This window comes from Oryx dammah, unplaced genomic scaffold (genome assembly GCF_014754425.2).
Source record: "Oryx dammah isolate SB20612 unplaced genomic scaffold, SCBI_Odam_1.1 HiC_scaffold_8, whole genome shotgun sequence".
Lineage (NCBI taxonomy): Eukaryota > Metazoa > Chordata > Mammalia > Artiodactyla > Bovidae > Oryx > Oryx dammah.
Window position 1 is genome coordinate 33,191,793 of NW_024070192.1, and position 70,334 is coordinate 33,262,126.

General features: G+C 47.8%; 3 protein-coding genes across 3 annotated transcripts; 2 read left to right on the plus strand and 1 right to left on the minus strand.

Annotated features, from left to right (window-relative positions):
• Window positions 1-2,141: 2,141 nt before the first annotated feature.
• On the plus strand, window positions 2,142-10,172 carry RCVRN (recoverin). Its single transcript, XM_040243358.1, has 3 exons — window positions 2,142-2,522; window positions 6,061-6,172; window positions 9,742-10,172. The coding sequence occupies exons 1-3, from the start codon at window positions 2,142-2,144 to the stop codon at window positions 9,855-9,857; spliced, it is 609 nt and encodes a 202-aa protein (XP_040099292.1). The 3' UTR covers window positions 9,858-10,172.
• Window positions 10,173-13,549: 3,377 nt separating this feature from the next.
• GLP2R (glucagon like peptide 2 receptor) lies at window positions 13,550-57,147 on the minus strand. Its single transcript, XM_040244437.1, has 11 exons — window positions 56,775-57,147; window positions 47,480-47,619; window positions 41,518-41,624; window positions 39,380-39,533; window positions 38,799-38,958; window positions 37,761-37,821; window positions 33,155-33,224; window positions 29,647-29,735; window positions 21,760-21,898; window positions 16,644-16,685; window positions 13,550-15,643 (listed from the first exon to the last, which is right to left on the minus strand). Exons 1-11 carry the CDS (start codon window positions 57,145-57,147, stop codon window positions 15,308-15,310), a joined length of 1,671 nt encoding a protein of 556 aa, XP_040100371.1. The 3' UTR covers window positions 13,550-15,307.
• Window positions 57,148-60,111: 2,964 nt separating this feature from the next.
• Window positions 60,112-67,971, plus strand: GSG1L2 (GSG1 like 2). The gene is made up of 5 exons (XM_040243360.1): window positions 60,112-60,409; window positions 63,663-63,710; window positions 64,756-64,905; window positions 66,744-66,855; window positions 67,713-67,971. Exons 1-5 carry the CDS (start codon window positions 60,112-60,114, stop codon window positions 67,969-67,971), a joined length of 867 nt encoding a protein of 288 aa, XP_040099294.1.
• The last annotated feature ends 2,363 nt before the right edge of the window (window positions 67,972-70,334 follow it).

Sequence of the window (70,334 nt, forward strand, 5' to 3'; positions counted from 1 at the left end):
AGCAAGGGCACCAGCGGCCTCTCCTTTGGGCATTGAGATTTCGGGTACAAGCCTACTCATGAGGGCTCTTCCCTATGGCCCATACTGGGTACTGAGCTGACCACAGGGGTGGAAGCCTCCCCTGGCAGAGCTCCTTCTTGTCCATTCATTCACTCAGCAAGCACATACTACTGTCTGCCAGCTCCCGGCACCAGGCTTGGTGGCCAACCAACGATTTACAGCTGAAATCAAGCCACAGGTAAGTTGTATTTATCCCACACCGTGTTTTTGAAAAATTTGGAAATCACTCCCACAGTTTGGAAATTGCATCTGGAAATCTGATTTCTGATTTCTCTTGGGTTACCGAAAAATCTAGTAACGCCAGGCCACAATCCCATCTGACTACATTCTAATGGAGGCAGCCCTGTCATGTGGGACATAGGCCTCACCACTCCCTATTGCCTTCCTAATTCCCTGGCTTCACTCACACACTCCACACGCTGGCTTCTGTATGCAGTGCACTTCTGGATCCCTGTCATAGAAGAATATTGGCAATTCATCCCTATATGTAACAAAAGGTATATAAGCAAACCCCAAAATAAAGAAATTGGATCAGTTTCTGGAAAAAAAAAAAGAAGAAGAATATTGGCAAAAGGTAACATGGGTTCAGGGCTTCCCTGATAGCTCAGTTGGTAAAGAATCCGCCTGCAATGTGGGAGACCCTGGTTTGATTCCTGGATCAGGAAGATCCCCCGGAGAAGGGATAGGCTACCCACTCCAGCATTCTTGGGCTTCCCTTGTGGCTCAACTGGTAAAGAACCTGCCCGCAATGCGGGAGACCTGCGTTTGATCCCTGGGTTGGGAAGATCCCCTGGAGAAAGGAAAGGCTACACACTCTAGTACTCTGGCCTGGAGAATTCCATGGACAGTCCATGGGGTTGCAAAGAGTCGGAGACGGCTGAGCAACTTTCACTTTCACTTTTCACTTTCAACACGTGTTCGCCTCTTACCACTGCCAGGCTCTATTGTAAATGCATTGCACATATTAACTCGTTTCAGGCTTACAGTAACAGTGAGGGCGATGCTATTTCAATGCCCGTTTAGTCAAGGAATAGTCACGGAGGGCCCAAAGCTGGCAGGTACCCTTCATGCAAAGGAAATGCAGTGGGGAACAAAACAGACAGAATCCCTGCCTTCATGGTGCTTTCATTCTGATGCCATCCCAGGCAGCACGTGGAATAAATAACCACTAAGTCAGAAGGTGTACTCTAGAGGAAGAACAACCACGCAGGATAAACAATTGGGGCTTGCTGGTGGTTGGGGTGGGGGTGCTGCTGTTACTGAGAAGGCAACATTTAAGGAAAGCCATGAGGGAGGTGAAAGATTAGAAGAGAACTCTAGGCAGAGACAGGTTAAGAAACATGCCTGAAGCTGCTGTATAGGTCAAGGAGATCAGCTCGGTGCTCTGTGATCACCTAGAGGGGTGGGTGGGGGAGTGCGGTGGGAGGGAGGCTTGAGAGGGGACGTATGTACACTTTTAGGTGACACACGCTACTGTACAGCAGAAACTAACACAGCATTGTAAATCAATTATACTCCAATTTTTTAAAAAATGAAAGAAAAAGAAATGTGCCAGAGGGTCACACAGCTAGTAAATTGCAAAGCTTAGGTTTGAACCCGTGCTGGTTCCAGAGCCTGATTCCTAACCCAGCATTAACAGGACCACCCCTGCCACAGAGACTCTCAGCGTTAGCGCAACGGAAGACAGGCAGGGAGCATCCTTGCTCTTAGAGAGCTAGAGCTGGCCGTGGGGGGTGAGGTAGGGATGCCCGCGGGGCAGTGGCTGAGGCCCCAGGTCTCAAGATTCTGCTCTACTGTCTCGGCCTCCCAGAAGGCCAAGATGGATTGACCTCCTGCTGTCAGCTCTTTATTTTAATCTCAAGGGGCTTCTGGGAGCTCACCTCCCTCCCCTCAACCTCAAGCTCAAGCTCCAGGCCCCTCCTCCCTCCAAGTACTGGTGTGAACCGGCCACAAATCCGCCTAATCCATCAGCATCTCAGGGTGCGACCATCTCCTGCGGCACCCAGCCCGGCAGCCAGGAGACCCCATTGCTCCCACCCACCCAGCGGTGACAGCCCGGCCGGGCCCACGCCACCTCACCCATGGGGAACAGCAAGAGTGGGGCCCTGTCCAAGGAGATCCTGGAGGAGCTGCAGCTGAACACCAAGTTCACGGAGGAGGAGCTGAGCACCTGGTACCAGTCCTTCCTGAAGGAGTGCCCCAGCGGCCGGATCACCCGGCAGGAGTTCCAGACCATCTACTCCAAGTTCTTCCCCGAGGCGGACCCCAAGGCCTATGCCCAGCACGTGTTCCGCAGCTTCGATGCCAACAGCGATGGCACCTTGGACTTCAAGGAGTACGTCATCGCCCTGCACATGACCAGCGCGGGCAAGACCAACCAGAAGCTGGAGTGGGCCTTCTCCCTCTACGACGTGGATGGCAATGGGACCATCAGCAAGAACGAGGTGCTGGAGATTGTCACGGTCAGTGTCAGCCTCCTCGTCTGCGGCAGAGAGGGACGGGGGTCTCGAGGAATTGGGCTGCCTCTAATTCCCCATAGGGGCCTGGCTGGGAGGAGGGAGTGGACACCCGAGGGTGGTGACTCAGTGGCTCTGAGAACGTGGTCAGGAGGAGTCTCCAACAAATCAATATTAATAGAGGGCCAGACAGTATTCTTGCCTGGAGAATCCCCATAGACAGAGGAGCCTGGCTGGCCACAGTCCATGGGGTTGCGAAGGGTCAGACACGACTGAGCGACTAAGCACAGCACAGGGCACCTTCCCACAGCTTCATTTTCTTCCTCGAGAAGAAGAATCTGGGAATTTTCTATTATCTACCTTTACCGTTTCCTTCTTTCCCTCCCATCTTCCTTCCTTTCTTCATTAAAGTGTTCTCCAGGGACTTCCCTGGGGGTCCAGTGATTCCAATGCGAGGGGTGCAGTTTCCATCCCTGGTCAGGGAAATAAGATCCCACCTGCTGTGCAGTGCAGTTAAGAAAATATAAATAAATAAGTAGGTGTTAAAAATAATAAAACATCCCTCAGAACCTCCAATAGGACACACTCGCATTCTTTTAAAAAAGAAAATTATTTGGCTCCAGGGTGGGGGGCGTCTTAGTTGAGGCAGGTGAAGTCTAGTTCCCTGACCAGGGGTGGAACACCAACCCCAGCCCCAGCATTGGGAGCCCAAAAATCTTAGCCACTGGACCACCAGGGAAGTCCCTTTCATAACATCTTATGGACAAACACTAACGAACTTTTTGGCCAACCCAATATATTTATGTATTTATGTTTATTTTATTTGGGTCCTGTGGCTTTTGGTATCTTAATGCCCCAAACAGGGATTGAACCAGGGGCCACCGCCACTGCAGCAAAAGCCCCGAGTCCTAACCACTGGAGAGCCAAGAAAGTCCCTTGCGAGTTATTTTAAAGGCATAACTTGTTTCAAATATGTTGGCCCAGGGTCAGATCATCTGCCAAGATTTTTAGGTGTTTGAAAAGTAGTTTTATTTAATATAAAATGCATGCAATTTAGAAACCTATGCCAAAGAAAATGAAAATTGCCTTTAATTTCATCATCCAGAGAAAACTACTGTCAACAAATAAGCATGTATCTTTCCAGTCTTTTATCTATATATTGAAAAATAACTTTAGAATTAGGACATATTCACATATGGTTTTATCATACTTTTCTTCAGCCACTATTTTATATCAAATTGTTTTTAACAGCTGCTTAGAATTCCATCTTATAGACATGTCATAAAATTACTTAACCATTCCTATATTTTTGGACAATGAGGATGCTTCTATTTTTTCCTTATTATTTCTTTCCCTTCATTCAGTATCATTTTACTGGATTTTTTTGCCCCCCATCCCCACCCCATGCCAGTTGCTTTCTTTCTCTAATCCCATTCCTGTAAAGAGAGAATATTCTTCATCTTTCATGTAATTTTTGAGGCATTTATAATCCCACTTTCATTCACCCAATTCTTCCACGCTTATTAGGCAAAACCATAGAGAAAACAGCCAAGGATGCAGCCGTGGTCAGCGACTCCTTCCTGGGCCTCCCATTAGAGGCAGGTGTGTGTAGAAACCTCACTGGTCTCTGGGCAGGGCCTGCAGCGCAAGCTCCTTGGATTGACAGGTGGCCTGCGGCAGGGACCACCTAAAGGATGCCAAGCCCAGCAGAGGCCTCTGAGTTGGTGCTTCTTCAGAGAAAGGAGGAGGAAGAAGATGAAGGGGTAGAGGGGAAGGGGAGGGGGAGGAGAGGGTGGGAAGGCGTGGGGAGGCAGAGAGAGAAGGGCACATCCACAGATGAGGCTATGCAAGAGCATGCCAAGCCTCTACTATTCACCATGTCCAAGGTAACTGGCCTGGGAGTCAGTCATCTGTTGTGGGTTCTGAAGTACCAACACCAAGCTGGGCCTCCAGAAAACCACAGAAACTCCCACCCCCCCCAGGGCGAGGATGTAATGGTTCTTTGGCGGTCCATTCCCAGAGGCCCTGACAGTGTGCCCTTGGTTTTAGAAGCGGGGTGATGGGCAGCCAGTCACTCCCAGCCTTTAGCCTTCTGGCCTGCCCATGGGTCCCTGGCTCAGGAACTTAAAGGAGCCCTTACTTCACTGCCGGGTACCTCGGGGCTCTGAGCGCTGTCAGTGAGGCAGCTGCCCCAGCTGCGGGTTTTGACTTCCTTGCTTCTTTTGCTACAGCACAGGGAGCTGAAAGGGAGTTTCTAAAGCCACTGCTCTTCCCTCCAGGTAAATTTCATAGGCATTACTGCCTCTGCCCGGCTGGTTCCCTGATGTCTCCACGGCATCCCAGTCCCAACACTTAGGTCGCAAGCTGGGACACTCAAGATGGGGGAGCCACAACCTTGAGCATCCACTCTGGGTCTGGCCAGCCTGCTGGAATCCTAGTAACCTGGAGCTGAAAGGGCACATCAAGACTACCCTGTCCCTTTCCCTGATCACATGTCGGAAGGCACTTCCTGCTTTGCTGGACATTGTCGACTCAGCTCCTGTATTAGCTAGAGTAGAGGGAAGTGAGAAGGACCCTTGAGCTTTACCCTCCCTAAGCAGAGGGGTAAAGGAGGGGCTTCCAGAGGCCTTATCCAGCCCCTACCATGCTCTCCAAGACATTCTGGGAATAGCATGAGATGCAAGCACAGAGGTTTTAGAACCAAACTTGCCAGGGTTAGAATCTCCAGTCTTCTGCTTCTGGTTGGCCGAATTCTAGCAAGTCAGCTGATTCAGTTTCTCCATCTGTGAAATGGGCCAATAACACCCACCTCATAAAGCTGTCATGAGTTTACATGTAAAAACACTTAGAAGTGTGGCACGTGTTAATCACTTAACAAACATTAGCCCTTATTACCATAAGCAATCCATGTGGTGCTACTGTTGAAGAACCCGCCCGCCAGTGCAGGAGATGTAAGAGACATGGGTTCGATCCCTGGATCGGGAAGACCCCTTGGAGCAGGGCGTGGCAACCCACGCCAGTATTCTTGTCTGGAGAATCCCATGGACAGAGGAGCCTGGCAGGCTATAGTTAATGGGGTCGCAAAGAGTCGGACACAACTGAAGTGACTTAGCACACAAGCACCATAAGCCAGCCTGCTAGGCAACCAAAGTACCACTTGGATTCAGAAAAAGCCATCTGATGTACTTCTGGGCAGTGAGGTCAAAGGTACCAGTTTTCAAAATGCAGCCTTCAGAAAGCTTTTTATTTCTTATTTTCATTTTTTAATACAATGAAAGTAATATGTCTGCATGGTCAGGAAATTCAGACTGTACAGAAAGGGACAAAATAAGAAGGGAAAGTCATCCTCACCTCTTCCCCACATTCCCTTCCTCTTCTTAAAAGTACAGATGACTCCTCCCCACTCTCAAGAACTAGGATTTAGTCGGTGCTAGTGGGTTGGGGGACCTGGGCATCTGCATTTTAACCTCAGCGTCCTGCTTAGCCATGTGGGTTCCCCCAGAATCACTTCTTCTGACCAGTGCTCCCCCTCAATCTGGTGCAGGCTATCTTCAAAATGATCAGTCCTGAGGATGCAAAGCGTCTCCCAGAAGATGAGAACACTCCGGAGAAGCGAGCAGAGAAGATCTGGGGGTTCTTTGGCAAGAAGGATGATGGTGAGTGACTTCTTCCCAGCCCTTGATTTCACAGTCCCAGGCTATGTCCTAGAGACCCCAGTGAGATTGACCCTTCCCAGTCCAGAGACCAGGTGGGACGGAGGACCCCTCCTCCCACCACAAGGTGATCAGCAGAAGAATGGTCAGCAGACACTTGTGGGCCCTTCTGGAACTGACTGAAAATGTCACCACCCCCCACCACTCATAAAACTCCGCCACTGCCTGAGATTCTCTGGGGGCGAGTGCACGCTCTAAAGGATGGGTGCTTTGGGAAAAAAAGCATCTTTTGTTTGGACAGAGATAACCCACTTGGCTAAGTCGCTTCAGTCGTGTCCGACTCTGTGCGACCCCGTAGACAGCAGCCCACCAGGCTTCCCCGTCCCTGGGATTCTCCAGGCAAGAACACTGGAGTGGGTTGCCATTTCCTTCCCCAATGCAGGAAAGTGAAAAGTGAAAATGAAGTCGCTGAGTCATGCCTGACCCTCAGCGACCCCATGGACTGCAGCCTTCCAGGCTCCTCCGCCCATGGGATTTTCCAGGCAAGAGTACTGGAGTGGGGTGCCATTGCCTTCTCTTCAAACCCACTTTGAAGAAAGAGTAAAAAATCAAGGCAACAGCCCATCATTTTGTATACAAATGACAAGTTTTGAGGCTTTGCAAGCATACCGCTTTCTTTTTGAATGGAATGCCCAGTTTTTTGTTGTTGTTATTTTAGGACACTTTGGTTTACTTGTTTTAACCAAACAAGTAGCCTTCTGCACGGCTGGGATGGGGTAAAGCTCACTTCAGAATTAGCATGGCATCCCAAGTAAAGTGTGTGTGAGTGAAGTTGCTCAGTCGTGTCCAACTCTTTGAGACCCCATGGACTGTAGCCTACCAGGCTCCTCTGTCCATGGGATTTTCCAAGCAATAATACTGGAGTGGATTGCCATTTCCTTCTCCAGGGGATCTTCCCAACCCAGGGATCGAACCCAGGTCTCCCACATTGTAGACAGACGCTTTACCGTCTAAGCCACCAGGGAAATCATCCCAAGTAAGAGGGATCTCAATTTATATGGTGTTACTTTAGGAAATTAGTTTGGGTCCCCCCTCCCAACCCCCAAGCACCGTCGGATGGAATTAGATTTCAATTCAATTTCAAGAGATTGATGGGGGTAGGGGGTGTGCTATGAGGGGAAGTGAGGAGAGATCTTCAGGAGGCTGGGAAAGCCATCAGACTGCAAAGCAGATGAACGGCTTATGGGCAGATGCAAGAAAAGTCTTAAACTGCAGGGCTGGGCTAAGAAAGTCTTGGTGAAGCTGAGGGTGTGTCCTCGGGCCCCCTTCTGCCAGGAGCTGACCTGTCTTGGCTCCCTCCCCTGTTCAGTCTGACCGAGAGCAGCCAATGGGGAGCCTGAGCTTGTACTGAAAGCAGTGATGGGATTCCAGAACTGGGTGGCAGGGGCTGCTGGTGCCTGAAGCCCGTGTCCAACTCGGGAAGGACACAGGAGAGGGGCTGGTGTCAGACAGGGACTGCAAACTTGAATGAGCACTGGGGCCGGGATGATGAAGGTGAGAGAAGTGGACAGTGGCCCAATGAAGCAATAGGGACTGGCAAAGAGTGGGGCATGAGGGTCTGCCTGGTTTTACGGCCTCTGGTCAATTGTTACCACATAGGAATACAGAGCCGCTGGGGCCTCATCGTCTTTTTTTTTTTTTTTAAATAGAAGCCAGCTATTGAGATTTTTAAAATCTGAAATGATGAAACACTACATGGTCCACACACTTCTGAGAAGCTGGTATCGGTCCATTTGTGATCTCTGGGCCAGAATCTTACCAGGGTTCCAGGTCACATGCCCAAGGAGGATGATAAAGAAGGCCCCTACTAATCTGCAGTCCAGGGAGAAGATTAGTAACCAGATCTGTGACGTTAGGGCCAGAACTAGGGTGAGGCATGTGAGGTGCCCTGGCACAAGACTTAAGGAGACCCTCTTCTCAGGTGCCAGCCCTGTGCCCATACGATGCTGAAAGTGCGAGCATCCTTAAATGTTGAAGGGGAGGTACCTCCCTTTCCTCACCCAGACCTCACCTCCCCTTTGAACACCTTCTCCTGGCTGCTTCAGGTGCCTCCCAGTGGCACATCACCCCTCGGGCTCTTTAAGCCCCACCCTGACATCCTGCTGGGTCTGGCAGCCGCTGAGTCCCTTGTTCTGCTACTTGCTGACCTGAACATTGACGCCAAGTGAATGTCACAGCAGGCAGTGGTGCTCCTGCCAGGTGACTTGTGTTTTCACATGGTCCACCTGAAGACCAGGCTTCACTCCACAATCAGCTTCTGAGAGTAGGAGTTTCAAGCCATCAGTGAGCCTCATAGGGCACCAGGGACCTTAAAACCCACATTTCATCACCCTGACCTGCACAAGGAACCTGCATCCTAATCCAGGAAGGATTAAGTTCACTCAAAAGGCCTGGAACATAAAAAGCCAATGGAAACACAGTTCAGCTAAGCCAAGTTTTATTGAGCACTTAGTACATCAGGACTATGAGCCTCACCATAAGCAGGAAGGAACATGTGCCTCATTCTAGAGTCATTTCTGGGATTCCCTGGTGGCTCAGACGGTAAAGAATCTGCTGCAATGCAGGAGACCTGGGTTTGATCCCTGGGTTGGGACGATCCCCTGGAGGAGGGCATGGCAACTCACTCCAGTATTCTTGTTGGAGAATCCCCATGGACAGAGGAGCCTGGTGGGCTACAGTCCATGGGGTTGCAAAGAGCACAGCACAAAGTCACTTCTACAGATGACTGTCTCCCCATCAGACCAACAGTTTCCCAGGCCAGGGGCATTATCTCACTCTCTTCCATGCCACACCCTGCCCTCTGGCCTCTGCAATGACCTCAGCCCCATATACAGTGACTCTGGCCCAGAGGAAGGGCTTAGTGAGTGCATTTAACTGGAGAGAACCAAATTCAATAGTTGGGGCAAAGCCCTTTCTTGTCCCAGTTGGGGAGGTAGATTCAGTTCAGTTCAGTTCAGTCGCTCAGTCATGTCTGACTCTTTGCCACCCCATGAACCACAGCACGCCTCCCTGTCCATCACCAACTCCCGGATCCATGTCCATCGAGTCAGTGATGCCATCCAGCCATCTCATCCTCTGTTGTCCCCTTCACCTCCTGCCCTCAATCTTTCCCAGCATCAGGGTCTTTTCAAATGGGTCAGCTCTTCGCATCAGGTTGCCAAAGGATTGGAGTTTCAGCTTCAACATCAGTCCTTCCAATGAACACCCAGGACTGATCTCCTTTAGGATTAGGGATGCAGAGATGCCTAGGAAAGGATCGCCAACCAATCAGAAGAGACACAGCACTAGCCCAGCCTCCTAGAGACCCTGCAGGGCCTGTCATTAACCCTCTCGTTGCTGGTTCACCGGGAGGTCCAGGGGTCCTAGGAAAGAGCTGGAGGGTGGGGTTATCCTCAGAGGAAAGGAGATCAGTATTTTCATAATAGAGCCATCCACTCTGGATATGCTTGCAAAGATCAGCTTCATTGCAGCTGGAAACAGCCTATCCTGACTATTACTTTCTCCTCTTGCAGATAAACTTACAGAGAAAGACTTCATCGAAGGGACCCTGGCCAATAAGGAAATTCTGCGACTGATTCAATTCGAGCCTCAAAAAGTGAAGGAGAAACTGAAGGAAAAGAAACCCTGATGTCAACTGCTCAGGTCTCCTCCCTGCCCACCCCTCTCAAATAAACACGCATGTGCACACATGTGCACGCGCACACACACATAAACAAAAACACACATCGCCCCCGGAGCCGGGAGGGCCTCCAACCCACAGCACATTAAACCCTTCTGCACACCTCCCTGCCAAACGGAAGTGTCGTTAAGCATTCACCAAGTCCCGCCCACTCTACTGCCCGCCTCCCCTCCCCCCAGCCCGCCAGCCCAGGCCTCCGTAATAATTCCAGGATTAGGTCACAGGAGCCCTAAATATAGGTCACTGGAGCCCTAAATATCCCCGCCCCCATGAAAGCTCCTTTGTGGATTGTTGGGTAAGCAGGTTCCAATAAATGCAAGAGGAGCCGGGCACTCAGCTGACTGGTCATTCTCCAACTGGAAAAGGAAATGATTTCTGTCGGTTCAGCCTCACTGACAAGGCTGTGTCGCCGTCGCAGTCGCAGACCAGGGTGCGGGGACTGTGGTGCTGGAGGAAAGAGACACGGCCCTGTTTTGGTACAGCTCAGGGTGCAGAGACGACCATAGACCTTGAAGAAGCCGGCCTGGGTGGTGGGGTTACCATGGAGACCTGCAAAGCATTGTGGGCGGGGCCGACTTGTCCAGGGAAGGGGAAGGTGTTCTGGAAGAAGAAGCGTTTCAACTAAGACCCAGGGGATTGGAGTGGGGGAAATGTGGGGGTGGAAAAGTGATGTGTCTCAGAGACCCCGAGTCGGGAATGAGCAGTTCAAGTTCTAGGACCCTGAGAAGGCCAGTGTAGCCCAAGAGCAGAGGGAGGAAGCGGGGAGAGCAAACTGAGTTAAACTTACAAAGTAGGCGAGGGGCGGCGGGTGGGGGCAGACCATGTAAGGACTTCCCTGCAGGCCAGGGGAAGACCTAGGGTTCACCGTGGGGGTAGTGGGGGCTCTGTGGGGTTGGAAGTAGAAGGGATTTATGTTTGTAAGAGAACCCCACCCCACCCCCCGCAGGGTAGAAATAAATTAGGCAAGACTGAGGCCTGGATATCACACTCCTATAATCGCCTAGGTGGCCTGGGTCAGGGGAACAGTAGTGAGGTGTCGAGAACGCGACCTGCTGGGAGATATTTAGAAAGTAGGATCCACCTGACTGGTTCAGGGGAAGAGGGAGGAGCAACGATGGTCAGTAGCCATTTGCAGCGTGGGTGCCCAGTGTAATCCATTTGATTACACCAGATACCTCAATGGTTTTCACTTGGTTTTCATTGGTGATGTCGATAGGTTTCACTGGTGAGAGCCACCAACGTGGGAAACAGCAGGGAGAGATGCTGGTTTCGGGGGAGGCAGCCCCTACTTTTTAGGGGCAAGGAAAAGGAGCCACAGAGTCAGCCAGTGGCTTGGTTAGGGTCAGCTAATGAGTGGAAGCCAGCCCAGCGCTGCCTGTTGGCTTACACTGCCTTATCAGAGCTCCAGGGCCTGGGACACCTCAGAGCTCCATCAGTGGGTTCTGAAGATTATTGTGTTCATTGTCTTGAAAGCTCTTTTATTCTTCAGCCTTAAGTTCCAAGAGGAGGTCAGAAAAATATGCAGATGTCCCAGACACTTGAGCAACCTGTATGCAACCCTCAGGGGCTGAGGAGTCTCCATCTGCTGGTGTGGGGGGATTACCCTCGCTTTAGTAACAGCAAAGTCTCAATCACCGCCACCAGAAAGTGCTGCTCTTTGTGGAGGACAACCTTGAGAGTCATCGTAATACTTAAGGATGCAGTGTTTCCTATGAGTCAGGCATTCTGCTGGATACTAGGCGTTATTTCATTGATGGAGGTGTTATTATTAATATCCCCAGAGTATGGATGAGGACACTGAGGCCACAAAGTAAGAGTAGGGTTAGTACTTGAACCAGAGTCCCTTTAATTACACCAGAATGCCTCAATAGTTTTTACTTGGACCTGATAGCACAGAGAAGTCTGGGATCACACAGCATCAGAGCTGGAGGTGGGAATGGCTATACAGCTCTAGTCCAGCAGTTTTGGCAGGAGGAGAGAAGCTAGCTGCCCAAGATGCCCCTCCAGTATCAGACATAGAGGCCACCCAGGAGCCATCTCAGAGGGAGAAGAAAGGCCCAGGGTGGCCTAGGGAAAGAAGCAAAGGACTCAAGGCCTCACTCCAGTGTTCTTTCCCAAGCTGTGTGCTGGGCTGCTGGTGAGCCCAATGGCAACCCACGCCAGTACTCTTGCCTGGAAAATCCCGTGGACAGAGGAGCCTGGTGGGCTGTAGTCCATGGGGTCGCTGTGATTTGGGCACGACTGAGCGACTTCACTTTCATTTTTCACTTTCCTGCATTGGAGAAGAAAAAGGCAACCCACTCCAGTGTTCTTGCCTGGAGAATCCCAGGGACAGGGGAGCCTGGTGGGCTGCCGTCTATGGGGTCGCAGAGAGTCGGTCACGACTGAAGCGACTTAGCAGCAGCAGCAGCGGCAGCAGCCATCAGTGTTTCTAGAATTGCAATGTTCCAGTAATTGCAAAGCCAGAATAGAGACCCATTAGGTGGGATTTTTTTTTTTTCAGTTTAGGCTGTGCTGGGTCTTCATTGCTGTGCACAAGCTTTCTCGGGTTGCAGCAAGCAGGGGCCCCTCTTCATTGCTGGGGAGGGCTTCTCTTGTTGTGGAGCACAGGCTCTAGGGCACCCTCGGTAGTTGTGGTGTCCAGGCCTAGTTTCCCCTCTGCATGTGAAATCTTCTGGGACCAGGAATCAAACCCGTGTCCCCTGCACTGGCAGGTGGATTCTTCACTGGACCACCAGGGAAGTCCCTAGGCAGGACCTTTAAAACAACAGCAAAGTGAATGATCTAGGGAGCAATCTAGAAGAAGGCAGACACCTGCCTTCTACTCTTTTGACATCTGACCTCTACTTCTCTCGCCTACCCCTCTGTCCACTCCTCTTAGTCCCTGAGACAGTGGACCCCTCAGGCTTATTATCCCCAGGCTTATTACCGCAGCTCTTTTCCCCATTCCTGGCCAGGGGCAATGCACCAGTTTCTCCAGGGGTGGAAACCTTAAGCTCCAGTGAGAAACCAATGAAAAAGAAAACACAAATTCAATTTTAAAACTTATTTTAATCATTAGCAGAACAAAAGCAAGCAGTCTGTGTGTGTGGCACCCCATTTGTGGAGTGAGTGAGTGAGGACTTATTTACAAACACTTTTTAAAAAGTCCCTTTCATAAATGGCTGGGCCCTGAATAACTGACTCTCAATAGCATGCAGTACTCCTGAGACTTTTGTTTCCTTTGACGGATGTGTTCTGAACCTGTTGTCAACCAGCTATGCTGGGAACCAGCTAGGAATTCACGCAGCCCAGCTTTCTAGGTGCTAATAAGCCAGTGAGAAACGGAAGAGACTTTTACAGAACGAAAAAACTAGGGCATAGATCTTAATGATTGAATTGTGGATAATCTGGACACAAAAAAGAAACCTTTGCTTTGCTATGTACTTGCCTAATGGTCATTGCTTCAGTTTCCCTGGCTCAGTAATCAAGATAAATAATACTTTGATATAATCATTTTAAAATAAAAATTAATGTTAAAATGTCCATTATGAGCAAAATATTAAAAAAATTTTTTCTGGCTGCATTCCGCATCATGTAGGATCTTAGTTCCCTAACCAGGATAGAATCCACACACCCTGCAGTGGAAGCATGGAGTCTTAACCACTGGACCACCGGGGAAGTTCCTCAAAAATTTTTAAAGTCAGGACCAGACCCTGTGTTCATATCTCATGGTCCGACTTACTCCACCCTCATCCTGGCCTGGTTCCAATAAAATATCATTTTTATGAATGGTCCATGGGCTGTAGCTCACGGAATTGTTGTTGCTTTTTTATCACATTAAAATAGTACTTGACGATTGTGGAGTTTTGTTTTTGTTTTTATTTTCAGTACTCTCTTCAATTTTGCACCTGAACTGAGATCCTCACTTGCCTCACCCTGGTCCCTGTCCTGCTGCCGCATGTCCTTGACAATGGAGTTGCCAGGTGACGTACCAGATGTACAATTAGACTCGAATTTCACATAAAATATATCCCATGGGACATACTTAGACAATACTATTATTCATTGATCCAAAATTCAAATTTAATTGAGGATTGTGTATTTTTAACTGCTGAATCTGGCAACCATACTTGATAAGCATCATACCTCCCGTCCCCCTAAAATAAGGCAGGATTTGGCCCCACAGCAATATATCCCGCCCACCCACTCATGTACAGTTCACATATTATAAAAGCAACACTCCTGAACACTGAAACCCTGTTTCCATAGAGCATTCCTCCTTTGACCTTCCTCAGCCTCTCACCTTACAGTTTCAGTCACTGAACTTGTCCCTAAGCCTGGGCCCTCCTCTGCCTCCAGAAACATCCTCCACTCAGAGCCTGCAGCACAACTCATTCCCCATTGGCAGACTGGGTTCCCTAGCCCTGGCTCCCTCAGCACCCCCTTGACATGTCCAGATCACCCACAGTCCTCTCATTTCAGCTGGGTACCCTCCAGCTCTTAGCACCAATTTCCACAGGATGAGTAGAATTCTTATCAGTGGGGACTTAGGTCAGGGAAAGCAGTGGGTAAACCCCCCAGGGAAGCAGGTACAGCCACTGATGGCAAACCAAACATGGCAGAGAACAGTAGGCAAGTAAGGCTTGAAGAAGTCAAACTCAGACAGGCAGATGGAGCCAGAAAGGTGAGAAAACAACAATGGCAACTTTCAGAGGGGCCCTGGGAGCTGGGGCCAATGCTCCAAGGAAGGATGGGCTTGTCTCGGGTCAAACAGAACTCCCATGGAGTGGGATCCGCACTGTCAGAGAAGGAGGGCAGGCAGGCCACAGCCTAACCGCTAAATGCAGAATGCCACAGGCCTCGCTGGACCAGCGGCCAGCTCAGAGGGGCTTCTAGTTCCAGCACATCCTGCCCTGGATTTTCAAAATGTAGGCTTGCATCAGAATTGCCTGGGCTGCTTGTTATACAAGTCCCATCACCGGCCGTCTAAATGCTCAGGTGTGCTCTCTCAATATCTTTGCTATGAATGAGTCAGACTCCGCATGTGAAACACTTGGCAGGTTGTCCTGGGACACCCTGCTCCCGACTTCAGATGGACACCTGGTGAGCGCTGGCCTCTGTTTCAGAGCCGACATCTCTCTTGGTCCTCAGGCTCCAGTCACTTGAATTTAGGGCCAGCCCGTGAGGCTAGTGGTCATTCTGGAAAACAGACCTCCGGGGCGATGAGGATGACAAGGGCAGGCAGAAGTGGTGAGGGTATGCAGCCTCTGTCTACGGAGCAGGGAAAGCCTGGAAAGAGTCGTGGCGCTGGGGAGAGCCAGGTATGCCGGAACGATGCTCAGCCTGCATCTCCAGCTTGGGCGCCGCCTCCTTCAAGTGCTCAGGAGTCCACGGGAACCAGTGCAGTGGGCTCCTGCCTAGATCTCACTCTCCTCAAAGATCTCCTCCATGGTGTGCACCAGGGTGAAGTCACCCTCGCTGCTCTCTGACAGGCTGCTGCCGCGGGGCCAGGCTGCGTGGCCTTGACGAGGCGGGGTGCCCCCCACCCCTAGGCTCTCCCTGGTCGAGTGCAGGAGCCGCCCACCACCAGGCGAGGGCTGCGCCTTCTGCAGCGACCCAGAGTTGGTCCCTTCCGAGAGCTTCTTGGGACATTTCCCCAGGAGTCGGAAGTTCTTCCCCAGGACCCAGGCTCTGCAGCCCAAGTGGTGGGCCAGCAAGAAGCGGGCCCACTGCTTTCGCAGCTCGGCCTTCACCTGCCAGGTGAGAAGAGAGCAAGGTTACTGCCCGGGAATCACTGAATCCTGCATCCACTCAGCAAATGCATGTTGAGTGGCTACTCAGGACCACCCTTCGGAAACTTGCGTTCTCACTAGGGGAGAGGAAGAGAGAAGCAAACAGATGCGTTTGAGCAGAGTGGGTAGTAACACCTGAGGCTGTTAAGCAGGACCACGGAAGGAGGCAACAAAAATATGAGACACAGTGTTTAGAAAAGGGCTGTGTCAAGGTGGCATTTGAGACCTGCCTGATGAATCAAGGGTCCCTGCATGAATATATAGGAAAGGCAGCGGTGAGCAAGACAGACAAGGTTTTGCTGTCAAGCAGCTTACATTCTACTGGAATGTGGCAGAGATCAATATTTAAACCTGGGGTTGGGAGAGGGGAGGATGAAAGGGAGCTAGAAATCCCACCGGCTCCTAAGTCAGGAGCAAACTGCTCCAGCCTGGGCCCTTCCCGCTCTCAAGCCTCTTTCCAAGTGAGCAGAGAGCTGACTGGGGCTCGGCAACCATAATAAATGTAACCGTTGTTACGAGGCAGGGGACCTTTACCACGCACACCCCAGGGTAACACCGCAGGGCAGGGACTGTTGCTACTCCCATTTACAGACTGAGGTTCTAAGAGCCACGGTGACCTAACACGGAGCTCCTAAGTGGGTGAGTCTTCACGGCTTGATGCGAATTTTTGGACTCTAGACTTGCAGCTGGTTCCCTCTATCACACTTTGATCCTCCTGGCTGGCATAGCTCCAGCAGGACCATGGTTGGGTTCTGTAAAGAAAACTCACCCCAACACCTTGTCCCCGGAGTCTCAGCTGCTTCTTCTCTCCACTGGACACCCGAGGTGCCCATTTGTCCCAACACATGCCGGTCACTGCATGTCTCCCCGTGGCATTGCCATATAAACTGAACCCTCCAGGGGGCAGCAGGATGCCAGCCCCAGCCTTGCAGGAAGCTAGAAGTCAGCACAGAAAACTTACCTCTCCATTAGCAAAGCAATACTGCGAGGCCACCAGTAACCCCTGGAATGAAAGGAAGAGGTGGTGTGAAGCTCTGCCGCGTAGAAGATGTGTCTGAGGGTCTCTTGGAACATCCGCAGGCCAGCCCTAGTCTCAGCAGCTTCTACAAGAGGCAGGCAGCTACTTGCTTGTGCTAACTAGAGTTAGTCTAGTTAGTACGTACTGGTGATGTTAACTTGGATTTCCATGGGGTCTCTTCTTACTTTGACACCCACCGCCCACATCAGCCAAGGCATTTGCTTAGGTGGTCACAGGTCAGTGACGTGTGTGTGTGTGTTAGTCGCTCAGTCATGTCCGACTTTTTGCAACCCCATGGACTGTAGCCTGCCAGGCTCTTCTGCCCATGGGAGTCTCCAGGCAAGAGTACTGGAGTGGGTTGTCATTCCCTTCTCCAGGGGATCTCCTGACCCAGGGATCAAACCCAGGTCTCCTGCATTACAGGCAGATTCTTTACCATCTGAGTCACCAGGGGAAGCCCAATATCATTTATTCAATTATACAAATACTGAAAAAGGCAAATGTCCCATTTCTACTTGTCCATAGTGGGCAATTTAAGTATTTTTGTTTTTGCCTGACTTGCATCCTTTCCTGACCCTTCCCCAGTCCCTGGGCTTCTGGCAGGGCTGTCAAGCATGCAGTCCTCATGTCCTATGAAAGCTATCATCACCATAAGCTGCTCAAATGGTCATGTGACCCTAGCAGGGCCAATCACAATTCTTTTCACTAACAAAGAAAGCTTCGTCTCTTCCCCGCATTGGCCAACTTCAGAGTCAAAGTCAGTCTGGAGACACTCAAGGGCATCTCTCTCAGCCACACAGAGTGAGCCCATCTGAGGATAAGGCCAACATAGAGAAAAGTTGAGGCTGGAGATTGTCAAGAGATGGGTTTCGGCGATACTGCTATGGCTTTCCCTGAGACACGAGGGTCTCTGGGACTTGGACTGTGTGTCTGATACACTGGAGCTCCATATGTGTGCAGGACCCAAGGGCTTGAGTGTTTATGGGAAGAACATCATAAAATGCCAGGACTCACAAGGAAAGGACACATTTCCAAACAGAGAGTGAAGGTCATGGTGTAGGCTGACTCTTCCATCCCTCTTGATAACATTTCTCTCATCTGCTGTTGCTAGGTTGGGAGGTTTGGTGCTGGGAACAGAGCTGGAATTGAAAAGGAATTATAAAATGTTGTTGGGATGGGGGTAGATTTTTATGCTTGTCCTCAGGGAAGCCAGAGATCGCCATGCAGGCTGACATGACATCAGTCACGTGTTTGGATTCTGCCCAGGGGCCGGGAATTTTCCTTCTCCTGGGCACCTTTATTCCATGGCTACAGAATGGTTCTGCTCTAGGACTCCTAAAAGGGGGCACAGTGCAACCAGTTTACCATTCTCACACACTCGGTCTCCTTGGAGGGTCAGAGCTGCTCCATGCAGTTGGCAGGGCAGGTGTTATTTGCCTCTGGGTCTAGGATATTAGAACAGGGTGCTGGAACTCTCGTGAATCAGTTGGCTAAAATAGGATTTCACATCACAAGCGTGTCTTTCACTTCTTTGCGTTCCTGAGTCATGGATGGAGGAACATCCTGGAGTCTGGTTAATTCTTGTTCTAGATGAAGCAGGTGTGAAGGGCTCGGCCCCCGAGCAGATGGCTCTCACCCCATATGTCACCACCACATGGCAGTCTCTCCACAGATCCCTTGAGAGCAGCGGGAGGCTGATGAAATCCTCTAAGCAATAAGACCTTGGGAGAGCGAAGGCTCCCCCACCGAAGCAGTTCAGTTCAGTCACTCAGTAGTGTCCGACTCTTTGTGACCCCATGAATCACAGCACGCCAGGCCTCCCTGTCCATCCCCAACTCCCGGAGTCCACCCAAACCCATGTCCATTGAGTTGGTGATGCGATCCAACCATCTGATCCTCTGTCGTCCCCTTCTCCTCCTGCCCTCAATTTTTCCCAGCATCAGGGTCTTTCCAATGAGTCAGCTCTTCCCATCAGGTGGCCAAAGTATTGGAGTTTCATCTTCAACATCAGTCCTTCCAATGAACACCCAGGACTTATCTCCTTTAGGATGGACTGGTTGGATCTCCTTGCAGTCCAAGGGACTCTCAAGAGTCTTCTCCAACTCCACAGTTCAAAAGCATCAATTCTTCGGCGCTCAGCTGTCCAACTCTCACATCCATACATGACTACTGGAAAAACCATAGCCTTGACTAGACGGACTTGGTTGACAAAGTAATGTCTCTGCTTTTTAATATGCTGTCTAGGTTGGTCATAACTTTCTTTCCAGGGAGTAAGCATCTTTTAATTTCATGGCTGCAGTCACCATCTGCAGTGATTTTGGAGCCTCAAAAAATAAAGTCTGTCAGTATTTCCGCTGTTTCCCCATCTATTTGCCATGAAGCGAGGGGACCAGAGGCCATGATCTTAGTTTTCTGAATGCCAAAGCAGTAAGGAAAGGAAACTGTTGGATCCAGTGCTGATTCCTATGGTGGAGCCACTAAGACACAGCCCCCTGATTATGCACCTGCTCACCTGAGCTCCCACCTCTGCCCAGTGGCCTGGAGGGAAGAGCACAGGGGTATTCAGGAGGGCAGCCTCTGCCCCGGCACGAGGCTCTCAGTGTGCTTTTGGCTCTTTCTGGAGAGCCCATCTGATTCCTCACCCTCCTCGGCAGTGCTCCAGGGGAGCGGGGCTGCAGGACCAAGTGAGCAGTCTCCAGAGACCGCCCCAAGGTTTTCTCCCCTCCCTTTATGTGACTCCGAACAGCAAGAGGTGGATCTTATCTCCCCTCCCCTAGAGACTGGGATGATCTTGTGACTCCTCCTATGAGCACAATGTGGTGGGAAGTGACATTCTGGGAATTCTGACCCTCCCTCTTAGAACACTTGCTCTGGGGATGTTCTGGGAGTCCAGCTGCCATGCTTCGAGGCACACAAGATACATGGAGAAGCCACGTGGAGGAGGATGGAGGCTCTCTGATCCATATCCTCAGCGGAGCTCCCACACAACAGTCCATGGCAACATCCAGCGTGTGAATGAGCCATCTTGGATGTTCCAGACCAATCCAGCCTTCAGATGTTTGCAGCCTCATTCAAAGATGACATGTATCAAAAGGATTACTCTGACAGCCCAGCTCACAGAATCATTCAGGATAATAACATAGTTAAACTGCTTCAAGCTACTTCTTTGGGGGCTAGTTTGTTACACAATAATGGGTGACCCAAACATGCTTCCAGTCACCAGAGAGTTTGATAGGCTAGGATTCTTTCTCAGAAATCTGACCCACAAGACTCCACATGTCTGATCTTCAGCTGGCTTTGGGTATGTGAGGTCAGCTGATCGAGGGGTGACTTGACGGATCAAGCTCTCTAAGGAAGAAAGGGCACCAGATACTTCTGACAGAACAGCTGTAGGCTTTTTTGTTGTTGTCATTTCTCGTTCGGGATTACTTTTTAAAGAAGATTAAGACCAAGCAACATAGGAAACCCAAATGACTAAACTATATAGCCTTTGAAATCCCCCAAAAAGATTGGAATAAACATGGTTTCAAAATGAAAAAAATTATCAGTGTGTGCTCCCTGTTCAAAACTACGTGCAATTCAGCTCTAACAGAAGGAAAAAGGGCCCATTGTCCAGTGACCCCTACCACCCCTCAGGCTCTGTCTCCCTGGCCTCTGGTGAGTGTGCAGTGGTCAGGAGCATTTTCTTCACTCTGCCCACAGAATCTCAGTACCCGACAGTGTCTGCTGGTAGTGGCTACAGGACTCTGATATAGGGACTTCCCTGGTGGTCCAGTGGCTAAGACTCCATGCTCCCAATGCAGGGAATCCAGGTTCAATCCCTGGTTAGGGGACTAGGTCCCACATGCAGCAACTAGAGTTCATATGGCACAACTAGAAGATTCTGCCTGCCTCAACTAAGACAAGGTGCAGCCAAACACATAAATAAAAATAAATATTAAAAAAGAGACTCTGCTATAGGAAACTTGGGTCTGACCTTCACAGAGCACCTGAGAAGCCGTACTACATAGTGGTTATAAGCAAGGCTTAATCTCTGAATGCAAATCTCATCTCTGCTACTTGTTAGCATATGCAAAAGTTCCTCTGAGCCACGGATTTTTCAACTATTAAAACAATAGAATAATCACTCCCTCACAGTGAGAATGTGAGCATTCAATGACATTTATTTTGACCCAAACAAAACCACTTCTGGTGGCATCTCTGCCTATGCAGGAGATGCAAAAGACGTGGGTTTGATCCCTGGGTCAGGAAGATCTACTGGAGAAGGAAATGGCAGTCCACTCCAGTATTCTTGCCTGGAGAATCCCATGGACAGAGGAGCCTGGTGGGCTACAGTCCATGGGGTTGAGTCAGACATGACTGAACACAGCACAGAAAATCACTTCAGCTGGCCTCAGCCATCTGGGTCTGCAAAGCTTAGGCTCTAGATGAGTGGGGAAGTCATCTAGGAAGTTCAGCCCGTGAATCCCATGAAAGAGAGGTGAGACAGACCTACTATGTCCTCCCTGGATTCCTGCCCCCCAGAATCATGAGAAATAATAAAGATGACTGTCATTTTAATCCGCTAAGTAATGGATGACAATTTAAGCAATGGATGAGCAAAACGCCTAGGTACCTCAACCACAGCTGGCATCTTGTTTCTAGATTCAGCTCCCACACAACTGTCAAGGTTCAAGAGCCTCCTCACTGTTCCTCACTGTAGAGTGAGTCTCTACTCACTGTTCATTGTGCACAAGCTCTGAGGAGAACCCAGCAAAAATAGGCACTTAATAAAAGACTCCATGCTGACACTCACAGAGAAAATGATTGTGAGTCACACCAACTATTACAGAGCAGGAAACAAGCCACTTTCCCTTTTGTAGTCACGAGTCATGCTGGCAAGATTAAAGCAACATTTCCCTCTCCACACCCTCCTAATTTAAAAGGCCCTCGATGATCAGTCCTGCCGTTACTTGAACTCTTTTTCCACCTGCAGGCTCTCGAAATTCTGAGTCTGTATGGATCAAAGGCATTAGGCTTTCTACAAAGGCAAGAAGTCCTTGTTCAGACATCTACTTACATGGAAGGAGCTCAGAGTCAATTGAATGAAGAGTCGTATAAGTCTTGGAAATCCTTCAACTTGATCATCAGTGATGAAAGAAAAGAGAATCTCATGAACGCCCAATAAAGGGATGAGGACCAGCGTGGACTTGGCCAATCTGCAAATAACAACCGAACAGGTGTCATGAAAGCCACCTTGGGAACAGGCAACATTTTCTCCTCTTCTGTGTACTGATTGTGCTTAGTCGTTCAGTCATGTCTCTTTGTGAACCCATGGACTGCAGCCCACCAAGCTCCTCTGTCCATAGGGACTCTCCAGGCAAGAATACTGGAGTGGGGTTGCCATGCCCTCCTCCAGAGGGTCTTCCCAACCCAGGGATTGAACCCAGGTCTCTCGCATTTTAGGTGGATTCTTTACCATCCAAGCTACCAGGGAAGCCCAAGAATACTAGAGTGGGTAGCCTATGCCTTCTCCAGGGGGAATTTCTCAACCCAGGAATTGAACTGGGGTCTCCTGCACTGCAGGGGGATTCTCTACCAGCTGAGCTACCAGGGAAGCCCTTTAGGGTAGCTCTAATCGTATTGATAGTTGGTTTTTCTGTTTGTCTCCTTGGGTACATACACATTGAATGCCCTAAGAGCCAGTATGGTCTTGTTCACAGATGCATCCCCACACTTGACTCATGGAAGATGCTAAAAAAACATGAATTAGATGGATGAATGGATCCCCCCATTCAGATTATGATATACCTACAGATCTTAACGTTTTGTTTGATGGATATATTTGCATGTACATGAGTGTCCCCCTGGGACATTACACAATAAGTTTCCTATTACCTGGCCACCAAGTGTCTCTACTTCTTTCTCTATTCAGAACTTCCAACGTCAATGCCTTACAGAGCCAGAGAAGGGAAAGAAAATGACTTGCCCAGGGTCACACAGCCACTAAGTGGTACCTCCCAGCCCGGAAGCAGGGCTTCCGACCTCACACTCAGGCCTTGCACACTACAAGCAGGATTTCATCATCTGTCCCCATGCTGCTCCCAACCCGACAGCGAGGGCAGCAGGAAATGAGAAACTGATCCTTCTCGTAAAAAGCACCGTGTGGACACCGCTGTTGTATACACTCTACACAAAAAAGACAAACATTCCTTTGTACCACCCACATGCAAATGCACAGCTGGGACCCAGACATTCCGTACCGCATACCGGTGCTGAGAATTCCTACAAAGCTTTGGGGGGGGAAAAAATATATATATATATATTATTGGTTGGCTTTCAGTACAGCTTCATGGGCCCCATGTCAACCCCCTGAATCAAAATCTCTGGAGGTTGGGTCCAGGGAATGAGGATTTATAAAGGACTCCCTGTGGGATATCAAGCAGCCACATTTGGAAACAACTTCTCTTCACTGTTGAGCAGCTTAATTTCAAACTAACTACATGAGCAAAGGTGACTCACATTTGGGGCATAAACAAAGCTACTGTCTGATACACATTTGGGGGAAAAGAACTTAAAGGTAATGTTTTTTTTTTTGCCCAAGTCACTTGTCTTAAAGGGCCAGACTAGGAGAAGGTTCCTTTCTCCTCACTGAATAAAAACCCCATGGAGTTAAAGATGTGGAGGGACTTCCCTGGCAGTCCAGTGGTTAAGACTCTGCACTTCTGCTGCAGGGGTTCAATCCCTGGTCAGGGAACTAAGATTCCACATGCTGCATCTTGAAGTCAAAAAAAAAAAAAAAGGTGTGGGAACAGAGAGGGTCAGCAGCCCCCATGTGCAGTATCTTCAGGGAGGTTTAATTTTATCCAAGAGAAAGTATCTACTATGAATCTTGTGTTTGAATGTTTTCAGTGAAATGAAAACCCTCACCTTTGCACCCTAAAAGGACCTACAGCCAATAAGAGTTGAGCAGGAGTCACCAAGGAGGGGGACGCCCCCCACCCCAGCATGTGGGCTGAGCGTCCCAGGACAGAGCCCCGGGAGCGAGGCGTGGAGAACCTGAGATGCAGCCACCGGTTAGGTGATCCTCCTGGGCCGAGCTCACGCCTACTAGAGCTCCCACACCCACCTGTGCACACTCACTTAGCTGAGCCACATTAAGGTGTTCCCAAGCAGAGACTATGTCAAGAGTTTCGGGTTTTGCTTGTTTGTTTCTCTAATTTCCAGGAGTGTCTTAAATCAGAGGTGGCAAATTGGCATCCATGGGTTATATTTGACCTGCTGACAGCTTTTGCTTATGCTAGGTAGTGATCTTTGCTATTGGAGCCGCCCTTAAATAATGAGATTTCAAGCAAAGAGGTCCAGATGTTCAGCTTCCTTTGAAAAGTGGGGAGATCCGGCCAGGCTGGGCCCCAGTTCCTTGTTGCCAATCGGCATCTACAGCCTTTAGAGGGAACACGGTTTCTCCAACCCAAAGAGACTGTTTGGCCCTTGCAAGCATGTGAGTCTTTGACCCTTGCTCTGAGTTATTTTTTTTAAATTTACTTATTTATAAAAATATTAAAATATGTATGTATTTATTTATGGGTTATTTTTAAAAAAGATTTATTTAGCTGTATTGAGTCTTAGTTGTGGCACATGGGATCTAGCTCCCAGACCAGGGATCAAACCCATACCTCCCTGCATGGGGAGCTCAGAGTCTTAGTCACTGGACTACCATGGCAGTCCCTATTTTGGATTTTAATAACACATACTTTCATGCATGTCTTATCATCAACTTATTCTCAGGGCCATGCTATGACATTATGTTTTTTAAATAAACTGTTCATCTTGAAACACTTTTAGATCTACAGAAAAGTAGCAAAGATCACACAGAGAATTCCCGCATACCCTTCCCTTCCCCTAATGTTTAAATCTTACAGACCCATGGGACCTTTGGCAGCACTAAGAAACCAGTGTTGGCACGTGGCCAATAACTATCCTCCAGACTTTACCCAGAGTTTCACCAGCTTTTCCAATAATGTTCTTTACACATTCCAGAATCCAGTCCAAGGTCCCCACACTTAGCATGGATGAATTGTTAAGGAATGATCATCTTCTAATGACTTTTTGGGTCATTTTAGTAACTGCTATCTCTCTGTGCATATTCCAGAGGAATTTCCCATTCCTCATATGATTCTGAGTTCTCTTTGGACAAAAGACTATTTACATCTCTGTTTGGATGAAAATCCATAAGTACCTATAGCAGCTCCTCTTATGAACTGTGTTTATGCCCCGTTTTCATCTACAGTCGTTTGTTTATTTTAATGGTTTAGTTTACTGCAGTCAGTTAGCTCTTCAACTGGAGAAGGAAATGGCAACCCACTCCAGTACTCTTGCCTGGAGAATTCTTTGGATGGAGGAGACTGATGAGCTGCTGTCCATGGAGTCCCACAGAGTTGGACACAACTGACGTGACTAAGCATGCATGCATGCATTGCAGAAGGAAATGGCAACCCACTCCAGTATTCTTGCTTGGAGAATCCCAGGGACAGAGGAGCCTGGTGGGCTGCCGTCTTTGGGGTCGCACAGAATCAGACACGGCTGAAGCGACTTAGCAGCAGCAGCAACTCTTCAACAAATATTTATTGGGCATCTGTTCTGGACATGTGAGTAAGTACAGAGAGTAGGAGGAGGAGCTGGGGCCAAAGGCAGTGGGACTCGAAGACAGTACCTGGGGCCAGGGTTTGAATCCCAGCACTGCCAATTATTAGCGATGTGGCTCTGGGCAAATTACTTAAACTCTCTACCTGTAAAAATGAGGATTATACTACTACTACTATCATATGCAATGTTAAAATAATAATAAAAATATTATTATTAATAATAATTCCTAACATTGCCATTTTAAGGACTAAATAACATGGGGCCAACCCTCAGACTAAACCATAGCTGATACGTGAAGCATAATCAATAACATTTAGTTGTCACTATTTTTAAAGAAGCCATCTCTCCCTCAGGTTGCTCACAATCTCAGTGACTTGGATCAATTTGCCTTCCATTTGTGACATTTTTCTGAAAGTCCTTTATAAGTTCACTAACAAATGGTTCTGGGCGTCCCTGGTGGTCCTGTGGTTAAGAATTTGCCTGGCAATGCAAGGGACACCAGTTTGATCGCCGGTCCAGGAAGATGCCACATGCGGCAGGGCAACGAAGGGCACCACAACTACTGAGCCTGAACTGTGGAGCAACTGCCGGAGCCCGTGCTCCACAACAAGAGAAGCCAGTGCAATGAGAAGCCCATGCACCGTAACTAGAGGGTAATCCTCACTCTCCACAACTAGAGAAATCTGCAGGCACAGCAACAAAGACCCATCACAACCAAAGACAGATAAATATATTTTAAGGATGTACTTTAAAAAATAAAATAAAAATAAAATTTTAAAAAGACATGATTCTCCTTTATACGTTCATTAAGAATCCTGCCCCACGCATCACACAGAAAGTTAAGATCATTTATCTAGGAGGAGCGTGTCACCTCCATGCCCAGAACCACAAGGAACAGAGAACTCCCTCCAGGCTGAGGGTCTGCTGGGGTCTGTCCACAATCCAGGGACACTGCTCTCTCTCCAGGTCTGCCTCAGTTGTCCTTTGCCAGACCATGCATCTGGGCTGGTTACAGTTTACTGCTTGAATGATGGAAGCCGGGGAATGAGGGATAGGATTACAGAAGGTTCTGAAGTCCTAGCAACTTGCCTCTTTGGTGAGTCTCAAGTGTGTCTAATTTAAACTTTCCTAAAATATACTCCTGGAGGGGGTCCAAATCTTGAGAATTACATTCTGAAAGTTCTCGAAAACCTGGGAGAGTTGGAGGCCGGACTGTTCCTGCCAGAGTTTGGACAAAATGCATTGGCTTCATCACCCTCTTCTCCTCATCCTTGCAGGGGCCCCAGTAGAGGGGGACATGGAAGATGAGGACCTTTCAACATGGGGGAGGGCAGTATGAGCTGAGTGTGCTCATGACCCCTTGGGGTGACGGGAAGCAGCCCTCCCAGCACTTAGAAATGAGAGAGTTAGCACTGCTTAGACAGAAAGATGGGCAAAGGCACGATTCCCTGGACCAAGTGGTAAAATAAGGTGGCCTAAGAGACAGATCCCTGGGAACTCCCCTGGTAGTCCAGTGGATAAGAATCTGCCTTGCCATGCAGGGGCTGTGGGTTTGGTCCCTGGTTAGGGAACCAAGACTCCACATGTCCCAGGGCAACTAAGCTCAAGCACCACAACTATGGAGCCTGCATGCTCTAGAGCCCACAAGACACAACTGGAGAGTCCTCGTGCTGCAATGGAAGATCCCATATGACGTATCAAAGATTTGTGTGCCACAACTAAGACCCAATGCAAATAGATAAAAATAAGTAAATATTTTTTTAAAAAAAGAAAAGAGAAGTTTGAGAGCCATTGTCTTGGGTAACTCTAGAGAAGAGCCTGGAAAAGAGGATGTCAGGCTGCTTAGAAACATATTTTCCATGGTCCAACCAGAAAATTCCATCTGGTCCCATGGTCTATGTATTCTGACTGTATATCAGAATCTTCTAGGAACTCTCCTGCAAGAAGTCCATGGGCGGGGAACACTGGTGGTCCAGTAGTTGCAATCTAGAACCTGTGCTCACAACAAGAGAAGCCCCGCATGCAAGAAGCCCCCAACTAGCGAAAGCCTGTACACCACAACAAAGACCCAGCAAAAGAACCCCCCACCCAAAAGAAGTCCATGTGGTGGGGCTCCATGCTTCGATACTGAATCTAATACCCAGTGGAGGGGCTCATGAGACAGGGCTTTGGGGCTGGCTATCTGGTGATGCTTAACATAGCCAGGATGGAAAGCTATCATGGGGGCCACTGAGGGTCTGCAGCTCAGGGACGACCCAGTGGTCCGTGGTGGGCTTTGACAGGGTTTAGGCACTCTGTCTGTGTGAAAGGTGGTGCCTTGACACTTGTCTGCCCCTGTTTCTGCCTCTTGGGAATGCTGTCCTCTGATGGGTTTTCATGGTGACTGGGTTTCCCTGGTGCCTGGTTAGTGAGAGGATTCCCCAGAGAATGGACCCAGGCAGGGTAGAGGGGAGAAGCCCTGCTCTTGGCCTTGGTTCTCCACCCTCAGAGAGGGGTGAGATGCTTAGCCTTGGGAAAAGGGCCAGAGAGGCTGTCAGCCACTTGGAGGCTTGGCCAGAGGCGCCCAGAAAGACACATAGCTCTGTGTGGTCCAAGCCAGCCCAAAAACCCCCCGGCAATGGGGGTTTGCATAATATCTGAGCCAACATCTGTATATATTTGCCTGGTCCTGAACTGTATGTGTTTATGCTTCTGGAACCCCCGAGGGTAGGGGGTTCGGCTGATAGGATTTGGGGTCTGGAAACCCCAGGCAAATACTATTCATTGCATCTAATTAGGACCTCCTTGAACCCTCATCACAAGTTGAGGATGGGTCTGGGGTGACTCTCCCAGGTGACACACCAAAAAGCAAACCTGGGGAGGCCAAGCGACTTGCCCAAGGTCAATTCAGGGTGAAGGTCAGCATCGGCCCTCCTGATTCATTCTACACCCACATCCCCATCCTTGGCGAGCTGGAATGTGTGCTCCTCACAGATGGGGTCCCCATCCTATTTTCCTTTTACTTGAAAAACAGTGACGGCACATCATAGACCCTCACTGAATGTCTGTCAGAAAAATGAAAAGCGACCTTCCCAGCACACCTTGGCTCAGGGTGGCTTCTGGCCTTAGAGAGGGAGAAGTCCCGCTATATAGCCACTCTCACGCACATCTCTGCCCCTGGTCTGCCACGTGGACTAAAATCTCTTAGGTTTTGAGCAAAACTTTGGGTTAAAACACTGCATCCCCAAGAAGCACACACATGCTATAGAAAGTAGAATAACTGGGAAAAGAGGAGGGGAGGGGGACCTTGGTCTCGCATTCATTCAGCATTTGATTGACAGCAACACAGAGGTAAGTAATCATCCGTGATCTGACACTGAGAGATGGGACCGCGGTCACCATGGAAGCAGAACAAGGGATGCAGCAAAAGGAAGTCCCAGAGAAAGCATGACTGTGTTAGAAATGTACTTCTTTGGGCTCCAAAATTTTGTGATCATATTACTCGAGTTCTTGCTGCTGCTGCTGCTGCTGCTGCTACTAAGTTGCTTCAGTCATGTCCGTCTCTGTGCGACCCCAGAGACGGCAGCCCACGAGGCTCCCCCGTCCCCAGGATTCTCCAGGCAAGAACACTGGAGTGGGTTGCCATTTCCTTCTCCGATGCATGAAAGTGAAAAGTGAAAGTGAAGTCACTCAGTCGTGTCCGACTCCTAGCGACCCCATGGACTGCAGCCTACCAGGCTCCTCCATCCATGGGATTTTCCAGGCAAGAGTACTGGAGTGGGTTGCCATTGCCTTCTCCAGCTCAAGGTCTTAAAAATACCCAAACACTCTCTTCTGAGTTGTTGTTCAGCTGCTATGTCATGACTGACTCTTCTGTGACCCCATGGACTGTAGCCCACGAGGCTTCTCTGTCCATGGGATTCTCCAGGCACAGATACTGGGGTGGGTTCCCATTTCCTTCTCCAGGGGCTTCTGAGTTACACTGTCTTTTATTCTGTTACCTCAAATAAGGCAACTGTCCAACTTCCCTTCATGTGATTCTTTCCTATCCCTGTAAACCACCCACTCTTAGGGGCATTTTTCACAGTTTCCTCCTGGGAATGTGTGTGCCCTTGATTACTCACCACTGACTTCATTTTCATGGGACCAGAGGGTCCTCGATCTTTAGCAAAAGCCTTGCATGACACCCTGACACTTTTTTCTGAGGGGCTCTCACAGACACCATCATCTCAGGAGAGAAACATACGGATGCCATTTTCCCTCTTCCTGGGACATTAGCCAGAATAGCTGGAAGGGGTCAAAATAAACTTTGACTGTTCAGTACTGACCTCAGGCCACTCACCTGTATTTATAATCTCTGAAGCACATTTGATGAGCTTTGAGCTTAGAAATGAGAAGCTTGAGAATTTTCAGGAAGATGAAGAAATTGACCTTGAAAAAAAAAGCATATATAAATAAGTGATCGACTCTATGTGGCTATGAATATCAAGGTCACCTTAGACCCGGCCATCAGATCCTTGTCCATGGAAACGGAATGGGGCAGTTAATAGTCAGGGTAATCACCTCTCTACCAAAGGCCAGCTCAACTGAGAGCCTGGTGAGGATTCTAAAGAGTCACTTATCCTTCTGGTTCTGGGAGACCCACCACAATAGCCATCTGAGAAAGGCAAACAGACATGTACATTACTATTTTTAATTAAAATTATTGAGGGACTTTCCTGGTGGTCCAGTGGTTAAGAATCCACCTTGCAATGCATGGGACACAGGTTCGATCCCTGGTCGGGGAACTAAGACCCCCACATGTCATAAGGCATTGCCAAAAAATTTTAAAAATAAAAATAAGCAAAATAGAAAAGACTTTAAAATGCCTCTATGCAGTGGAGAAAGAGCCCATAGAGATGGTGGTCAGGTTACAGTTAATGGAATAAAGTCTCTATAGACATTGAGCCAACACAATACTGATGTCCTTGTCTCAAACCACAGATTGAAACACAAGCTGAAGAATCCAACATGTACCTGTTATTACTTGTCTTATTGGCCTGGGGAAAATCGATACTCAAAGCTAAGAAGACAGGGTTTCAGGCAAGAGGCTATGTATCCAAGCTGCAAGCCAACAGGGAGAAGGGAAATTCCCAGCCAAGGAATATTTAGTAACAGAACACTTGAAGGCAAACTAAGTGTAACCAAGTAATTTATCCCCTTTAATGGGATATCTGTTTTTCATCACAAAGAGAAAACGTTGTGTCCTTGGCTTAGTGGCTTGTTGAACTTGGGCATTTTTCTGTAAGCTTAACAGGGAAAGGCACGTATTTCAGGGAATTAATTTCAACCAGGACTGTCTCGTAGGAAATGAAGGTTTGTGATGAGCGTGTTGATTCATTGTTCTTTGCGTCTTCCAGAGACCAGACAAGAGAAAATGGGCATCGACCACTGACACGGAATGAAACACCAGCCTAGTGGACCACAGAACCTCCATCCATCCAGGTGCCCCAGGACTCAGGGCTCAGCAGTCACAGTGGGATGGGGCGGTTTCTCATCTGTACACCATCTGGAAAGGGGCTGAAGGAGGACTTTTTTTTTTAAACAAGTTTTTTTTTTTTTTTTGGCTGCACTGGGTCTCCATTGCTGTGTGCGGGCTTTCCCAAGTCACAGTGAATGGGGGCTACTTTGTGTTGTGGTGCGCAGGCTTCTCATTGCGGTGGCTTCCCTCCCTCGGTGCACAGGCCCTAGGGCATGTGGGCTCAGTAGTTGCAGCTCCCAGGCTCTAGAGTGTGGGCCTCCACAGTGATGGCACACGGGCTTCGTTGCTCCGTGGCATGTGGACTCTTCCCAGATCAGGGATTGAACCTGTGTCCCCTGCATTCGTGGGCACATTCTTATCCACTCTGCCACCAGGGTCCTGAAGGAGGACATTTTTGAAGAACCAAGCCAACTCCTGTTGGATTCTGTAACCAGATGAGGGACACTTAGGATCCCAAACATATAAGGCTCTTTTTCCAGCCCTAGACAATACAGAATGCATTCAGTTCAGTTCAGTTCAGTTGCTTAGTCGTGTCTGACTCTTTGCAACCCCATGGACTGCAGCACACCAGGCTTCCCTGTCCATTACCAACTCCCAGAGCTTACTCAAACTCATGTCCATCAAGTCAGTGATGCGATCCAACCATCTCATCCTCTGTCATCCCCTTCTCCTCCTGCCTTCAATCTTTCCCAGCATCAGAGTCTTTTCCAGTGAGTCAGTTCTTCATATCAGGTGGCCAAAGCATTGGAGTTTCAGCTTCAGCATCAATCCTTCCAATGAACATTCAGGACTGATTTCCTTTAGTATTGACTGGTTTGATCTCCTTGCTGTCCAGGGGACTCTCAAGAGTCTTCTCCAACTCCACAATTCAAAAGCATCAGTTCTCCAGTGCTCAGCCTTCTTTGTGGTCCAACTCTCATATCCATACATGACTACTAGAAAAACCATAGCTTTGACTAGATGGACCTTTGTTGGTAAAGGTCCTAGATGGACCTGATGTCGCTGCTTTTTAATATGCTGTCTGGGTTGGCCATAGCTTTTCTTTCAAGGAGCAAGCGTCTTTTAATTTCAGGACTGCAGTCACCATCTGCAGTGATTTTTGGAGCCCAGGAAAATAAAGCCTCTCACAGAATGCATAGAGTCAAATGTACTGTTCTTGGTGACATTTCTTTGGCACCACCCAGCTGCCGTGCTCAGATCTGGGTCTACAGGTTGGCAGGGGTGGTTGTAGCAAGGTGGGGACTCAGAGTTTGCTGTCATGTAACCCAAAACTCATCTGCCTCCCCACCACCCTGTCAGCCCCCTCAACCCCCTCTGCTCCTGCTGCATGGACTAAAATGCCTACATTAGAACTACTCCTTTGGGTTAAAACACTCCATTCCTAAGAGCCCTGCTTAAGGAAAGGCACACCAAAGGTGAAGGGCAGCTGGAGGGGGATTTCTCTTTCTTATCTGCTCACTCGTTCATTTTTACAAGGAAGGATTCAATAAATACCTATGATCAGACTTGCTCTCATCATGAGAAGGAGAAGATGGGATACAGCAAAGCAAAACACCCCACGTGCTGCAACCACTGAACCCCAAGCCCCTAGATCCTGAGCCAAGAGGAGCCACCGCAATGAGAAGCGTGCACACCACAACAAAGAGTAGCCCCACTCACTGCCACTAGAAAGCCCATGCTCAGCAATGAAGTGCAGCCAAAAATAATAAGGAAATACATATGTTTTAAAGAAATAAAGGCCCTTCCTCTGCAAGGTCTCAGAGTAGCGTCACCAACTGACTCTAACCCTCAGCACAGTTTTGCGTTAATAGTGATTGATTGTATTTTTTTCCCCCTCTAAAAGAAGCTTCCTTAGTCTCCCCTCTCTCCTGCTAATAGTGTTGAAATCCAGGCCCATAGCTTTGCTGTCCCTGGACTTGTCCATGATTGAAGACCCTGCGGCCCCAGGGTTTGTCCACATCGAAGACAGTTGATAGGGGGTCACCGAGCTGACTACGGGTTTCCTTACATAGTCTGAAAACCCAGAGAGAGAGAGGCTTAGAGTGTGAGCCTGGATTTAGGTCCTGAACCAAAACAAGAAGTTTCTTTCTCGTGGGAGAGGGGATTATATGGCACACTTACTTCTGCCACGACACAACACCCAAGAGGAGTTTCTTACTTGTTTCTTCTCGTTCAACAGATCGAAACCACGGCTCAGCATCTTCATCTCGAGGGATCTGGCCCAGGTTCTTTCTGAGCCAGAGAATTTGATGGGAGGCAGGGAAGGGGGTGGGGTCCTCCACAGGTGCTGAGCTCAGAGAGGGAAAAGGGTGGGTGGGGTGGTCCTCACCATTACACAGAGCAGCATGGGTCCTCGGATGATCCACCAGATATTCTTGTTCCTGTTGGTTCCCCAGCACCTAAGGCAAAGAGTGGGCTGTAGAAGACTTACAGTTGAGACAGTAAAGACCCCGAGCTCCCTGGAAGAAGGCTCACTTGGTGTGGGGAGGGAGGGCTCAAACCCCTTCTTATTAGGTTGATACAGTCGACTTTTTTTTTTGGTGAACCTGGAAAGTGGTCTTCATGCTAACAGCTTGCCGTGTATCCTTCTACATATTCTTCCATGTTCATACAAACACAAACTCTTCATTATATGGGCACACCTCATTTTCCTGTGCTTCACTTTGTTGCACTTTGCAGATACTGCGTTTTTTACAAATCGAAGGTTTATGGCAAGCTTGCATCGGGCAAGTCTATTGGCGCCATTTTTTCCAAAGCATTTGCTCACTTCACGTGTGTCTCTGCGTCACATTTTGGTAATTCTCACAATATTTCAAGCTTTTTCATTGTTGTTACACTTGTTATGGTGATCTGTGATCAGTGGCCTTTGATGTCACCATGGTCTTTGTTTTGGGGTGCTGTGAACTGTGCCCATATAAAACGCTGAACTTAATAAATGTGTGTTTCTGACTCCTCCACCAACTGCCCGTTCTCCCATCTCTCTCCCTCTCCTCAGGCCTTACTATTCTCCAAGACACAAATAGTGAAATTAATCTAAGTAGTAATCCTACAAAGGCCTCTAAGTGTTCAAGTGAAATAAAGAGACATATCTCTCACTTGAAGTTAAATGTTAAAAACGATTAAGGTTAGTGAGGAAGGCATGTCACAAGCTGAGACTGGCGGAAAGCTAGGGTTCTTGCCCCAAACAGTTAGCGAAGCTGTGAACACAAAGGAAAAGTTCTTGAAGGAAATTAGAAGTGCTACTCCAGTGAACACACAAATGATAAGAAAGAAAAACACGTTTCTGGCTGATATGGAGACAGTTGGAGTCTGGAGAGAAAATCAAACCAGCCACAACATTCCCTTAAGCCGAAGCCTGCCTGATCCAAGCAAGGTCCTAACCCTCTTCAATTCTATGAAGGCTGAGAGAGCTGAGGAAGTTGCAGAAAAACACAGTGTGAAATTAGCTGACATGGGTTAATGAGCTTTAGGAAAGAAGCCTTCTCTATGAGATGACAGTGCAAGGGGAAGCAGCAAGTGCAAGGGGAAGCAGCACGTGCTCGGGGCAGAAGCTTCAGTGAGTTGTCTGGAAGATCTAGCTAAGACCACAAATGAAGGTGGCTACACTGAACAACAGATTTTCAAGGTAGGCTAAGCAATCTTCTATTGGAAGAATATTCCGTCCAGGACTTTCATAACTAGAGAGAAGTCAATGCCTGGTTTCAAAGCTTCAAGGGACAGGCTGACTCTCTAGTTAGGGGGCTAATGCAACTGGTGACTTTAAGTTGAAACCAGTTCTCATTTACATTCCAAAAATCCTAACGTATACTAGAGCTACCCTGCCTGTGATCTATACATGGAACAACAAAGCAAGGAAGACAGCACATCCATTTACAATGTGGATTACTGAAAATTTTAAACTCACTGTTGGAAACTACTCAGAAAAAAAAATCCTTTCAAAAATATTCCTGCTCATTAACAATCCACCTGGTCACAAAAGAGCAGTATATGAGAATATTTGATCTTAGTTCCGGGACCAGGGATCAAGCCTGCATACCCTGCACTGCTAGGTTGATTCTTAACCACTGAACCAGCAGGGAAGTCCCTGTTTTGTTTTTAACTTCTGAGTTTCTTATTGTGTGACTCCTCTCTTCAATCTCATTTGAGACATAAGAATCAGGGACACACTTTTCTTGTTCTTATGTTCCTATCTTTACACATACCATTTTTCAGTCTTCACCCAAGAGCTCCGATAAAGATGTGCAATGGGATTAACGTTGTTTTCATGCCTACTAGCATAACGTCCATTCTGCAGTCCATAGATCAAGGAGTAACAGATGAATTACTACAAATCTTTGATTCTTTTATCTATCAGTTCAGTTCAGTTCAGTTGCTCAGTCATGTCCGACTCTTTGCGACCCCATGAAGCACAGCAAGCCAGGCCTCCCTGTCCATCACCAACTCCCAGAGATCACTCAGACTCATGTCCATCGTATCAGTGATACCATCCAGCCATCTCATCCTCTGTCATCCCCTTCTCCTCCTGCCCCTAATCCCTCCCAGCATCAGAGATTTTTCCAATGAGTCAACTCTTCACATGAGGTGGCCAAAGTACTGGAGTTTCAGCTTTAGCATCATTCCTTCCAAAGAAATCCCAGGGCTGATCTCCTTCAGAATAGACTGGTTGGATCGCCTTGCAGTCCAAGGGACTCTCAAGAGTCTTCTCCAACACCACAGTTCAAAAGCACCAATTCTTCAGCACTCAGCTTTCTTCACAGTCCAACTCTCACATCCATACATGACTACTGGAAAAACCATAGCCTTGACTAGACGGCAAAGTAATGTCTCTGCTTTTCAACATGCTATCTAGGTTGGTCATAACTTTTCTTCCAAGGAGTAAGCGTCTTTTAATTTCATGGCTGCAGTCACCGTCTGCATGATTTTGGAGCCCCCCAAAATAAAGTCTGACATTGTTTCCACTGTTTCCCCATCTATTTCCCATGAAGTGATGGGACCAGATGCCATGATCTTCGTTTTCTGAATGTTGAGCTTTAAGCCAACTTTTTCACTCTTCTCTTTCACTTTCATCAAGAGGCTTTTTAGTTCCTCTTCACTTTCTGCCATAAGGGTGGTGTCATCTGCATATCTGAGGTTATTGATATCTCTCCCAGCAATCTTGATTCCAGCTTGTGCTTCATCCAGCCCAGCGTTTCTCATGATGTACTCTGCATATAAGTTAAATAAGCAGGGTGACAATATACAGCCTTCACGTACTCCTTTTCCTATTTGGAACCAGTCTGTTGTTCCATGTCCAGTTCTAACTGTTGCTTCCTGAACTGCATACAGGTTTCTCAACAGGCAGGTCAGGTGGTCTGGTATTCCCATCTCTTTCAGAATTTTCCACAGTTTATCGTGATCCACACAGTCAAAGGCTTTGGCATAGTCAATAAAGCAGAAATAGATGTTTTTTTGGAACTCTCTTGCTTTTTCGATGATCCAGTGGATGTTGGCAATTTGATCTGTGGTTCCTCTGCCTTTTCTAAAACCAGCTTGAACACCTGGAAGTTCACAGTTCACGTATTGCTGAAGCCTGGCTTGGAGAATTTTGAGCATTACTTTACTAGCGTGTGAGATGAGTGCAATTGTGCAGTAGTTTGAGCATTCTTTGGCATTGCCTTTCTTTGGGATTGGAATGAAAATTGACCTTTTCCAGTACTGTGGCCACTGCTGAGTTTTCCAAATTTGCTGGCATATTGAGTGCAGCACTTTCACAGCATCATCTTTTAGGATTTGAAATAGCTCAACTGGAATTCCATCACCTCCACTAGCTTTGTTAGTAGTGATGCTTTCTAAGGCCCACTTGACTTCACATTCCAGGATGTCTGGCTCTAGGTGAGTGATCACACCATCGTGATTATCTTGGTCATGAAGATCTTTTTTGTATAGTTCTTCTGTGTATTCTTGCCACCTCTTCTTAATATCTTCTGCTTCTGTTAGGTCCATACCATTTCTGTCCTTTATCGAGCCCATCTTTGCATGAAATGTTCCCTTGGTATCTCTAATTTTCTTGAAGAGATCTCTAGTCTTTCCCATTCTGTTGTTTTCCTCTATTTCTTTGCATTGATCGCTGAGGAAGGCTTTCTTATCTCTTCTTGCTATTCTTTGGAACTCTGCATTCAGATACTTATATCTTTCCTTTTCTCCTTTGCTTTTCACTTCTCTTCTTTTCACAGCTATCTGTAAGGCCTCCTCAGACAGCCATTTTGCTTTTTTGCATTTCTTTTCCATGGGGATGGTCTTGATCCCTATCTCCTGTACAATGTCATGAACCTCATTCCATAGTTCATCAGGCACTCTATCTATCAGATCTAGTCGCTTAAATCTATTTCTTACTTCCACTGTGTAATCATGAGGGATTTGATTTAGGTCATACCTGAATGGTCTAGTGGTTTTCGCTACTTTCTTCAATTTAAGTCTTAATTTGGCAATAAGGAGTTCATGATCTGAGCCACAGTCAGCTCCTGGTCTTGTTTTTGCTGGCTGTATAGCGCGTCTCCATCTTTGGCTGCAAAGAATATCATCAATCTGATTTCTTAAATATATTCTAGATGGCCCAAATGGAAGGGAGTAAATATACTCTTTGGGAAAATGATTTATTTCCTTATATTGGGGCCTATCTTGGAATGAGGCTTCCCAGGTAGCTCAGTGGTAAAGAACCTGCCTGCCAATGCAGGAGATCCAGGAGATGTGGGTTTGATCGCTGGACTGGGAAGATCCCCTGGAGAAGGAAATGGTAACCCACTCCAGTCTTCTTGCCTGTGAAATCCCATGGACAGAGGGAGTCTGGTGGGCTGCAGTCCATGGCGTCGCTAAGAGTTGGACACGGCTGAGCACACAGCATAGTACATCTCGGAATAACTAGCTCATGGGAGTTCAAAAAGAGGTGAGTTACCTACCCTGTATTCTCCAGCTGAGCACGGGCAATGCTCCAGGGCACAACGAAGAGCACCGGGAAGGCTGGGAGAAAACATGGAAATGGAGTCAAGGGCTGGTTGACCAAACGTGCCTACTGCCCACCCCACCCTGATGGGCCAAGTACACCTGGTTAAAATTATAAAAAAAAACAATCATAGAATTGTGGACTGAGAGCTGGAGAGACCTACAGATGCCACAGAGCCATCCATTTGTTGGGAAACCGGGGGCAGAGAGGAGACCAAATTTGCCACCTGCCACAAAGTAGCTTAGAGTAAATCCAAAGACATTAATCAAGCCTCCTGAATCCCAGGCCAGAGTTAGTCCCTCTGATTATGGCAACCTCAACTTCCCCAGGAATCTATGGAGGGAAGAGCTCCAGATCTCATCCTGGAGATTTGGTTGGCCCATGGACTGAATGTTTGTGTCCCCCAAATGCATACATTGAAGCCCTAACCCCCAGTGTGATGGCATTTGAAGAAGGGACCTTTGGAGGTAATTAGGTTTAGATGGCATGTGTGTAGGGCTGGTCATCATGATGGGATTACTGTCCTTATCAGAAGAGACCAGAGAGCTTGCTTCCTCTCTCTCTCTCTACAATGATATGAGTCTACAGCAAGAAGGCAGCTGTCTGCAAGCCAAGAAGAGGAACTTCATCGGAACTCAACCATCCTGGTGCCACAGTCTCACACCTCTCAGCCTCCAGAACCTTGAGAAATAAATATCTGCGTTTTAAGCCACACAGTCTGTGGCATTTGTTATGGCAGCCCTAGTAGATAATACAGTTGGGGACAGGTTAGGAGGAAGGTCATCTGATTCTACCAAAAACCTTCCCAATTTTTGAATGTGTGTATTGGGTCTACAGCACTTATATCTACATAAATGTAAATGCAGGTACTACCCCTCTCTTCAGAGTCTCTTGTCATTGAGGAATTATCTATCCCAGAAACCTCCCTCCAACTCCAACCGAAAGCTCTACTGGGCTCCCATGTTCAGACAGATCCCCGGTTCAGGTCACTCACCCCAACCCACCAGCAGGTATCTGGGCCACAGCCGCCTTTCTGAAAACACTATGGGCTCCAGCAGCGTGTGAAGGTAAAGGCCTTCGACGAGCAGCCACGAGTAATTGGCGCCCACAAAGTAGTGCAAGAGGACCTGGGCTGAGCGGCAGGAGGCAGAAATCTGGAAAGGACAGAGCACCTGGGGGTGAGTCCAGGTTCCTCAGCATCTGGACCACAGTGGAGGGGAGAAGGGCCTCCCCACACAAGTCCCCACCTCTGAACTCCCCTCTCTCTCTTAGACACAATAGTTTTTTTAGACCGAGTGCTATTGCATACTTAATAGACTACAGCACAGTGTACATACACTCCGGTCAGTGTTCTTGTTATACGCACTCTCTGCTATGCTTAGTCGCTCAGTCATGTCCGACTCTGCAACCCATGCTCGGGACGTTGGCTTTAAAAAAAAAATCAGGTGATGTATCTCTTACCAGAAAGACTGACACCCCTTTCTCTCTGTCATCCACTCCCCAGCCTCACCTTCCTGCTCTCTGATTCCCAGGACTGATCCACCAGGTAGAGCCCAGGGATGAGGAAGCACATACCTCCGACACGTAGGACAGCCACTCTTTCTCACTGTTGGGCTTCTTGGAGTAAGATTTGTAGAAGATGACGTCTTTCACCAGCACAGCCAGGGCTCTCAGGATGAAAGAGGCAAACAAGTTCATGTGGATGTAGTTACGTGTGCAGTGGAGTTTTCTGGGCAGGGAGAAAACCAAGGGTCTTCCCTCAGAAAAGAATGGCTCAGACCAACAGGCGTGTGCCTGAAACCTGTGTATGTGCCACCAAAGGGCACAGGTTCAGAGTGTAGGCTGCAGAGCTGGATGGATGGTGTAAAGGATCTTACCTCTCTCTGCCTCACTTTCCTCATCTGTAAGACGGGGAGAATAACAGGTACCATTTTATAACATGCCAGGCTACACTCCAAGCTACTTGCATGTGGATGTACTTAAGGGCATCCTTACTCCTTGTAACCACGTACATAACAGTCCCAGTGAAGTAGGTGCGAGAGGTGAGACTTAGATTCAGAAACTCTGAGGTCCATATATGGCTCTCCAACTCTCTACTCCCTCTAAGAACATGAGCACTCACCGCAAAGGCTACATGAGGACTCAACCAGTCAATGGGTGAAAAGTGCTCACACAGCACCTGGCACTTAAGAAGTACCCAGAAAATGTCAACTCTCATGACCTCCCTCGCCCACCTGGAGCCTCCAGCACCAGCCGACGTAAAACTGCACCCTTGGTCTCTCTAGGCAAAAGGGCCCTTTTCCATCACTGTGTTCTCAGAGCCCCACCTATGCCCCCATGTGGCACATGCCCAGTCCTACCTCTCTCTAGAGCTATTATTACTTTTTTAGTTTCCAAAAAGATTTGAGCAGGTCTGTGGGTTTCATGATTCATGCATTCTTCTCCCTAGACTGGGCAGGGACTGGGTCTTGCTCTCCTCAGAGCCAGAGACAAAAATGAAGACATGGTCGACCCAGGCTCTGCTCAAGTTACTTCTTCTGGGGCTGGGCAGTTATCTTCTCCTGGCCTTATTCTGAGACTTTGGGAACGTGAGTGGAGGTGGTCACCGACGGCAGTGGGCACAGGCTGCGGAATTCTCTCCTGTTATTCAACAATTGCTCTCCCACTGGGACAGGTGGTCATGACTCCACTCTCTGCTCCAGGAGCTAAAGAACATCATGGGATTGAGGGGGCAGGTGGGGCCAGACCTGAACCTCGCAGAGCCCAGGTGGGAGTGGCTCTGGAACCAGCATCCAGGGTCCCCATCCAGGTCTCCACATTTGTGTTGAATGCTCACTCTACCACGTTACACTCCATTAGGTTTTTGAATTGACCAAGACCAGGAGACAGCCTTGGAGGGTTCCTTAAGGGGTCTATAAGTATCTCACTTGAGTGACTTCTAAAATGACTTAGTAAAATGCACTCCAGTTTTGGATTCTGAAAAACACTACAATAAAGGAATGAAAGTGCTCAGCCTCTGGACCACCTGCTTAGGATCTTGGCTCCATCACTCACCAGCTGTGTGACTGTGGGCAAGTCACTTCATCTCCCTGTGTTTCAGTTAACCCACTCATAAAATGGGGGTGATAATAAGGCTAATCTCCAAGGACTAGAATTCATCTTAATTCTGATTAGAAAGAGACTTAAATGACTTCATGCAAGTAACATGCTTTAGAACAGGGCCCGGCATCCTCAAATGGTTAATGGCTAACTGGAATCCGAGGGTCCTGGGTTAAAACCCCAGCCCTCCCACTCACTAATATGCTTTGGGGAAGTTTCTTAATCTTGTCCATAAAAATAGTGCATCCAGGGGAGCTATGGTGAGAATGGGCTGTGGCAATCATGGGTATGTACGACTAGGAGTTTAGAGCAGGGACTAGGAGTTTGGGCAGAGCTCGTCTAATCCAAAGAGACAAAGGCAGAGTTGGGAGCCCCAGATTCCAGTCCTAGCTGTGCTTTGCAACCCAGGGTGGCTCAGTACCTCTCCCCGGACCTCCCAGATCCCTTCCCTTTGCCTACAAAAATGGGATGGATGGACTGGAGACTGTCGCAGACCCCCTCCAGCTCTGACGAGCCATGAAGTCACCCAGCCTGGTCTCCTGCCTTCTCAAGGGAGCCAGTGAGCACGTGCCTGGCCACCTGCCTGAGCACGTGCAGGCAGCAGTTCCACTCACCGGAGAAACAAGAGGAGGGCGAGAGCCAGGGAGAGCGAGACGATGGAGAGAGAGTAGCCCACCGTGTACAACAGCTGCAGTGTTGACAGCAAGGTGCGGCGTCCAACCTGAGTGCAGAGGAACAGCAGACGTGACCGGCAAGCCAGGCAGCTGTGGCGTCCCGCCCCTGGATCCATGCCCCTGACCACCACGGGTCTAGGTTTGAACCCGAGGACACTTGTTGACACCATAGCTCTCTGGCACATCTCAGAGTTCAAGGAACCTTCATGAGTGAAGAACCCACCAGGGGTCTCACCTCCATGGTTGGTCCCACCACCCAGCAGTGATGCACCAAGATTCACGATATCCTACGAGAACGGTGCCCAGGACCAGAGGGTGCCTTGGGAATGAAGACAGCTTCTTTGCCCCTGGATGTGCTGTTCCTAGAGTGTAGGGGCCTCTCTCTCTGGAAGACAGGGCCAGCTTTCCATCTCGATGTCTCCCCCCTAAAATAACTCTTCATAGGTGATCCCTTAAACAAAGACCCAGTTGAACACTGGAATATTTTCTGAGTCCCAGGATAGCCCGATGGTGAACAGAGGATAGTTTACTGGAAATTCTGTAGGATTTTCTAATGGAATCCCTTCTCACTCAATCCATTGTGCATATAGCCATCAAGATTATGTTTCTGAATAAATTTTTGCACAAGAACCCACAGTTAATATGTATTATCTGCTGGATTGTGCCTAAACTTCTCTGCATAACCTTAACAGAAGTTCATCAGCTTCACAGAAGTATAATTGGGATACAGCAAACTGCACATATTGAAAGTACAAACCTTGGGGAATTTGGACATGACCATATCTCTGATGTCATCACCACATTCAAGATAATGAACATTTCCATCACCTCCCCGAAGTTTCCTGTGACCCTTTGTAATTCATCTCCTCTGTTTCTTGCCCTTAGAGACAAGTTTGCATTTTCTAAAATGTTTATAAATGGAACCTTATAAGTATTCAATTTTCTGTCAGGCTTATTTCCCTCAGAGTAATTATTTAGAGATTCATCCTTGTCATAGCATGGATCTTAACTCATTCCTTTGCTGTTGTTTTTGTTGTTCAGTTGCTCAGTCGTGTCCAACTCTGCAACCCCATGAACTGCAGCATGCCAGGCTCTCTGTCTTACACTATCTCCCAGAGATTGCTCAAACGTGTCCATTGAGTCAGTGATGCCATCCAACCATCTCATCCTCCCCTTCTCCTCCTGCCCTCAATTTTCCCCAGCATCAGGGTCTTTTCCAGTGAGTCATCTCTTCACTTCAGGTGGCCAAAGTATTTGAGCTTCGGCTTCAGCATCAGTCCTTCCAATGAGTATTCAGGGTTGATTTCCTTTAAGATTGACTGGTTCGATCTCCCTGCTGTTCAAGGGACTCTCAAGAATACTACTCAGCCAGCATTTTTCGACAATATGGATGAACCTCGAGGGTATTATGCTAAGTGAAATAAGTCAGACAGAGAAAGATAAATACTGTATTATTTCACTTGTATGTGGAATATTAAAAATGAACAATCAAAAACAAACAAAACAAATAAATGATCAAACCAAACAAAAATAAACATGTATACACAGAGAACAGAGTGGTGGTTATCAGAGGGGGAGGGGCAGGGGGAAGGGTAAATTTGGTCAAGGAGATCAACTCTATGGTGATAGATGGAAAGTAAGCTTTTGGTGGTGAGCATGCTGTAGGGTTTACAGATACAGAGGTAGCAGTGCAGTGTCACTCACATGAAACTTAAATAATGTTAGAAACCAGTATTACTGTTGGGTAGCATTCTATTATGAGCATACCACAATTTACTTATACACGCACCCATTGATGGACTTTTGGATCGCTTTCAGAGTTTAACTTTCACAAATAAAGTTGCTCTGAAAAATTCTGTACATTTTACGTGGACACAGGTTTTCATTTCTCTCAGATAAATATCTAGAAATAGAATGGCAAGGTAGCATGGTATATGCTTTAACTTCTTAAGAAACTGCCAGACTGTTTTCTAAATAAGTTGCGTCAGTTTACATTCCAACCAGAGTGCCAGCTGCTCAAGAATCGAGGAACATTTCCTGCAATCAGTCTTTTACATTTCAGTCATTCTAATGGGTATGCCGTAGTGTCTTATAGCGGTTTTATTTGCACTTTGCTAATGATTAATGATGTTGAGAATCACTTCCTGTGCTTATTTGCCATCTGTATGTTTTATCTGGTAAAGTATCTGTTCAAATATTTGGCTGTCTTTTAAACTGGATCATTGGTCTTAATTTTGAATTGTAAATCTTTATATATTCTAGACATAAACCCATCAGATACGTGTTTTGCAAGTATTTTCTTCCACTTTATGGCTTGCCTTTTTATTTTTTTCAGTTCAGTTGCTCAGTCATGTCCAACTCTTTGGGACCCCGTGGACTGCAGCACACCAGGCTTCTCTGTCCATCACCAACTCCTGGAGCTTGCTCAAACTCATGGCCATTGAGTTGGTGATGCCATCCAATTACCTCAACCTCTTCTCCTCCTGCCTTCAATCTTTCCCAGCATCAGGATCTTTTCTAATGAGTTCTTCAGATCAGGTGCCAAAGTATTGGAGTTTCAGTTTCAACATCAGTCCTTCCCATGGATATTCAGGACTGATTTCCTTTAATTGACTGGTTTGATCTCCTTGCAGTCCAAGGGACTCTCAAGAGTCTTCTTCAACACCACAGTTCAAAAGAATCAATTCTTCAGCACTCAGCTCTCTTTATGGTCCAACTCTCACATCCATACATGACTACTAAAAAACCATAGCTTTGACTAGACTGACCTTTGTTGGCAAAGTAATGTCTCTGCTTTTTAATATGCTGTCTAGTTTTCTCTAGGTTTATTTTATTTTTTAAGTGTCTTTAAAAGAGCCTAAGTTTTAAATTTTGATAAAGTCCAATTTATCAACTTTTCTTCAGTCACTTAGTAGCCCTCTCAGTTATTAGCTAGACTGTCTTGGTACAGCAGAGTTTGTGTTTTAAGTGACTCTTCTTCTACTTAGTTTGCTGTTGTTTAGTTGCTAAGTTGCATCCGATTCTTTGTAACCCCCATGGACTGTAGCCTGCCAGGATCCTCTGTCCATGGGATTTCAGGCAAGAATACTAGAGTGGGTTATCATGCCCTCCTCCAGAGGATCTGAGGAGGTATCAAACCCATGTCTCTTATGTCTCCTGCATTAGCGGGTGGGTTCTTTACCACTGAGCCACCTGGGAAGCCCCATTCTACCTAATAATGGCCCCCCAAAGTAGTGATGCTGGCAATTTGGATGTGCCAAAGAGAAGTCATAAAGTGCTTCCTTTAAGTGAAGAGATGAGAGCCCTTGAGTTAATAAGGAAAGAAAAAAATCACATGCTGAGGTTACTAAGATCTGTGATAAGAACCAATCTTCTATCTGAAATTTTAGAGAATCAGTAGCGCTTGTTGTCACACTTCAAACTGTACAAGTTATCGCCACTGTGCATGGTGAGTGCACAGCTAAGACAGAAATGGTATTAAGCGTGTACAGTTTTGAAAGACACTCACAGACACACACACACACACAATATCCTCAAAAAGCACCAATTACTATGCGCAAGGACCCCCAGTGTGTTGTTAGCTGGAAGAATATAACACATCTCATTTTCCAAAACCCCAAAGGACAAAGACTTACTAACACTAGCCTTGTTTGGACAAAAATTCAACCCTCTACTAGAAACACAGGTAAACATGGCCAGAAACATTTTGTGAAGTATTTGATTTCTTAGAAATATGATCGTTCACAGAGGAGGAGGCAATGTCTGTGTCCTCACTCCTCTAAAGAGAGAACCTTTCCTTCCTGTCTTGGAAAGTTCAGCTTTTCAATCTTGTTTTGCAGTCCCAGTTGCCTGACCTGAGCCCAAAGCAAGTGGCAGGCATTTCACACCAGCTGGTGAATTCGTCACCACTACACCCCTTCGGAGTCACTGGGGGAACCTCCCCATCAGTATGGATGCCTCGACCCCACCACATCCCCACTGACTCAGAATCTGTGGAACCATTCAATATTTATGAAGTACTCATTGTGAGTAGCAGCAGCATTGTGCCAGAGGGTGGCAGCTGTTCAGATATGAGCATGACTTTGTTATTATTCTCAAGCAGCTTTGTCCAGTAGGGAAGATAAGAAATGTATACAGTTTGCCCAAATCACAGCATGAAGTTAACAAGAGCATGGTGCTGTCACAACAGTCAGACAAAATCTTGAGATAAGCTGAATCCAACCCAACCGCAGGCATGATTTTAATAACTTTAAGAGGTGTGGCCTGTCACATGGTCTAGGGAACATGGAATTCTGCCAACTCCAGTCAAGGAATAAAGTTAAAGAGAGGTTTAGAAAAAATTCCCCGCAGATAGAGAGGCCGTGACGGAAGGCTCTTCATGCCTGATGGGAAGACGTGATAGACCTGAGACTCAAGGACCGGCCAGTTCCCAATGGGGGAAGGAAGTGAACCACAAACACGATGATTCACTGCCCAGCGACCCGGATGGATCCTAAGGGTGGAGCCGGCACTCCTACCTTACGTCGTGGTTATGACGGGTCAGGCTTTATCCAGAGACTCGTACGTCTGTCAGCTCTTTAAACCCTTGTGCGGTCATGGGCAGTAAATGTGCTATGCTGGGGCAGGGGGAAGCAGAGGCCCAGAGCAGTGAAGGGTGAGGTAAGAAGAGCTAGAAAGCAAAGGGACTTCCCTGGTGGCCCAGGGGTTAAGAAGCCACCCGCCAATGCAGGAGACATGGATTCGATCCCTGATCCAGGAAGATCACCCATGCCTCGGAGCAACTAAGCCCGTTGACCACAGCTATTGAGCCTGTGCTCCAGAGCCTGGGAGTAGCAACCACCGAAGCCCGAGGGCCTAGAGCCCGTGCTCCACGACAAGACAAGCCACAGGAACGAGAAGCTGGCTGACTGCACCTAGAGAGTAACTACCACTCACCTCAATTGGAGAAAGCCTGCGTAGCAACAAAGACCCAGCGCAGCCAAAAATAAATAAAATAAATTAAAAAAAATTTTTTTTAAGAATTAGAAACAGGGCTTCCCTGGTGGCTCAGTGATAGAGTCTGTCTTCCAATGCAAGAGACACAGGGCCAATCCCTGGTCTGGGTAGATCCCACATGCCAAGGAGCCACTAAGCCCATGCAGCACAACTCTCTAGAGCCCGGGAGCTGCAACGGCTGAGCCCATGTGCCACAACTATTGCAGCCCGAGCTCCCTAGGGCTCTTGCTCTGCAGTAAGAGAAGCCGCCACCGTGCGAAGCCTGTGCACGGCGACTAGGGCGTAGCCCCTGCTTGCCACCACGAGAGAAGAGCCTGCTCAGCAATGAGGACCTGCACGGCCCAGATAAATAAAACTATTTTTTAAAAAAAGAATTAGAAACAGTAAAAGAAAGAAAGAAAGAATGGAAATTCCATATTTAAAAAAAAGAGAGAGAGAGCTAGGAAGCAAAGACTCTGGACATGAAGGTGGGCTGCCTGGGCCCTTGGCCTTGAGCTTGTAATCAGATGCTAGGTGTGTTCCCTCAGGACACTCTGTTGGAGAGTGACAGGTGCTGTCAAGGCTGGAGAGACCATTCTCCACGGGGTGGCCTTGGAAGACTTCGCTTGAAAGGAGACGTTGACTTTGAAATGTGACTTTGGGGAAGGAGAAGCAGAATAGCTGGGGAAAGGTGGGCCAGGCGGCAGGAGCAGCAAGCACAGACACTGGCTCTTTCCTTAGAGGTTCACGTCTCAGCCCAGCAGCAGAAGACAGGCTGTGTCTGCCACTGGAGTGGCGGTTTTGTGTAACCAAGGACCTTGCCAAGTGAGTCTGGGGCCGATGCGCTGGGGCAGGCTCCTTGCGTGGAGCCCCAGCACAGGGTGGTTTGGGCCCCGAGGTCCGCTCCCACCGAGCCCAGCCAACTCACTTTTTGTTTGAAGCTGTGATCCTCGGCGCATTCAGAGTTGTCCTGCCAAATATCTGTGGAGTTTTCCAGCGTCTGCCAAGCACCCCGAGACAGGCAGTATCTGTAGGCCCTTCCTGAGTTCTCTGAAAGTAAACACAGCTCTAGGGGAAAGGTCAGAGCACGCAGCCCGCTCTCTGAGCACGTGGGAAGGCCCTCATTCTCACTGCAAAGCTGTGGAAAAATCCCAGGGAAGAGGAATTTTCACTTCCCCTTCGGGGGACTCGTTAGCATCCTCACTGTTTATTTGGGATGGAAGGAAAAACACGGAAGCCTCTACATTTTGTAGCAAACCACAATCCGTTCATGTCTGCTGTGTTTACCCAAAGTCCTTGGTGACTCAGAGATGTGACAGCCCTTCAAGGTGCAGCCCAGCTGGGAGACGCAGACCTGGAGCCTCCTGATGCCCAAGAGGCCATGCCGTGGAGAATAAAGGGCACGACCAAGCCAGTTTCGCCTCCTACAAGCTCTGCGCCCTTGGGTGGGGTCCTACCCTCTCAGTCCCTCAGTTCCCACTTCTGACGACAAGCCTTGACTGTTCCACCTCCAGTTCTTTTCTTCCCTCTTTCCTCTTCTTCCCAACCTATTGCCTCTGCCTGAATCCACATCCTCATCCTCTTTCTCTGGACCACTGCAGGAGCTTCCAGACTTGCCCTTGTGATCTCCCTCCGTCCCTCAGTCCCTCAGCCACAGGCTACCCACGTCCGCTCCCCCAAACCACCTCCTCACGCCTTAACACCTTCAGTGGCTCCACATCTCTACAGAGGGGAGTTTAAAGCCCGAAGCATGAAGCACAGGCCCGGCCTCATTGCTCGGTCTTTTTCTGCCAATATGTTCTCTTCCTTGGGCTTCCCTTCTAGCTCAGTCAGTAAAGAATCTTCCTGCAGTGCAGGAGACCAGGGTTCAATCCTGGGGTCAGGAAGATGCCCTGGAGAAGGAAATGGCAACCCATTCCAGTATCTTTGCCTGGAAAATCTCATGGACACAGGAGCCTGGTGGGCTGCAGTCCATGGGGTCACAAAGGGTCGGGCATGACTGAGCAACTGACACTTACTTATTCTCTCCCTTCTTACATTCGAAAATGCTTCTTCCTCTAAGCTCATCTCTCGAGAACTCTGCAGCCACGTCTGTGGTAGCCAGGCCTGGACTCTCAAAGGAGAGAGGACCAGGATACAAGCAGAGCCTCCAGGCACAGAAGACTTGCAGGAAGACAGGAGAAGAAGCAGAGAGGAAAAGGAGGAAGAGCTACTGACAGCTAAGAGAAGACCTTTCATGGGAGAAGAGGGCTGGAGAAAACTATCTGATTGGAGCCCCCTCCTAACCAAACCCTGGCTGCTCTATCCAGGGAAGCCTTAAAGGAAATGTTAGATATTGGTAAAATAAGACTTATTACCTTCACGCCACCAAGGTAAGTAGGAAGGGCAGGGGACAGAGACATTTCCAGGTGTGGAATGAGGCCAGCACACATACTGATCGAAGGTCCCATTACAGACTGTGCCTGCAGAGAAAAGTGGGCAAAATAAACCGCTGGAGCCCAGAGCCCACCTCACTGGCATTGAAGCTGGTGTGGCCTGAGCAGGGACCACTCTCTGGTGTCAGATCAAGGATGAGGAACCATGTGGGGAGGACGGAAATGCTTCCCGCAGCCCCACATGTGGCTCTGTCTACCCAACCTGACCCCTGGCGGTGGTCCAGTCTTTCATGTCAGCACGCACGTCACACTGGTGTTGGTTTACTTTACACGGGCTGAACTCTCTCAGAAACTCAGGGTCAGGAGGACACTTAGAGGTTCAGCCAGCGTCTTCTGTCCTGTAATTAACTAAATAATTGTCAAGCCCTCACCAGTTATATCTATGAAATGTGCAAAATGACCGGTGGATGGAAGGGCGTCTGCAGGGTTGAGGTTCTCGGTCACATGTACCTGAGTCAAGCACTACTTGGTCAGATTTCTCTGTTTGAAGACGAAGCCGATGATCATTATGAAATATCTGGGACTCTCAAGCAGCTCAGGGGATGAGCTGGAGCTTGGCAATGAGATGCTATAAAGTAAGCATCAGCTTTATGAGCCCCCAGGATCAAACGAAGGGGCTTCAGGCTGGACCCCAAACATCTGTATTGCAAGCTCCTCACTCCTGGTCACCAAACATCATTTCCTACCGTGGGCTCCCTATTAGGCTAGAACTCAGGGGCCACTCGGAGTGAACAGCCAGGTCGCTGGTATCAGGACCAAGCCACAGGTCTAGAGCTTGGGGCACCCTGTAGACCTGGCTGCCAGATCAGCACCCAGTCAGCACCTAGCCTGCGTGAGCTCATTGAGATGAGCTGCCCACAGGGAGGCTCCGGATCAGGAAGGCCTCCCTATTCTTAGAAAGCAATTTTCCTCAAGATGGAAGTGGTTCCTATAATGAATCAAGCCTTGGTGGCCACCTGCTTAGCTAAAGGATATTTAAAAGGAAGGCGGCATGGGTTGGAGACTGGACTGCCTTTGGGTCGGGAAAAGGCAGAGAGAGTTTCTAATGTCCTGTCAACCTCCAGGTCCCTGAGTGAAGTCATCTGAAAGAAGCTGGGAGATGAAGGACGGGGCAGCTTCCATCCACAGCTGACCAGTCTCAGAGGCAGGGGGCCAAGGCTTCTTACTTCTTTCTTTTCTCAACAAAAAGGAATCTGGATGCACCCAGAGACCCAGCATGTAGACAGGAGAGGCTGTGGTCTGACCAAACTATTAACATCTTTGCTAGAATGCGCTCCACCTAGTGCAGTCCTAGATAAAAGTTAGCCCCACGGGGGACTGAAGGACACCCCCCCACACACACGTATGATAGATTCCTGGGCTAATCTATGACAGTGGCTCATATCATGTGATGAGGTGGTCAACGTACCATGACACACGGCTTATATCAAACGTGGTCACATGCATGTATATTCCATGTTACACGCTCTTTTACATTGGAGGTGGGTAGCCTTTGTAATTGTCTGACCCAACTGAACACAGCAGAAGTGACTTCCAAGGCCAGGTCACAAAAGACAACATGGCCTCTGCTCATGCTTGTGCTTGCAACCCAGCCACTGTGCTGTGAGGAAGCCCAGGCCTTACGGAGAGGCCACGTGGATGTGGCCTGGCCAACAGCCCCAGCATGACTCCCAGCATCAACCAGCAGATGTGGGCATGAACCAGACTTCAGATGATTCCAACCTCCAGTCTTTGAGTCTTTCAGCTAAACTCCAGACGTTGCAGAGCAGATATAAGCCCTCCCCAATATTCTCTGCCTGAATTCCTGACACACAGAAGCTGTGAGAGAAACGTGTGCACTCTGAGTCATTCCAGTTGTGTCTGGCTCTTTGCAACACTATGGCCTGTACCCCACCAGGCTCCTCTGTCCGTGGGATTCTCTAGGCAAGAATACTGGAGTGGGTTGTCATGCCCTCCTCGAGGGGATATTCCTGACCAAGGGATCGAACTGGCATCCCTAACATCTCCTGCATTGGCAGGCAGGTTTTTTACCACTAGCGCCACCTGAGAAGGCCCATGAGAGATAATAAATCATTGTTATTACTGTTTTGAGCCACTAAGCTTTGGGACTATCTGTTACACAGCCATAGATAACTGATACATGTGCTTACCAGAAGTTTCCTTGAGTAAGTCTCTCAGACACTTCTCTTTGTACTGAGCCCACTTCCGAGTTGTCTCCTCAAGGAGAGATCCTGTAACCTGAGCAGAAAAAAAAAAAAAAAAACTCATAGTGAACTCCAGTTACCAGCAAGCACGTTATCAAATTTTATCACAAATTATCACCTCACACCATGACTCTCAAACCTCCCCACTGATAAGCCCATAATGGCCTGCACCACGCAGCAATTTCTTTTGTATCTTATGTCCTATCTTAAATATTGCTGCTGTTGTTTAGTCACTAAGTCACATCCAACTCTTTTGTGACCCCATGGACTGCAGCCCAGCAGGCTCCTCTGTCCATTGGGATTTTCCAGGAAAGAATACTGGAGTGGGGTGCCATTTCCTCCTCCAGGGGGTCTTCCCGACCCAGGGATCAAACCTGCATCTCTTGCACTGGCAGGCAGGTTCTTTACCACTGAGCCACCTGGGAAGACAGATGTGGGGGAGACTATTGTAAATTGCAGAGATATTCTATTGAAAGGCACTCAAACACACACATGCACACAGAGAGAACAAAACAAACAAAAACCATCCACAAGCCCTACAGGTAGCCAGTTTTCACCTCCTGAGTAGTTAGTTCAATCTACCTCACCCGTCACCCTCACCACTGCCCAGCATGCCCCAGACCCAATCCCGTGGCAGCCACAGGGCCTGTGAGTATTTCCTTTGCAATTTTTCCAGACAGCTTTCTGAAGACAAGCAAGTGTGGTCATCATTAGACTAGAGGTTCCCAAACTTTCTCAATTCTTGCTTCCTTTCCAGTCTTAGTAATTTTTCCACAGCACCCCCAGGCCAATAGAAATACCGAATCTAAAGTTCCATTAATCAGACTTCCCTGGAGGTCCGGTGGTTAAGAATTTGCCTGCCAATGCAGGGCACATGGGTTTGACCCCTGGTCCGGGAGGACCCAGCTGGCTGCAGGGCAACTAAGCCCGCAACTAAGTACTGAAGCCCGCACACCTAGAGCCTGTGCTCCACAACACGAGGAGCCTCCTCAAGGAGATGCCCATGTGCTGCACCTAAAGAAAGCCTGTGCATAGCAGAAAGACCCAGAGCAGCCAAAAACAAACAGAGTGCCATTAATTAAGTAAATAGGCCAAGCAACTTACTAAGTATTTACCTCCTAACAACTTAGTACCTACTGGGGATGATGTGTGCTGTGCTTAGTCGCTCGGTCATTCCGAATCTCTGTGACCCCGTGGACGGCAGCCCGCCAGGCTCCTCTGTCCATGGGGATTCTCCAGGCAGGAATCCTGGAGTGGGTGGCCATGCCCTCCTCCAGAGGATCTCCCCAACCCAGGGATCGAACCCATATCTCCTGCATTGCAGGTGGATTCTTTACCGTCTGAGCCACCAGGGAAGACCAGTGGGGACAGTAAAACATCTCAAACCTAACAGTCAGATTGACCACTACCACCTGTGTTCCTGTTCCACCCTGATTTTTGCAGTGTTTGCTTTTTGTCACAGCAGCTGCAAAGAATCCCAGCTTTGCAAAGATACATCATCCAAGGGAAGGTAGTGCCATATAATGTTGAAACCATGGATTACCTCGAGTTCATCATTCGCAGATGGAGTGTATCCATGCTTCCCTCAAAAAATTAAAATTCCTAACAGCACCCCTGCCAGTTCACAGCAGGGGTGCCCTGGGACATGTTAGCACACAGTTTGGGAACCATGGGATTAGCCAATAAGTAGTTATCATGATGATAATGATGATGAAATAATTGGTATTTATCCCTTGGTTTCTGTTTCCAGTGCATTTTAAATCTCCATTAATAATCTCTCTTTCTCTGTTATGGCCCAAGAGGCATGATGGTACATTAACAACACACTGTTTAAAGAAATACATGTCCTAATGGGAACATAACTGACTATATTAATTTTACAAATTTGGCAAAGATGTTGATAACCAAATCGTCAGCTTCCAGAATCCTCCAAGTCACCCAAGTGAAGACCTTTCCTTGGAAAAAATACTGTTTATATGCACCAGGAATTAACAGAGAGAGAGATAATAAAATCAATCGTATATGTGAGGTGACTATGGACTAACATTCTCTTATCCCCCTGTTCTTTGCCATGACTAACAGCCATAGTCAAAAGGAAAAATAAAACCAAAGCAGCACTCAATCTGATCAGTCTAGAAAAGCTGGAAAAACTCTGATTATCTTCCCAGGTACTTGTCCTAAGGACACCAAAAACATGAAAGGGTAATCTAAGTTCAATCACAGTCAAATCCTAATAAAGTCATGATGAGTGGATATTTTCTAGCTGGAAAAATCCAGCTCAATCCTGATTCCTCTTTCTCTTGCAACGGTAATCAGCACCAACTCACTCAACAGAGAAGGGATTAAGAAAAAGGCAAAAAAAAAAAAAGCTTCTGTTGACTTACTTTCAACAAAACCTCTATTATTCTTTGTTACCAAAGGAATAGACTTCACTGTAGATAAAATAAAAAATGAAGACAAGCAGAAAGGAGAGAAGAAATGGAATCTTAATCTTTTTACCCAGAAATAACTATCTCCCTTCAGACTCTTCTCTCTGCTCTCATATACAATCCTTTCTCTTTTTTCTTTCTTTTCTCTCTCATTTTAACCCAAAAGAAAATCATATTGTTGTGCAGTCTCTTTTTCCACTAGAATATACACTGTGACTATATTTCCATTTCGAAAACTATACTTCTAAAACACCATTTTAAGAGCTCTGTAATTTTCTAAGGATGAATGTGATACAATTTATTTCTCAAATCCTCTAGCAAATTGAACACCTACATTGTTCTAGATGTTTGCTAATATAAATAATGCTGTAATGAAAATATTCATAGCTAAACACTCGAACACATCTTTGTTTTCTTAGGGAAAATTCTTTGAGTTGGAATTTCTGGGTCATCAACTATACATTTTTAAAAGCTTTTGACAATATACTGCCAAATGATCCTAGCCAGAAAGAATTTTTTTTTTAATTTAAAAATATGCACCTTTTTACACTCTCATCAGCAAAGTATGAAAGAACCACACATTCACTTCTTAAAAAGCCTGAAGAGTTTATACTTTTTGACACCAAAGCAACTCCTAATTAACTCAGCTGAGCTGTGGGAAGGAGGAGGAGGCATGAGGATATAGCACTGTTTCCCAGCTCGAATTTAGAATCTAAACTATCCCTGAGAATTTCTCATTAAGGGAATTTAATGGTGACTTCCTGCCAAAAAAACACGCCATGGTCATTTATATCCATGCAGGGCGAACATCTACGAGCAAAAGTCATCACAGAAATCTACGCCAAGGCTCGTATAACATAAACATCTGGAGAAAGAAGCTGGGTTTTAAGATGGGTGACCAAGAAGAGGGTCTTCAGGATTTTATACACATAACACAGGACAGACAGAGGGAAGAGGTTCTGAAAACAGACTGGGTGGTGGAGGCGGGGAAGACAGGCTGCCCATTGGCACATTATCGATTATAAATATACCAAGGTGGGGCTTGGGCAGCATCATCCGCCAGCCTGACTCACTGCAGATTCGGCTGTTGTCACATAGAAATATTCGTATGTCAACAGCATCCAAGGAATGCTGAGGAAGAAAGAACACAGGACTTTCAAGTACCCTGGGGGTAGGCGCAGTGTCTCCACCGCTTACAAGCTATATCATTGCAGGTGATCAGACAAGATCCTGTGAATCTTGGTGGTCAGTGACAGTCACCTTCTCAGAGGCTCGTTGCAGGATTTGGGCCAGACCATTATGACAAAACGCCCAGTGCTGCAGCAGAACTTGGCACCTAAGAGACAGCTGACCCCTGGTTGTGGAGAGGAGATGCACAAAACCAGAGAGTTAGCTGAACTTATACTCCATTTGAATATGAGACAGAGAACTGGAGCAAGGGTGAGAGCTCTGTATCAACGCTTCCAACAATGGCCACGCCACTAAGTCCCAGGCCACCTGCCCCCAGGAGTGTTACAGTCACTCGCCGAGAGGCAGCCTCCAGCATCTACTGTCTACAGACCCTGGGAGGACGTGGATGTAGAGAATTTGGTGTGGGTTTTCTGCCCGTCCAGTTCTGGGCCAGCATCAGAGAAAGTCTGATAAGGTGAGCACTGATGAGACCCAGCACCCCAGCCCTCCCTCGGTGGGGGCAGGAGGGATACAGATTTCCAAGGCTGCAAGCAGAGATGAGCTCTGCCCATGGACCAAAGGAAGAAGAGAAGCATTGAGTTCTCAGAGTACTTCCTCACTCAGGTGAATGGAACTGAAGCTCCTTCACATCATGGCCCAGAATAAAGAAGAAACCTTGAGGGACCTCCCTGATGGTCCAGGGGCTAAAAATCCTCACTCCCATTGCAGGCGGCCCAGGTTCCATCCCTGGTCAGGATACTAGACCCCACATGCTGCAAGAGTTCTCTCAGCTGGTTGGATGGCATCATAGACTCAATGGACATGAGTGTGAGCAAACTCCAGAAGATAGTGAAGAACAGGGAAGCCTGGCATGCTGCAGTCCGTGGGGTCACAAAGAGTCAGACACGACTTAGCAACTGAACAGCAAATGCTGCAACAAGACCCGGCTCAGCCAAACACATTTTAAAAAATTGAAAAAAAAGGAATCTTGCAAAGGGAAGGAGCAAATGTCTCGTCTCCTTGGATAAGAAAAAACAAGCTACCAGAATGCCCAACTAAAGAAGACAGTTACAAACATACATTATGATTCACCCCTGAAGTCCTTAAACATCATGCCACAGGGCTCAATTTTCTGACAGAAACACATTCAACTTCCTTGAGCTTCAGTTTTCTCATCTGAAAATGGGGTTAACAGGGAAACCTCCCTCCTAGGTTTGCTGAGAGCATGAAATAAGATAAAGAGCCCCAGACCTGCCACCAGACCTGGAGCATAGTAAGTGTTCAACAAAAATGTTAGCTTGGGTTAATACGTATTTTGTTAAGGAAAAAGGCAGATTGCAAGGCAATATTTATAGTATAAGCCTCTGTTGTTTTTCTTTTAAACTATATGTAAATAAATGGTAGAAAAGTGTGAGTGTAAGCCAAAAAATGTGAATAAGGGTGATCTCTGGGTGGTAGTAATTTGTAATTTGTAGTTTGTATTTATACATCTCTGGATTTTATTAGTTTATTTTTGTAAACAATAAGCATTCTGTATTTTTATAATAGGAAAGAAGGAAAAAGGAAGATAGGAAGGAAAGAAAAAAAAGTCCACTCATTCAATCTAAATACTCAAACCTGGAATAATGACGAATGCAAACAAAGGAAACACGCAGGAATTTTTAAATGCTATTTGCAGAGTTCACGCTGACATGCAAAAATGCTTATCATCTGATGTAAAGGGGAAACCAGGATACAAAATGTTTTCCACATCCTAATTCCAGCTGGGGAAGAAAAAAATGCATAGAAAAAGGATTTGAGGAACATATGCCAAAATATCAACAGTGATTACCTCTGAAGGCTTGGGTTATGGTTGATTGTCATTGCCTTAATACCATTTTACATTTTCCAAATTGCCTACAAGAGGCCTGAAGTGCTTCTATCATCAGAAAATACATACGACTGATAATAATAACAATAACAATAATAATACAAATGGCTCTTACTTGTTTGATGGAAAGCAGAAGCAGAAGGGCCAGGAAGGGCCTCGCGGGGGTCCAGCGAGCCAGCTTGCCGGGGGAGGAGAGAGGCCCAGCCCCCTGAGCAGCAGGGGTGCCTGTGAGCAGCAGGTGGGCTCCGGGCAGGGGGCTCGCTGCCCTCCTCCGGGACCCTGCCCAGCTTGGCCCCGGCCTCATCTTTCTCACTGTGGGTCACAAGTGTCAGCACATCCTTCGAACGGTCCAAGATGTACCACAGGCGGCCGCCTCTTGCATTCCTCTTCCTCCAGCGAGAAGATGTTTGCACAAACCCTCCGCACGCCGCCCCTGAGAGCGTCTGGCCCAGTCTAGAGCCATCTACCGAATCTCCAAAGTTTCTCATCCCCCGCCCGGCCTCCCCCTCAAAAGGCAGGGAGATTTTTCCCAGACCTCCCCCAAGTGCTGGGACTTCCTGGGCAGAGGCCGCCCAGGAGAAGAGGCAAGGCAGCCGATGGGTTCCACCCCTGAAGCCCCACCAGCTGCAAAGGACCAGGGTGGGACTGACCTGGATTCCAGGCCCTGAGGACCAGTGGTGGGAGGATGGGCCTCCAGTTCTGAGGTGGGCATCTTCATCATGGGGGACACTTGTTATTGAGGCTTTAAATTTGTCCAGGATGGGCTGAGCCCAGCTACCAAGGCAGGGTCTCCTCTGGGCCCTGTTTATGCCAAGACTTCCAGAAAGACAGCATTTCTGCCCAGGAGACGGCAGCTCCTGCCCCAGGGCCTGAAGCAAAACCCCCATCAGTGGGCTTCCCCGGGGGTCCAGTGGTTGGGAATCCACCTGGCCAGCCAGGGGACATGGGTTCAGTTCCTGGCCAGGGAAAACAGGATTCCACGTGTCGTGGAGCAGCTAAGCCCGTGCGCCACGACTATTGAAGCCTGAGTGTGCTAGAGCCTGTGCTGCACGAGAGAAGCCACCGCAATGAGAAGCTCACGCACCGCAATTACAGAGCAGCCCCCGCTCTCTGCAGCTAGAGAAAGCCACTGCAGAGCCACAAAGACCCAGAACAGCCAAATAAATACTTAAAACAAAACCAAACCCCATCACCGACTTGAGCTCCTGCTACATAGCAGCCAACCAACATGCTGAAAAGTCAAAAATGTGCTCGCCTCAAGATGGCTCTCACCTGTGAGCAAATGTTGCTCAGTCCACCAGGCAGATCCTTTGTCAGAATCCATGATCCATTATTGCCAACTAACAGGTGTGTAGTTTTCCACGACAACCCACATGGACAAAATCTTCTCACTGGATAGCCTACTTCTTTCGTCCTTACAATAACCCTGTGAGGGGATGGTTAGTTCTCTGCTTGATGGCCGCAACATTGAGGTTCAGAGAGGTTAAGTGGCTTGCCCAAGGCCACACAGCATGTTAAAGGCAGAGCCAAGATACCCAGGTCTTCTGACCAGTCACCTGACCGCAGAAGCTTGGTAAGGTCCCATATCTGACCCTAACCCTCTTGGTGAGTTCCTTTTTTCTAGTAGGTTCAGCGCTGTGTCTCCGAGACACTCTGCTTGGCCCTTCTCATCCACCCCTCCCTGTCCAGCCCCTTCCAAGCCTTTCCTGAACTTGAGATTCCACAGAAGACATCCTGATTGTATGAAATGCACGTCAGCAAGAGACAGGAACACCATGTTTCCATTTAGGCTATTTTTCCCCCCTAAACTGGGCCAGAGGCTCTCATCCTGGTTAACTTTCCCAAGTGAGTGAACTTTGAACAGTTGGGGCAAAACAGGTGAGCATCCCTTAATAGAAATCCTTCGACAGCTTAAAAAAAAAAAAAAAAAAAACTCACATGGCAAGATTTTAATTACCAGCAGTAAAACATTCAAAATGAACACAGACCCCCCTACCCCAAGATGGACTCACATAATGATGCGACCTCTGGAATCCATGTGGTCATCCCTTTGGGACAGCAGAGAGGGGAATGAAGTGACCCAGAGGGAGAAAAATGCCCACATGTTGGTTCTGATCCTTCCATGCAGCTGTAATTCTAATCTGTGATGCACATTACAGACTGTCTTCCCAATCGCCTACTGGCCAAAGCAGTGCCGCCTGCTTGAGAAGAATATTCTATCTAGCCTCTCTGAACTTTTTCTCAAAAACAGCCTTTTTCTAAAGGGACAGGGGTTGTAGGGAGGGGACGGCTACACAGGACTTCCCCACTCGTTGGATGGATGCCATCTAGTGATAAAATGAGGTAACTCCTCTTCCCACAAGACTAGTTGGCAGCCACACAGACACAGCTCACAACAGTCTTTGCTAGCCGGAAAATCCAGGCTAAGCGATGTGGACCCAGATAACACCAGCCTTTTCTCCCACCTGCCCAGGTTGATTCTCTGTCATAATGGGGGAGGGGGGTTTGTCTTTGGGAGGTGTCTAACATAGAATGGAGAACCTTTGTGTTCCAGATGCCACGTGGAACCCTTGAGGACATCATGCTACGTGAAATAAGTCAGTCACAAAAAGACAAATTCCACGTATAACTCGGGTGACCAAATTCATGGAGAGTATCATAGGGGCTGGGGGAAGAGGAACAGGGAATTGGCATTTAATGGGGACAGAATTTCAGTTTTTGCAAGATAAAAAGAGTTCTGGAGCTTTGTGGCAGACTTGAATGTACTTAAGAGTGCACGTAAAAATGATTAAGACAGTAAACTCTGTATTATGTGTATTTCATCACAGTTTAAAAAGAACAAAAATGGCATCTCTTCTCAGTGTTTTGCAGCAGCCTGGATGGGAAGGGAGTTTGGGGGGAAATGGATACATGTATATGGAAGGCTGAGAACCTTCGCTGTTCACCTAAAACTATCACAATATTGTTAATCAGCTATACTCCAATACAAAATAAAAAGTTTTTTAGAAATTGATGGTGGAAGTGTGAATAACACGAATCAAATTTAAGAGCATTTCAAGTTGGATCTGTAGCTATTCCATTGTGTCTAACACAAAATGGAAGGACATTTTCTTCCAGTATCTAAAAACAGTCATCCAGTTTGACAAAAGAGTTGCTCACATCACATGGGAATAAATGACGTTCTGGCCTTGGGAAAAAAAAACAAAAACAAAAACAGAAAACCACTGTATCGCCGGGAGGACTGAAGGGCTGACAGTGTTGAAGGGAGCACGGCCCAGCTCTGTGGCTCCTTCCGGCACAGATGTCGCACCCTGGAGAGCACCAGTTCCCCAGGGGGACGTGTCGGGAGAGGTAAGGATGCCAGATGGTGGACCGAGGTGGGGCGGGTACCAGGATGAGGCAAGCGAGGGGGACCCCACTGCTCATCCTGCCGCCGCACCCCGCATTCAGCCATGGACCAGCGGGCCAGGCAGCAGCGGGCTCTGGCCCTCCTCCTGGTCTGCCTGGCCCTCACCTTCTCCCTCACGGCCGTGGGCAGCAGCTACTGGTGCGAGGGCACTCGGCGGGTGGCAAAGCCGCTGTGCCAGGATCGTCCGGGGGTGCTGCACTGCGTCCACTACAGCCGTGGAGGCAGTAACAACGGGAGCCAGGCCGTCCAGTACATCTGGGAGATGGGGGAGGACAAGTTCGTCCAGCGCAGGTTCCACGTGGGGCTCTGGCAGTCGTGCGAGGAAACCCTTGGGAGCACAGGTGAGCTCAGCATAAACGGGTCCTCTGGTGGGTCAGGGGTGTAAGCTCTCTGGCTTTCCACGTGAAAACATCGCCCAGACCCAAGAGAGCCTGCCTGGGAAGACTGCAGCCTGGGGCGCCTGCAGGGAGATTGCTCCACACACACATCCGCTAGTCAGTCTAATTTAGCACAAATGCCTGGGCGAGCTGATGCATAAGGAAAGGAGCAGATTACAACTGGAGGTGGATGGTGGCACCCACAGAGAGGGACAGGAGGCACGAGGAGGGCTACGGAGAGCTGGCCGCAAGGACTCCAGCCTGGGGAAGGATGCTCCTGGGCCCTGAACAAGCACAAGAAAGGGATCTCAGGGTGTCTGATCACCCCCAGCTCTGCTGCCCACTGTAGCTTCCTGGGTATTTCCCTCATTAATCAGCTTCATAAAAGTTGAGCCTCCTTCGGATACCATAATAGAGTCCTCCTGGGGAACCCCTACATGGAGTGCCAGGTAGTGACCCCCTACCTGGAGGTCATTTTCTAAATAGCTCTGCACCTTCTTCCCAACGCCTCTAAAGAGAGAACGCACCATCTGAAATGAAGATGTAAAACAAAAACTCCTCTTAGAGAACGAACTTATGGTAGGCAGCCAGGCGGAAGGATAGTTAGGGAGCTTGGGATGGACATGTACACTCTTCTGTATTTAAAATGGATAATCAACAAGGACCTATTATAGAGCACAAGGAACTCGGCTCAATGTTATGTGGCAGCCTGGATGGGAAGGAGTTAGGGGAGAATGGATACACGTTACATGTATGACCAAGTCCCTTTGCTGTTTACTTGAAACTATCACAACATTGTTAATTGGCTCTACCCCAGTACAAAATAAAAAGTTTAAAAAAATTAGAAAAAAACAAAAATTCATGGTTGGGGCAGCTTTTCAACTCAATATTCTTTCTCTTGGGTGAATGAATTAGTCAGCAGAATGTGTTGATTCCCGACTCTGTGCGATTCTGCTGAACCAAGAAATTCAAGGACAGAGGGGCCTGGGCACACCATAGCGGGTGGGGGTTTGGGAAGAAAAATCAGACGGGGTTCCACAGTCCATCCCCAGGACTCTGACACTATTTCCCAGGCTGGCTGGCTGTACCACTTGGCTGGCAAACCTCTGTCCAGCTATGTAACACCTGCCTGTCTGGCTTCATGGGATTTATAAAGATTTTTCCTTTTAATCCAGCTGGACCTATTCAAAAGGAACATCATTTCTGAGGATTCATGTTAATCAAGGGGTCACTGTGGTCTGATCCACGCTAAACTCACCCTTCTAAGCTATTGGGCATCCTCTTAATCTCCTCGGCTGGTCCCGTTTCCACTCTGCCATGCCCCTGGCTCTGGACTTGCCTCCTCTTGACCCCACATTGACATAAGGCAGCCCTCTCCAGAAGGCTAGTTACATGTTCAGTCCTTCATGCGTTAAGCAGAAAGACAGCAGTAGGGTTTAAGTGCATATTAACCAGGAGAGAAGCTTTCCTATCTAAGTATTAGTTGCTCAGTCCTGTCTGACTCTTCAACCCCATGGACTGCTGCCCACCAGGCTCCTCTATCCATGGGATTTCTTAGGCAAGAATACTGGAGTGGGTAGCTATTCCCTTCTTCAGGAGATCTTCCCAACCCAGGGATCGAACCCAAGTCTCCTGCATTGGCAGGAGGATTCTTCCTATCTAGTATCTCATTTAATCCTCAAAGCAAGGCTAACGTGAGGACTATTAAACCAGTTTTAGAAATAGGAAAGCCATTCCTCTGAAGAGTCAATAACGGGTGGGATGGGAGGGAATCTCAAGAGGGTAGGGATATATGTTACTGATAGCTGATTCACATTGTTGTACGACAGAAACCAACACAACACTGTAAAGCCATTATCCTCCAATTAAAACAACAACAAAAAGAGAAGAGTCAATGATCTATGGCCCTAACATTCGCCTCTTTCTGCTCCTAGCAGCCCAGACTGGGAGCCGCAGGATTGTCTTCCTGGCACCTTCCCTACAGCCCCTGGATTGAATCAGTGATGTGGCAGGACAGTCTTGGGACAGTACTGGGCCCCTGCAAGCCCAGTTCTAATGCTGAAACTGCCTCTACCCTTGCTTTCTGTACCATGTTTTCCCCTCAGAGGTCCTCAGACACACTCTTCCTAACTGTGCAGAGACAAATCGGGCAATGTCCCCAGCTCCTCCCACTCCACCACCTATGATTCAATTCGGAGCTGATGCGTTAATGGAGCAAGATGGGGGTACCCATCTGCGACAACATCCCAGGGGGTGATTCGCCCTGGTGTCAAATCCTCCATCCATTACTCACCCCCAAACGGGAATTTGGTGACATCAGTATACTTAATAGATAACCAAGGACTCATATCCTTCAAAGGGACTACACCTCACGGGGGCAGCACAAGCTTTTCTAGCCCATATATGCAAGCTGACTGATGATACAGGCAAAGCACACCCCCTGGAGCACAGAATAAGTCTGGGGGGTGGGTTCTGCTCGTTACCTGGTACTCACACACATAACTCTTCCCTTCCCTCTCCCACTCCAGAAAGCAGGATGGAGTGCAAGTAACTGACTCACTTCGTAACAGAGATAGTTCTGAATCTGCTCTATTTCATTTCTTAAAATGATTACAAACATTGTCACTTTCCCCTCTACCCAGAAAGAAATTATTTGAGACTCACGTCATCCTGGATGCTGTTTGGGAAGTCCCGCATCAAGTCTGGCAGCATCAGTCCAGATGGGCTAGGGTACACTGTAATAACAAACAACGTCCAAGTCCCACAGGTTTAAACCACCAAATTCATTTCTAGCTCTTGCTATTTGTATTTTGCCGGTTGGCAAGTGGTGTCTCCTCACTGGAGCCACTCAGGGATCCAGGCAGAGAGAGGCTCCACCTGGTCATATGCTTCTGTGATCTCAGAGGCAAGAAAATGAGAACTTTTAGGCAAAACACTAACTCGTAAAGCTTCTGACTGGAAGTGACCCCCACCCACCCACCCCATAATTTCCACCGTCAGTCCTCAGCCATAACAAGGCATTTGACCCAGCCTGGATTCACTGGGGCCGGATTGTATCATGATGCTCCAGGGAGGGGTATCACCTCTATGGGAACAATAAAGCCACACTCCCCAATCCTTGCTCAGAATGACGTGGATGCACTCAAGGGGGGCTGGAAACACAGCTTGACCCTCATTGTCAAGGTTCACCCTACTTGATTCCATCTTTTACTTCCAGGTGAAAACTGCAGAAGTTTCCAGAGTGTAATACCAGCTGAAGAACAAGGTAAACACCTTCGTCATGTTCTGTCCACCAGCCCTTCTCACCATTTGGACAATGTCTATGGTTTTGGTTGGGCTGGGAGGAAAACATGAAAGAGTTATTTATAGTTTTTCCATGAATTCAAGTCCCACAAAGCCACTGGCTCTTTTCATGGGCCCTGTAGGCAGTAATGCTAAAAAACGTTAGACCGTCAACTCTGCAGGGAGGAGGGGATGCCCTCATGGGCAGTATTTGCAGCTTTTCAGAGTGTGAATACTCCCACCAAGGCCAATTTCAAACTATCAATGCAAGGTGACCGCAGAGCAGGAAGAAAGTTGAGTCCAGTTCATCACTGCCACTAGCGGAACACTCATCAAATTTAAACTTGCTTTCCTAGTATAATTTCCCCAGCAAGAGTTTAACTTTTGTGATGACATGGACCGTGTCTCTTTCATTCATTTCTGTGTCCCCACAACCAAACTGCCTTATAGGAGGCTTTTTGCAAATAACAGTTTCTCTCCCTGCCCCTTTTATTCACTCCACATCCAACCTATTTCCTTGAAGCAGCAGGAGGGGTCCCACCGAAAGGATAAATCATAGGTTGACGTGGAAACAAATGAGATTTTTGGCATCTCGAATCAGGGGGCCTCAGTTCTCAGACTCCTTCGTCCGCCCTGGTGAAGTTTACCTTCTCCTTCAAAAAATGAAGATAGTGTCTTCTGGTGGAATCAAAACGTCTGAACTGGGGAACGGGACATCCAGCATCCTTCAGGCCCTCGCAGAAGAATTTTGCTTAGTTTTTTTTTTCCCTCCCAGCTAATGACAATCTTCCCAAAACTTCTCTTTCAAGCCCCAGGACTCCCTTGCATTGTCAACTTTCCAAGACTCAGCAGAGGTTTCTGGGGTTTTCACCCCGTGGTGGTTTTTATTAATTTATTTTTTGTTTTAGAAGTGACCCGAATCGCATGATTGAATATCCTAGTATTTCTAAGGGGCTCCCCTGATGGCTTAGACGGTAAAGAATCTGTATTTCTAAGTCCCAGCATCTCTTTCGTCCTTACGTTTGCAGGTGTCTTGTGGCTGTCTATCGGGGCTGAGGTCCTGAATATCCTACTGACATTGACAAGTGCAGTCCTCCTGGGCTCCAGAGTGAGGCATCACTCTGGGTTCCACTGGCTCAAGGTGGATGCCTCAGTAGCCATCCTCATGGTGCTTGCAGGTACTTGCCAAGAGCATCATCAGAACAGGCAATTTCCCTACAGCCTGCCCCCAAGGGAACTGGCAGAACTCCAGGCTGGCTCTTCCTGTCGCTGGCCCATTCAGTGGGACAACTGGTCCATTGGAGAAGTTACCAAATTAATCCCGTTGGTGGAAGCAATGGGGAGGCTGGTGAAAAAAAACGGGGATAGCACAGATGGAGAGTAAAATTTATCAGCATGTCTTAGCCACAACTGTGGGGAAGAAGTCCATTGGCTTTGAGGACAGAGACTGCCCTATTTGTACAATGGTTAAGCGTGAGTCTGTGGAGAAATACTGCCTGGATTCAGAGATCTCCAACTTGCTGGCTGTGTGATTCTGGGCAAGTGGCTTCACTTCTCTAACTAGCTGCCTCAAAAAGCTGTGATGGAACTTCCCTGGCAATCTGGTGGCTAAGAATTCGTGCATCCACTACAGGGAGCATGGATCTGATCCCGGTCAGGGAAGATCTTGCATGCCAGTGCAGCCAAAACATACAAAAACAAACAAAATTCTATGGTGATGACTAAATAAGAACGCATATAGTAAGTACTCGAAAATGGCAGCTTGTTAAAAATTATCCAAGTGGGGTCAATAGCCCTATGAGTAAAGAACTCCTCTTTTTGGTCTTCTGCGTTGTCCAAGTAATTTGTCCATTACTGTTGTCCAGTTGCTAAGTTGTGTCTGACTCTTTGCGACCCCATGAACTCTAGCTAGCAGGCTCCTCTGTCTAGCAACAAATGGGATTCTCCAGCAACAGTACTGGAGAGTGTTGCCATTCCCTTCTCCGGGGGCTCTTCCTGAGACAGGGGTGGAACCCGGGTCTCCTGCATTGCAGACAGATTCTTTACTGTCTGAACCCATAGACCAGGGAAGCCCCTAGACCACTAGAGAAGTCCCAAAACTACTTTCTATTTTGACCACTGAAGCCACAGTTGGTCACTCCCTGCCATACATTTATTAAATTAAAACATAGCCCTGTAATGGGAGCCCCTGAAAAAGAAAGACAAAATAATTAATATTTAAAAGTAACATTCAAAGAAACTTTCTGGAACAAAAGACAAAAATCTATGCATATAAAACTCTCTCTAATACCTGGGGGAAAAAATGACACAGTACATTCAAGTCCTAGACATATCCCACTAAAACTGTTAAAGAAAAAGAAAATCATCTGGGTCCTTAGGCAAAAAGATCAACTCACTTACAGAGAACAGAAAATTACATTGGGAACTGACCAGTTCCTACTGTGAAAGTCTACCGTGGCCAGAACCTATTCCGATTTTTATGCAAAGTTTTTCTGTGTTGGCAAACAATCCACATTCAAAACAAAAAGTGACAGAACTTAGTAAAGTATGGCTTCAGGCTAAATGTAGCTCAAGGACCTCTTCCCTGTTTTGGAAAACAGAGGATATAAAATCGGTGCCTCTGGGGACTTCACTTGTGGCCCAGTAGTTAAGACTCCGAGCTTCCAATGCAAGGGGCGCAGGTTCGATCCCTGGTCAGGAAACTAAGATCCCACATGCTGTGCTGTATGAGCGGAGGTGGGGGGGGGGGGGGGGGGAGAGCAGGGGAGCGGGGGCGGGGGGAAACACCCCACAGCGACATGATAAAACAGAAAAAGGAGGTGGTCTTAAGACAGATGACATGGCAAAGGAACATTCACCACTGTGTAGATTGGTGACTCTAAGAAATCAGTAGACGTGTAAAACATGAAGGCTGCTTGGAAGGGCTCAAGGAGGATGTTAGTGGGCTAGGACAGCCAACTCGTGTGCTGTAAAAAACTGCACTCTTGATTGTGGCTCACAAGCTTTCCTTGTGCAGGGCTCCTAGCCATGGTGGCCCACATGATGTACACAACCATTTTTCAAATCACAGTGAACCTTGGGCCAGAAGATTGGAAGCCTCAGACGTGGGACTACGGCTGGTCATACTGGTGAGTCGCTGGCCACGGTGGGCCAGCAGGGATGCACACAGGTTTTCTAGGACCACCACTGCCTTGGTCACAGCTCCACCACCTGCTACTCTTGGGACTTTGGGTTAGTTTCTTAATCTTTCTGTAGCTCAGACTCCTCATCTATAAAATGATAATACCCATCTCAGATATTTTTATGAGAATGTAAGTTTACGTTTATACAAAGTGAAGTGCTCAAGAAACAGAGATAGTGCTGTTGTTACTTTCTTGAACACAGTTTAAGGAGAAAAGTGCTATTATAATTCCTAACAAATATTTCAGTGAGGAGAGACCCCGTCCCCGATTCTAATGAAAAGACATGCCGTGACACAGAAGTTCTATCTCTACTAGAAAGACTTGATGCAGAATTGGATACAGAAATGTGAAGTCACCAGCTCAAGGTTGCACAGTCAATGAGAGGTGCGTGCAAACCCACAGCGCATGCGTAACTCTCGAGTCTGGTTCTCTTCACCATTCACACATTCCCAACAAAAACACGTTGACTGCTCTCTCAGATCTGTGACCCAAAGCATTAGTCGCTCAGTCATGTCCGACGCTTTGCGACCCCATGGATTGTAGCCCGTCAGGCTCGCCTGTCCATGGAATTCTCCAGGCCTGAATACTGGAGCGAGTAGCCGTTTCCTTCTCCAGGGGATCTTCCCAACCCAGTGATCAAACCCAGGTCTTCTGCATTGCAGGCAGATTCTTTACTGTCTGAGCCACCGGGGAAGCCCAAACCCAGGCCCAAATTGGGTAGAACCGGGAGTTGATTTTCCATCCCAGCAGGACGCCCTGGACTTAGCCCTGTACCCTCTCCTAACTGTGCCTTCTGTTGGCAGCCTCGCCTGGGGTTCCTTTGCCCTGTGCATGGTTGCATCGGTCATGGCCACAAGCAGATACACAGCAGCCCGCCAGGAACTCGCAGAGAAAAAAAGTGGACAGAAGGGCAGTCGGCACTCTCCACAAGACTTCCAGAAACCCAAGTCTTCAGCAAGTGTTTGGGAAGCAGAAGCTGCTCCCAGCCCTGCGGGGTGTGCCCTCACCAGTGTATCTAAGCACCTGCCACCAGAGGCTCCAGGCAAGGTGTCCATGTGCTAGCCCGGGTTCATGGCTGGCAGATCTGCACAGGCAGACCAACCAGACAGGGAGAGTCTCTGGAGTGGGCTTCACAAGGCTGTGAACTAAACCTTCCACCTACCATCTTACCCTTCCCTAAACACCTTTGCCTTCAACTTCTGATTCCTGTTATAATGCCAGTATTTTTAAATGAGATAACACCTACAGAAAATATCAACCATTGACACTCTAGTATAAGGGAGCATCCCAAGCTTTCCTGACAGTTTAATAAGGGTGACAGAAAAAGTAGGCACATGTGAGGGCTAAGAGTAAGAGCTGAAGAAAGGGGAAAATAACACGACTACAGACAATGTAGATTTGTTGCCCACACAGTTATGTTGACAAAAGAGTCTAGAAAGTCTTTTTCCTTAATTGACACACACAGATTAATAGTACCTGTGACCATCCTATATTTTTTACTGTTTTAATCAGGAAGAAATGAATTTAAAAATCAGGTTTGTGTTATTTTTAAAATACATTTTCTTCTAAATTTTCTACTTTCCACCTATAGGAAAATCAGTTTGGAAGGATAATCAAGTGATAAAACAAAATAAGAAGGGTTGAAAGGAATGACATCTTGTCACAGCTAAGTGGAACAAATGTTTGAATTGTTGTGCTTAAATTAAATTGCCAGGCACTTCTGCTTCTAAAAATAAACATGGTGAAACCTGCAAGTCTTGTTTGAAACAGTGGTATGCTTCACGTTTCCTAACTTGTTCAGTTACAATATTATATACATCTATTTTGCATTTCAAACTAACATGCTATTGAGGCCACCGGTTGTTAAACACATAACTTGAGTTTTAGAGGGGAAAAAGAACTGCCATATCCTAATAACCCTCAATGCATCCTAGCTTAGATTCATTTTTTAAAATGTATTTATGTGTGTAGTGAATGCATCATTTCTGAAAAAAAGTCTGAATGTTTCAAATAAAATCACTCAATCTATTTATGCTGAACTGTACCATGTCTCGGAGAAGGCAATGACACCCCGTTCCAGTACTCTTGCCTGGAAAATCCCATGGACGGGGGAGCCTGGTGGGCTGCTGTCTGTGGGGTCGCACAGAGTCGGACACGACTGAAGCAACTTCGCAGCCGCAGCAGCAGCAGTACCGTGTACACTGTCAGAGAATAAGGGGCAGTTCAGCTCACTTCTTCATAGTTGTGGATCCGCCTAGTGACTGATGGGCCGATGGAATTTTGTGCTATGTTGAACCAAGCATATTTGAAGTGGTATTAAATGGCTTTTTACTGGAATGAGTCCAACACAAGGAAGGCGTGCTGGGGTCCTCTGGAGCAGAGGAGTTCATACTCAAAGGCCCCTGCCCTCCACAGCGTGCATGTTCTCTTATAGGATTCGTCACCCCTGGGCGTCTGTGTAGGTAAACCCTGTATCAATGTCACAACACTGAGACAGAGTCTGGTCCTAGAGAAAAGGAAATCCAAAAGAAAAGTCCCCAAAGAGACACTCAGTTCTTAAAAAAAAAAACTTATGCCTGAAGGTTCCAAGGAAGAAATGAATGTTCTGAAGTCATGTGAGAGAAGCTGACATCAGCAAACAGCATACACGGCATCTGGGGAAAGAAGTCAGGGATGAACGAGACATCGGGCAGGACAAGAGGTGACTAGTCCCCAAGGCTCAGGTCAAAACCGACTTTGCTGCATTCTCTGACTTTCCAAGGCCCTCTGCTTCCTTTTATTTTTTCATTTTTGGCCACACCACCTGGCATGTGGGATCTAGTTCCCTGTCTAGGGACTGAACCCATGCCCCCTGCATTGGAAACACAGGATCTTAACCACAGGAACCCCAGGGAAGTTCCCCTTTTATATTTTTTAAGGCTTGATTTTATTCAAGTACAACATGCCTACAAAAAAATTACCCAAACCCTAAGTGTACAGCTTAGGAATTTTCAGACAATGAACACGGTCCCTCAGATCAAGGCATCTCATCTCCATCTGTCTATCTTTGCTATAAAACAAATTCAGGTGGATTTTAATTCCTCCATATATTGCAATAATCTGTTTGCAGGTCTATTCCCCTCTTATGAACTGTCAATTATTTCTCTATAGCACGAGCTGTCCTCTGTACTTCCCAGCACTGAAAACAATCATAGGCATATAGAACTCCCCAACACACACACACACACATATATATATAAATATACATACATACACATGTATGTTTATAGAACTGATGCTCTTGAACTGTGGTGTTGGAGAAGACTCTTGAGAGTCCCTTGGACTGCAAGGAGATCCAACCAGTCCATTCTGAAGGAGATCAGTCCTGGGTGTTCTTTGGGAGGAATGATACTAAAGCTGAAACTCCAGTACTTTGGCCACCTCAT

Excerpts from the sequence above, each read along its gene's own strand:
- RCVRN (XM_040243358.1), top strand. The coding sequence starts at position 2,142 with ATGGGGAACAGCAAGAGTGGGGCCCTGTCCAAGGAGATCCTGGAGGAG. Across the intron at positions 2,523-6,060 it reads AGGTGCTGGAGATTGTCACG|GCTATCTTCAAAATGATCAG; the intron begins GTCAGTGTCAGC and ends AATCTGGTGCAG. Across the intron at positions 6,173-9,741 it reads CTTTGGCAAGAAGGATGATG|ATAAACTTACAGAGAAAGAC; the intron begins GTGAGTGACTTC and ends CTCCTCTTGCAG.
- GLP2R (XM_040244437.1), bottom strand. The coding sequence starts at position 57,147 with ATGAGAAACTTTGGAGATTCGGTAGATGGCTCTAGACTGGGCCAGACG. Across the intron at positions 41,625-47,479 it reads ATCACAGCTTCAAACAAAAA|GTTGGACGCCGCACCTTGCT; the intron begins GTGAGTTGGCTG and ends CTCTGCACTCAG. Across the intron at positions 29,736-33,154 it reads CCATGCTGCTCTGTGTAATG|GTCAATTTCTTCATCTTCCT; the intron begins GTGAGGACCACC and ends TTTTTTTTCAAG.
- GSG1L2 (XM_040243360.1), top strand. The coding sequence starts at position 60,112 with ATGGACCAGCGGGCCAGGCAGCAGCGGGCTCTGGCCCTCCTCCTGGTC. Across the intron at positions 63,711-64,755 it reads AATACCAGCTGAAGAACAAG|GTGTCTTGTGGCTGTCTATC; the intron begins GTAAACACCTTC and ends TTACGTTTGCAG. Across the intron at positions 64,906-66,743 it reads CATCCTCATGGTGCTTGCAG|GGCTCCTAGCCATGGTGGCC; the intron begins GTACTTGCCAAG and ends TTCCTTGTGCAG.